The sequence below is a fragment of the Geospiza fortis genome, unplaced genomic scaffold, assembly GCF_000277835.1.
Source record: "Geospiza fortis unplaced genomic scaffold, GeoFor_1.0 scaffold219, whole genome shotgun sequence".
In the NCBI taxonomy this organism is placed as follows: Eukaryota; Metazoa; Chordata; class Aves; order Passeriformes; family Thraupidae; genus Geospiza; species Geospiza fortis.
Genome location: NW_005054376.1, coordinates 350,987 through 423,075, shown reverse-complemented (window position 1 = coordinate 423,075; position 72,089 = coordinate 350,987). Strand labels below are relative to the sequence as shown.

At 37.6% G+C, this 72,089-nt stretch overlaps 2 protein-coding genes across 4 annotated transcripts in view; one reads left to right on the top strand and one right to left on the bottom strand.

The window, feature by feature from the left end:
- The first annotated feature begins 16,788 nt into the window (after window positions 1-16,788).
- On the top strand, window positions 16,789-43,608 carry ECI2 (enoyl-CoA delta isomerase 2). Of its 3 annotated transcripts, XM_031060239.1 has the most exons (12): window positions 16,789-16,918; window positions 27,070-27,125; window positions 27,597-27,786; window positions 31,629-31,797; window positions 33,122-33,220; window positions 34,917-35,108; window positions 35,923-35,992; window positions 37,357-37,459; window positions 39,061-39,181; window positions 41,245-41,334; window positions 42,144-42,287; window positions 43,071-43,608. In XM_031060239.1, the coding sequence occupies exons 4-12, from the start codon at window positions 31,675-31,677 to the stop codon at window positions 43,224-43,226; spliced, it is 1,098 nt and encodes a 365-aa protein (XP_030916099.1). In that variant the 5' UTR covers window positions 16,789-16,918; window positions 27,070-27,125; window positions 27,597-27,786; window positions 31,629-31,674; the 3' UTR covers window positions 43,227-43,608. The 3 variants fall into 3 exon arrangements, with proteins under 3 accessions (XP_030916099.1, XP_030916098.1, XP_030916097.1); XM_031060238.1 differs by lacking the exon at window positions 27,070-27,125 and having other exon boundaries at window positions 16,819-16,918; XM_031060237.1 differs by lacking the exons at window positions 27,070-27,125; window positions 27,597-27,786 and having other exon boundaries at window positions 16,826-16,918.
- A 10,323-nt stretch (window positions 43,609-53,931) lies between these two features.
- PRPF4B (pre-mRNA processing factor 4B) overlaps window positions 53,932-72,089 on the bottom strand; it is a 21,695-nt gene continuing 3,537 nt past the window's right edge. Inside the window, exons 2-15 of the mRNA XM_005424924.2 lie at window positions 71,486-72,089; window positions 68,433-68,606; window positions 68,008-68,163; window positions 67,201-67,282; window positions 65,466-65,676; window positions 63,027-63,100; window positions 61,561-61,651; window positions 61,037-61,184; window positions 59,670-59,807; window positions 58,333-58,486; window positions 57,307-57,421; window positions 56,677-56,828; window positions 56,131-56,217; window positions 53,932-55,456 (exon numbers count right to left, since the gene is read on the bottom strand). The exon at window positions 71,486-72,089 is cut by the window's right edge and continues 590 nt beyond it. Coding sequence (XP_005424981.1) covers window positions 55,253-55,456; window positions 56,131-56,217; window positions 56,677-56,828; window positions 57,307-57,421; window positions 58,333-58,486; window positions 59,670-59,807; window positions 61,037-61,184; window positions 61,561-61,651; window positions 63,027-63,100; window positions 65,466-65,676; window positions 67,201-67,282; window positions 68,008-68,163; window positions 68,433-68,606; window positions 71,486-72,089 — 2,390 coding nt within the window. The 3' untranslated portion in view covers window positions 53,932-55,252. The remainder of the gene's footprint in view (window positions 55,457-56,130; window positions 56,218-56,676; window positions 56,829-57,306; window positions 57,422-58,332; window positions 58,487-59,669; window positions 59,808-61,036; window positions 61,185-61,560; window positions 61,652-63,026; window positions 63,101-65,465; window positions 65,677-67,200; window positions 67,283-68,007; window positions 68,164-68,432; window positions 68,607-71,485) is intronic.

Below are 72,089 nucleotides of genomic sequence, written 5' to 3'. Positions count from 1 at the left end.
GCAGGAAAGGTCTTTGTTCATTGTTTTGGGGTGGGTTTTCCTGGACAGCACGCACAACAACAAGGAATGAGGTTCCTAAGCTTTACCATAATACTAAGCAACACATGTTCATAATTTTTTCTATTTTTATATCTTTATAGGTGACATTTTAGACCCTTTTTACCCAGCTCAGCTAGGCTCCAGAAGCTGCTCCATTCACATCTTTACAAAGATAGTGGTTTCAGCTGCAGTAAGCAGAAGATTGATCCAAATAATCTTCTTCAAATATGTGTGATGCAAATAGTGCCCAATAATGTCATTTACAGATATAATCACCTTTCTGAAGAGACACAGAAGCACAAAAACATGACCATGTTATGGGCTGCTTTTGCCAGAGAAAGTAAACTGATCTTTGTTCAAAGATCAATTTCAAAAGTAAATGATTCAAAACTGAATCGTTTTGTTCAAAAATAACAGAAAAACAAATGAGAAAGAACATGATGTTGTTCTTCATGATAGAGGAAAATGGTTCTTAATAATCTCCACTGAAGAATTGACATACTTGTACTTCAGTTTTTACAGTAGGTGCTTGGACCCAGAGAAAGGTTACTTTTCATTTTTGAAAACTTTGGAACACCAGGATACCAGTGTTTCATCATGCCTTCAGTGGTACATAGTCATGTAGAACAAACTTCACCTTTAAAAAAAAATACACACTTTCTATAAGCGTAGGTGCACAACTTCATGGATGATGAAGAAAGTAAAAACAGTTTGTCTTTAAAGGCATCAGTTCCTCTTTTCACAGGTTTTCACAAACTAATTCTTTTACAATTATTTGGTATGTTGAGTCCCTTCCAGAGCTTGGCAAATGCTACTTAAAATGCCACTACATTAAGAGAAGTAACAAAATAATTATTGCAATGGAGATGAGACTACTCAGGCCACCAGAGAGGTGGTCCAACAGTACTGACAGTCCCTCTCATCCCAAATGCTTCAGTGTTTAAGAAAATGGTCTAGAGGTGTGTCATCTATTCAAGCATAATCAAAATAGCCCAGGATTACAAGAACACTGATGAATGACTCTACGTTCTCATCTGTGTCTACACGTCAGACCTGTTTTGTTGTGGGGGTACGTTGAACGGAACATCTTTTTGTTCCAGCAGTATTCTGAGAAAGATTTGAATAAATTAGTCTCTCCTTTCAGCTATGTGAATAAATTTGCCAACAATTTTAAGCATCTGCAAATAAATAATAAGAAAAACGACCTTTCATGAAGTCTGACTTGCATAATATTTTGTACTTCATGTGTATTTCTCTCGAGACAATCTCTAATGCTTTGAAATCTGGATGTGTTCCACATGACTCTATCAAAATTTAAACAATTTAGTCCCATATTAAATATGTGTGTAATACACTCCTGAAGAAAATCCACCACATTTACTTTACACCATGACATTCTATCAAAGATCTAAGAACTAAGAAACAGGTATTCTATCTGAAAAGCAGCTATAAAGTTCTTGTAGCTTGCACATGCAAAATATTTAAAGTGTGCCTCTTATAATTTATTTACATAATTTAGTATTTTGTTCCCAGGTCTGCTAGTTTTACTGAGATGCTCATAGAAAACACTTAAAGACACGACTTCTTTTAAATGCATGTGAAAAAGAAATAGCTAGATAATTTGAGTTCATTTTTAGAAGATTCTGCAAACACCAAAGGATTCTTGTGCATCATCTAACAAGGCTGGCTTTTTGTGTTCGTTTTGCACTGCAAACAGAGTCACTCACAACTCTACTACCTTGTAGTACTCTAGATATTGCAGCTGAGGACTCACAAGGGGAAAGAGACTAATGGACCAACAATTTTCTACCTCACCCCATCAGTCCTGGCTGTACCAGGACATCATGAGACAGAAGACTGTGCTGCCTTTTCACAGCCAAGATCAAGTCCCTTAGAGTGACAAAAATCACCAGTTGTGACAAGTCTATTTATAAGGGTGATCAGAGGCTTACGCTGTACAGAGTGGCTTTTCTGTATGAACAGCTTCTGTGAAATGGTCACCAAAACTGGTAAAGTCAGTGTTTTTCCTGCACCTACTAGTATTGCAATTATTTCCCTAACACTAACAATTGATGCTGTTTACAGTAGTACTGAATGCAGGTTTGTAGGGTAAGTGCCAAAGGTATGGAAATAGAAACAAAGGAAGACCTAGTGCACGCCATTATAAATGAGAACGTGTAACATAAAATTCACACAGCTTCAGAAGATCCAGGTGTCCACCTAGTGTTCCTCCAAAGCATTAATTTATGGGACAGCCTCCGAAGAACTCACACAGCTTTAATTACATTGCAAATTCACATGTAGTGTGAACATCTGAAGTAGACTTAAATAAAACAGATTCAATAAAATGCGACACCCCTGTTCTCAGTGAAAAGAGGTTCAAATATCATTGTGTCAAAAGAGCAAGGCAGCTACAATTCCAGCTAAGAATAAATTTCTAGGAAGTGACAAATTTCATGTGAAACAACAACACAGAGACAGAATGTTTCTTTTGTCAGACAGGAAACAAAAGCTTAAAGGCATAAAGGAATCATGAAGGATTAATTACTTCACTGATACTGCCTTCCCAAAGTGGGTACTTCAGCGAATCAGCAGTACTTATGATGACATCTACCAAGAAAATTGTAATACCACTTTTCAGAATTATTCATTTTCTCAGACCATGTTTACTGAAGCATTCTTTGTTTACTCAAGAGATTGTGGGTAGGAAACCTAATATTTTTGATGTTTCTTCTTGCTCTAATGCCCATCATGACCGTATGAGTAGAGGCATTTAATAAAAGGAACTGGGTGCTACAAGTGTAATTACTGAGAGGGCCAGACAAGCTGAACTACCCAGGATATCTGTTTGTCTACAATGTACATATAATAAATTTGTCAGCTTGACATCCAGTTGCCTACATGCATTGAAATAAAAGATTTTGGTTCAGACTGCATTTCAAAGCCCTTTTGAAAGTACTCTCTTTGTCCAGGTGGTAAATAAGGTTTCTCAGACTTTAGTGGTTTTAAAAGGGTTTAGTTTCATAAAGAGGATAAGTATCCCAGAATTGCTGACCCCAGAGTATTTGTATATTAGACATTTGAATAAACACAAGGCAACTGGATAATTATTCTGAACTCTTGCAGATGACAGAGGTTTGGGATTCAAAGAGATCATGAGGATTTTGGGATCTTGCTCAAAATCTTCAAGAACAACTGGATGAATCCAGCAAGAAGTGATCTGGCAGTTGACAGCCCGCGATACTAGTCCTGCCATTTTTATTTGGAGAAAGGAGAAGACAGCTTCTAGATCTGCATAGAAAGAAAAGAAAAATGTTGTAGTAAAACACCTACTAGAACTTTACAAGGGTTTGGATTTCATCTGAAAGAAAAGGAACTGTCAGGAAATAGTGTTATCCTCAAACAAGACAGATTTGTTTGGACCATGTTAAGTGTTGCTCTAATGTCCTTTTCATTGCTTCAAGAACTGCTTTCCTCCTCCCATAGTAGGCTCAATTTCTACAGACTGTGATTAAAGACCCAGAATGAAGAAGCCTCAGGAAAAGGAGCAGCAAAGAATGCAAGTTGTGCTAAACCCAGCCCCTCGCCAGGTTGGTATTATTGCTGGCCTAAGTTTGAGCCAAAGAACAAATATTGTTAATAGTAAATTGCAGAGTTTGTAGAGAGGTCACTGGCAAATCAAAACAGCGCAAAAGCCTAGAATTGATGTGGTAATCCATACTTGCTGGAACACAGCAATAAAATGTTCTGACAGGTACAACAGAGATTTACAAAAGTGTTTAAGAGCACATCTGCAGACCACAATATGATAGATAAATACACTTTTGCAGAGCTTCATCAATAAATTGCATTTCATTAAATGCTTGACCAAAAAGGATAATTAAAAAGATACTACAAGTATAAGCACAACAAAGGTATCTGTAACACTTCTATAATACTTAAAGCAGTTCCTGTGCTTTATGGTAGCCAAAGAACACTGTGAGGAAGCCTAACTCCTCTAATTATCTGTGGAAGAGACATGTATGCCAGGTAATTTGCTCTCAGGAGGTATAAAAAAATCAGTCACTTCTGAAGACACTCCATCAAGAGGAGTATAGGAATGAAATCCCATATAGAATACCAGAAAAAAATGGAGCAAGGGAAAAACTAAACCAAACTTCAATCAGAAAATGTGCTTGCTTGTAATCAATACTTGCAAAGCAGGGACAAGCCTTTGCAGCATTCTTGTTTACAAATTGCATCAGTAGTGCAAAGGAAAAATGAAAACACTCCACTCTTGGCAAGCATGTGAATTTTTAAGCAGACCTCTTCTGGACTTAAGCAAATCTGGAGCTTCCTCAGTTTTGTCTCAAAATTTGCAGGAATTCTCATAGCATCTATATTGTTGGGTCATAGAATAGTTTAGGTTGGAAGGGGCCTTGGAGATCATCTACTTCCCAACCCCCTGCTGTGGGCAGGGACACCTCCCACTAGGCCAGATTGCTCAGAGCCCCTCCAACCTGGCCTTGAACACTTCCAGAGATGAGGCATCCACAACTTCTCTGAGCAACATTCCAGGGCCTCACACCCTCATAGTAAAGAATTCCTTCCTAAAGTGTAATGTCAATGCAGCCTTTTTCAATCTGAACCCATTTCACTACAAGTGCAACAACTGATATAAGTGAAAGCCATTAGCAATTCTTCTGCTCCAGAAATTTTCCAGTCCAATCCAGACAGTTCCTGCTTTGCAAAAGCCATCTATATCAGCTTGCACCCTTTGCAAAAGCAAAGCTGGACTTGTGTCATTTCTGCCGGTTTGGCCTATGGTAACAGCCTTAGGCAACTGGCTGGGTTGCAGTAAATTACCCGGAACATAGAGCTGTATTAGCTATAAATTTACACTGTTCAAACAAACAGTGAAGTAAAGGGTGCTAAAAATAATTTTAAGGTTGACCAGTGGAAAGAAAATTAGTAGGTTGCCTCAAGTTTACATTTAATTCCTTATAATTAACTTAATGTACACCTAATGGCCTTACTCCAAGAAGACAAAACAATAGGTATGTGTTATATTTCTTAAATTGTGTTAAGAGTCTTAGGTTACTAAAGAAGCGTGGATTAAGCATTACAGCTTGTCTTTGTCTGTAGGGATAAGGGGAATGATATTACAAATACACATCTATGTTGCTATGTTCCACGTTACCAAAGACTACTAAACCCTGGGTGTAGAGTTAAGCATCATTAGAATTTATGCTTCAAATGTGACCGATTGCTAACGTTTCTGATCTTGCTTAATTTACTTGGATTGTACTGCACCTTGCAATCTGAAAACTATTCCATAGGAAAGCAAGCATCTACAACACTCTTGTTTATCTGTACTCAGCTTAATTATTCGACAGAGAATGAATCCTTTGATTAGGTTTGTTTTATTTGGGTTTTATATTGTATTTGATTATCTGGGCTGGTCAGTACGAAGGACGCCACCTTAATGTCTTCCTTGCCCTCGTTTTCCAGTGCTTTACCACTAGGAGGAGCTGTAGGGAACCTTGTAACGAGACAGAAAACTCCTGGAAAATTTATCTTTGAACACATCCTCAGCAAGCATTTGCTCCAGAATCGGCCACTGCTGGTACAAGTATTTCAGACAACTGCTTACAACAACTCTTATGATCAGGATAAAGGCTGCACTAGACTCTTGTCTCTGAAATTATCTAATGTAATTTCTATTAAAAAAAAAATCCAACAATTTAAAGTTGCTAATAAATAAATTTAGGTATTTTTCTTAGCTTTTACTCTTTCTCCCAAATGCAGGATGAATGAAACTAATTTTTATTGCTGGGATTCATGCATAGTCACATGTGTGTGCATGCAAAGGTCCCTTCTGTGTGGGGGTGGGATTTTTTTCCAAACAGGAAAGTCTACCAGAAGTTGAAATTTATTTTTGAACTGGCTGTTCTCTCCAGAGAAGAAGGAAAAAATGAATTAGCATGTATTACACTCCAGTGTCCTCTAAAAATTTAGTGTACACATTATTTATAAATCCCAATGGAGAAATTAGTAAAGAATTTAATTTGAAGGCTATAGAATTTTATGTTATTTCCTCCTCAGTTTTACAGCAGCTTTACTATTTAGTTATAGAGATGTAAAACACCAACAGCATACTGTGAACATGCTCTTCAAAGCAATAGTCATGACAAATATTTCACAAGCCAAACATGCTCTGAAATGTTTTAACTTTTATTCCTAACCCAAATTAATGGCACATTTCTTTATGAAGCAGAAATGTTTGAGAAAATTACCACAATTTTTTCACCTGTTAACAGGATATATATGTATATATCTATATATATATATACACACACACACATATAATCCTTCTTATTTTCATTTTATTTCTGTGTTCATCATTTAGCCTTCTCTTTCATAGAAGGAGATTCTTCAGTAATTTCCTGATATCTCTTCTCTCCCTACCTTTTCTATCATTCTCTTTTTTCCAATATATGATCAGGAGAAATCAGCTCACTCTTCCATGTCTGTTCATCCTTTTGCTTCTCTGCTACCTGCTGCTGTCTACCAGCATAACAACTGGTGCCAGTGACTCGTATGATCTGGACACCTTCTTGCTAGGAATTAAAAATTAGCTTGGTACCATTTCATTGCATGCCTCTTTAGGATTGCATTTAACTTTGAAAAACCAATTCCAATTTCCCAACTTAACATGTTCAAAAATACAATCCCAGCATATTCAGTCAAAGCTAAAGTTTTATTTTAATTGCAAGAACTTTATAATTTTTATTTCAGTGATATAGTAATTAGGATAATTTGGAGCACTGAGATGTTCCAGTAACAGCTTTCATAACTGAAAGCAATGAATCACTGTCATTGCTGAGAGTCTCTAGGCCATTGTAGGAATTGGAACCATACATAAAAAAGCTGCAGTCTCTCCATAAAATAACTCTCTATTTTCTTTGTGTACTGCCAAAACAGATCCAAAATCAACAACAGACATATTTAGAGTCTTGAAAGATGAACCAGTTTAAATCTTCAGAGAGGAAAACTACAGCTCTGCACCTTCCAAGTAATTGATATTTTAATGTTAAGGGAAATATTTGCAAAGCACTCTCCACACATGACTAAAAGCACTGGACAATTAAAGGGTACTCATTGCACACTGAAGGAAGAGGACCATTATCCTCTCCTCAACCAAGCAGTTCCACCACGAAAAGAGAATAAAATTCTATGGACTTACTGCAGCAGCACAAAATTCTTTGTCAGGCACAATTTGCCCCTTTAAGCATGCGGCAACACTTGCGGCTCACAGGGCTTATAGCACTGTTGGGATGCACAGATTAAGTGCATATGTGCAGGAAGGAGACCTCATGTTTTACAACAAACTTTACCTTGTTCAAGAAACAATTTTACTTACTGGTACAAAATGGGTGCTGTTAGACTGAAGGATGATAGCAACTTCTACTCTTGGCTATGCCAATTCCATTTTAAGCAGCTTGGGTTTCTTTTTTTGAGCAGAAAGAGTCTTGACTTTCATTTCAGCTACAATTTAAGGCTATTTACTGGTTATGCTCAGGTTCTCTCCATAAGGAGAACATGCTTCCACAGGGCACTACAGGGCCCCAGGACTGCCCCCAGTTCATTCTGTAATCAAGCCAGAGCCCAAGTTCTCACTTCATTCATAGTCATAAGTTTCCTGATTTCCTTAGTGGTGATTCCATGCAGCAGAATTGGAAAATGCCATGGTCTCCATTACAGCTACATAATTTAAAGGTTTTCTCTGTGAGTTTAACAGCTAGGGACTTGCATGAATACAAAAACATTCTAAAATCTAATTGGGAAAAGGCATTTCTATAAACACTCTCCTCTAAGAGATGCATCTTAGCTATGTGGATTAATGTGTCTCAGATAAATATTGAATGAAATTATTTAAAGCAAACAGTAATACAGGAGGTAGTCTGAGGCTGGATTAGTGGGGAGCAGGGAAGAGGCAGGAGAATAGAGACTGAGGGGGTAATTTGAGAAAGAGAAATAAGAGGTAGATAAGAAAATCTTACCGGAAGAAAGGAGATAATTAACTTAAGAAAAAACAAGGGACACTACATTTTAAGAATAAGGATTTCAAAATTTTGACTAAGTATAATAAATAAGTTTTACTTAAATTGACTCTCAAGTTACAGGACTCCTTAAGGGATGTGTGGGGATGTGTATGGGGGTGATTTCCCCCAGGAAAGTACTCCTATTATTCTAATGATTGATAGATTCCTTTACATCACCTGCTTATCAATCCAATTTAAAACCAAAATTACTACTTTCAAGAAAATTAAATCAGTCAGGTTAGTTCACATCATTTCAAAGCAATATACCTCTAGTATCAAAGCATCTAGGTAGCAGGTTTACTTCCTTAACCTTATAAGATTTATATGATATAGAGGCATTTTAATCCAATTTATACAGATGTGGACAAAGATAGAAAGATTCAGCTCTGTTTTAATTGCTATTGAGCACAAAACTGATATTATCACGGAATTATTACAGCTCGATACCTCAGCAGATCATTAAAAATAGAATGGATATAATATAAAATTTTCTAGACTGAATTAATCTGACTTCTTATCATCCAATCACTCAATATCACAATGTCCTTATGCACACCTTTGCCATTGGCATGTATCATTCCTTCTGTGTTCCTACTGCTCTTAGTCCATCAAGAGTTGTTAGGCCAGTGGAAGAAGAAAGAGCAGTGCATGAAATACATTGTCCTGGTTTCAACTGGGATCGGGTTTATTTTCTTCCTTGGAACTGGCACAATGCTGTGGTTTGGATTGAGGTTGAGACAAATTTTTATTACACACTGATGTTTGTTGCTAAGTAGTGCTTATCCTAAGTTAAGGATTTTTCAGTTTCCCATGCCCTGCTTGGGAGGAGGTGCACAAGAAACTGGGAGGAAGCATGGCCAGGACAGCTGACCTGAGGTGAATGACCAAAGGGATATTCCATACTACAGAATCATGCTGAGTATATAAACTGGGGGAAATTGTCCTGGAGAGGCCAATTGCTGCTTGGGGCTGGGTACTGGTCAATGGGGGGTGAGCAAATGTATTCTTCTCTGGTTCATGGGTTTAACCTCTCTTTTTGTTTTCTCCCTTATCATCATCATCATCATCATTATTAGCTTCAGTTATTAAGCTGTTCTTACCTCAGCCCAAGGGTTTTACCTTTTTTCTAATTCTCCTCGCCATCCCATCAATTTCTCTGTGTGGGTGCTGGGTGAGAGGCCACGTGTTACCTAGTTGCCAGCTGGGGTTAAAGCAAGACATACGTACTGACTAAAATTGACAACAGTTTCAAAACTTAACTTGCCTAAAGGCAGAAACAATGCAAATAAGAATTACAAAGGAAAAATGTAATATCAGGATAGCTTCCAAGAACATCATCAACACCCCACAGAATCACTAGCTCAAATTTAAAGAAGAATCACCATTCTCCATCTGTGACCGTGCTCACAGGGGTCTTAGGATGAAGGAAGAGACGAGGATCTGACTCCATGTTTCAGAAGGCTTGATTTATTATTTTATTATATATATTACATTAAAACTATACTAAAAGAATAGAAGAAAGGATTTCATCAGAAGGCTAGCTAAGAATAGAAAAAGAAGGAATGATAACAAAGGCTTGTGTCTCGGACAGAAAGTCTGAGCCAACTGATTGTGATTGGCCATTAATTAGAAACAACCAACATGGGTCAATCACAGATGCACCTGTTGCATTCCACAGCAGCAGACAACCATTGTTTACATTTTGTTCCTGAGGCTTCTCAGCTTCTCAGGAGGAAAAATCATAAGGAAAGGATATTTCATAAAAGATGTCTGTGACAGTCTCTGACACCTGAGTTGTGCAAGCAGTTCAAGCAAAGCTCTGAGATGGACCTACACCATACCCTTGTCAACAGATTTATGGTGTTCTGGAGTCTGCTGGGTCATCCAAGCCCTGGACTGTGGGAGGAAATGAACTAGCAGGACCCAGTCTTCAAATTACTCTAGGTACAAGCAGAATGCCCTGCTGTACTTAACTCCAACCCAACTATGATTTACTGCTAAAACTCCTTTGCTGACACTGCTCACCACGTGAAAAGGTGAAATAATGAAGGAACTAAGTGTTACTAAACACGGTGATGCAGTCCAAATGTAAATGTTTCATCAATCATGCCATCTCAAAGAGTGACTGTGCTCCAAGCTGTGTCAGCTCCACTATTTTTGTAGAGAGAGTAAATCAAAATGGGAAACTGGTCCAGCTAATGGGTTTTCTTCTGTGGGTTATTTTTTAAGCGCATCAGTTCTCTGATCTGGTTCACTGAATGCCCACACAAATATTGGTGTCAGCACTGCACAGTGGGCTGCGCAAGGGTGATCACAAACAAGCAGAAGCAGAGAATGCTGCTGCTTACAATACCTCAAGGCCCAGAAAGTCTCACACATGAGAAAAATCTTTACTACAACAACTGTTTGATAGAGTACAAAGCTTGTGATGCAGTCTTTGCTTACTGGAACCATTAATAGTTTCACTTTCTTCTGTCAACAAAAAAAATGTGTAGGGATTTAATATCTTCCCCTAGCTCTCTGCCAAGTTTCATTTTAACATGCTAATTGATGCAGATTGCTGTCACTTTATAACATGTTTCCTCTAGAGGAGCAAGGTAACGGTCACATTTGTACCTACTTACAGGTAGAGTGTTTCCTGCAAAATAAAACATTTTAGGAATATAAACAGCCCAAGACAGAAAGCATATCAAATCCCTCAAGGCTGTGACAGAAACTGAAACAAATCCCCCAGAGGCAGTGCATTAATGCTTTAATATCATAAGATGATGTAACTGCTGATGAAAGAAGCAATCCCACTGCCTTTCAGGCCCCTCCTTGGCACCAGCATGAGCTTGCATTCATGACAAAAAGGATAAGTTGTTTGATCTGGGTCACAATTAACCATTATTCATTTACTTACTGGGTTTTACCTGGTTAATTGTAACTCAGATTGATTCCCTGAGCCGGGTCAATGCACAGCCATGAAAACAGCCCTGTCAGCAGAAAACAAGGCTTGGGAGTGAACTGGGAGGGGCAGAGGAAAATAGAAAACCTGCTCCTTTCAGTAGTGTGTTTGTGTATTCTGGCTGAAAGTTTAAACTCTGAAATGATAGCCCACAACACATTTTTTTTTAATTTCAAGTGAAAGTACAAATAGAGGAACGCCAGTTATTTGGCAAAAGGGTCTGATGAGCCCACAACGAACACCTGCATCACTTAAGGACTCAGGAAACTAAAAGGGACTCCAGCTTAAGAAGATTTCAATTCCCCTAATTAACAACAATTCTGCCATTTTTTGATTCATATGTAAAATAAGGATCCTGTAACTACATCTGATTGAATTCCAGGCAATAATGTTTCTTTACCAGGTGCTTTTAGTGTGAAAAACTAGTGGAACCCAACATATCATTTTAGATGCATTCACAGGATTTTCTTATTTCCTACGTTTTCATATTAATTTCAATGGATATCTTGCCAAAGTACTGACAAATGAGATATGATATGTAACCTTTCACAAATACTTGTAGCATTTCAGAACAGGAGGATGAGAATGTACACGTTCCACAGGTTGTGAATAGGGGTTGCAAATCTATTATTTGAATAATATATTTGAAAACATACAGGTCTTGCAAAAGCTAAATACATAGATTTGCTGGTTACTATGTAAAGCTCCACAAAATATCTTTGAGATTGCTTTCCATGTTATTTCCTTAAAAAAATTATTTGCAATTGCACTTTTGTTTCTGTTCTGGTTAAACATCTTTAGAATAATATTCATATGCAGTTTAAATGTTCATTGAATTAACCAAGCAAGATGAGGAAAGTGTAGCAATTTCTGAACACCAATACACTGGTTAGAGAGAGGCCTCAAAACAAGATTGCCAAGTAGTTTGTTTAAACCTGAAACTGTGACTTGTAAGAGTAGCTAAGTGCTGGTGATAAGAAGCACAAAAGTTATGATGATGATGACTACAGAATAAACAGCCTTCTCCAGTGTCTGAATGCTGCAAGTAAATAGTGGATGACCAAAGTAAATAGGAATCTGCCCACATTCTACCTACAGAAAATTGTACTAGACCCAGCACAACACAGGCACCTCCTGCAACTGTATTGTAAAGGGATCAGAAAGACTGCACAGTGAAATGCTGGAAGAAAATATTGAGAGCCATTACAGCACACAGGGAGAAGAACTAAGCAATAAATTACAATGTGACAGCTAACTTTATGGTACACTTGAGGTAAGTCCTTCAACAACAGTATAGTGCCTAACTAATTACAGTAATTTCCAGACAGGAGGCTTAGCCGCTCAGATACTCCTTTGTGAAAATATTTCAGTGAGATATGCCTAAACTTATAGTCCAGTACATAGGATCTTGATAAAAATTGTATGTATTGTCCAACTTTACTGAATGCTGAGAGTTCTGGAAAGATTCCTAATTCAAGATAGAAGAGATTATATTTTTATTAGATGAGGATAATCTGCAGCTATATGGGATACATTAATTTACATTCATGTGAAAGAACTGCAATGGTTTGAAGTAACGGGGATGTTTTTGAATGGAACATTAGGGCAAAGTGTAAGAAGATTATGGACCAAGAACTTGGTATTTTAGATCCAAAGTAAGCACAATGCTGCAAAAAGGCTATTCCTCCAGAAGTATGATTGCATGAAAATGAACCAGCAATCCAGCCAAGAAAAGTGGAGCATAATTTGTTAGTTCCTGATTAAGCCTCATGTTTATATTTCTCTGGTGGTAAAAAACTCTGCTTATGTAAATACGTCCAGGTCTAATTCCTTCTTGAGTGTCAGGAACTGAGCATGCCTTTCATGCTGAGAAGAAAACAGGGCCCACATAAACAGGAGGTTCCAAAGACATCAGTGATTAATGCCCTTTGCTAATATTGTAGTTTTTTACATTGCAGCAGCAAAGCTACGAAAATCCTTCTCCCACATGTCTGAAACAGGTTGTCATCATCAATGCAAAAACTATTCTAAAATCATCACAAAGTAAGTCTTGCAGGATTTATTGGACTTCTTTTCAAGGGGAAAACTATTTGTCATGGAAATCAAGTTCTGAATAATAAAGTACACAACACATCCGCTTTCTGGATAAACATTTCCATCAAAGAGAGAACAGCTGCCTTGTCATGGTAAAGAACTGCAAATATTCAACTCCTTAATACTGAGTTCAGTCCAGTAACATTACAAAAAGCTTATTCTAGAAAATTTATAGGAAAAACAATCAAACACCCAACACAAAGACTACAGAAATTATTGCAAAGGTGCAAGAATGATTATCACAAAAAAAGAAAAAGAAGAAAAAGATGATTGTGCTGGTCAGACTGTAGAATGTTGCACAACTGAAGAAGAAGAAACTGGTGATGCAAATTTCCTGAAGAAACTGGTGATACAAATGATAGAGTGATCACCTCAGTATATCAAAATCAGCTTTGATTGTGTCAACACCATTCCTCTCTTCCACCACGAAGTTGCGCAAAACACTTGTTCAGGCTTGTATCAACGCATCAGAGAACCTGCAATTATGCTGAAACACACAGCATGTAAGTACAGATTACAACAGGCAACAATTCTGCAAACAAAACATCAGGATCTGAGGGTCTGAAAACTTAGTGCATGATTTGGTGTTTCATAAGAAGGGCCCAGTGTTTTTTCTAGCACATATATATGTGCCCATATATAAAGGGACAGAAGAAAAGTGCATAACATTAAGCCACGCTGAAAGCTGTAAGGTTTGTGACCTTGATTCCCCAAGATCACAATTCCAGGAATAAGAATTCCTCGCAAAGAAGAAACAGTTAAAAACACGGTAAGAAAATAAACCATATCACACATGTAAGCAAAAGATAACACCACCTATAAGACAGAGAGAGGTTTATGTGATGGGCTATTCATAAAAGGGGGGAGTGGTTATGTCTTAGCTCACCTGAGCACTGAGATGAACGCTAGGAAGTTGAGGGAAAAACTAGAGAAGGAAAAGAGAAAAGAAAAAAGGAAGGAGGACACATGGAGGTATAGGTTTCTAGAGACAGAGCAAACCACTCTTATAGACAAAATATATGGATTGTGATCTGTATCTTAGAGAGGTGATGAGAAAAAGAAGTCACTGAGGTTATGATTTCTCTATGCCACTCTCTGTAAGCACAGAATACTGCTGAAGTCTGTATTTAATCCTATAGTATGCAATCCATCTTGGAATGCAAAGATGCCTTTTTGCAGTCTTCAGGCAAACCTGAAAAATGTTCATGCATTTTCAAAGTTCCAATGTGACTTTATTAAAAAGCCTGGCCTACTTAAACTGACAAACATTCAACATAAAGAAATTAAGCAAAATTAAACTTCTAGGCAGTAGCAGAAAATATGAAGATGAGCTACAGGAAAGAACATGAGAATTTTACCCAAGGATAAAAGTGCAGCCAGGAAAAAAATCTTCATCTTACCATTAATAATAAAATGCTAGAGAGGGCATTGCCATGAGGGACTTGTTTGTCAAACAATAAATCTGAAGCAACCAACTAAATGAGTCCTCTAGGGAGCCCTCTCTAGATTCATTACTTTAGTGCTAGCAATACTACTACAGTAAACTTTCAATTGATATTCATTACACTGCATTTCTGTAGTGATTTTTCTGGCCTTTACAAATAACAACACTAAATTTTTTGTGCTCATAAGGTTTCAGTTTTAAAAAAAAAGTGTTCCTATAACTTGACAAAACAAATGCTAGCATTTTAGAGCCAAATTCTCCTCTTATTCACAGCATAAGCTTTGATGCTATATATCAGAGCAAAACTGAGTTCACAGTTTGTCTTTATGCGTTCAAAATACTGTCTCTAACAAGTTACATACTTTTAAGCCATGAGTTTTGCTTGATTAGGGGAAATAGGGATATAGATCAACAGAAGTATTTACTAGAGCATCTTCAGGAGAGTGCTCTTAAAGCCTTCTGCAAACGTGAAATAATTTCATATCACAGTCTAGTGTGGCAGAGATGGAAATTGTTACCGAGAGGCTAAAACACAAATAAATACCTGCTTTAAGTAGGTCTGCTAGAACTGTAAACATACAAAGGTTGTTTCTGAAATTGAGAAATGCTAGGCTTTTGGATCTGTAATCATGAGTAAAAGTAATACATCAAGTTCAAAGAACATGCACACTTGAAACCCAAGGCTACATTAGAAAAAATCAGCTACATGTGATTTGACTCGGGTCACACATTATGACCTCCACAATATGAGGGAAAAAATATGCCATCCTGATTGCTAGTCTCTAACAGTTATGTACTATATGGAAAACTGTAATCAAACACTTAAGAAAGGAGAACTTTGCAGGTCATTAGCAGCTTCAAAACATTTATCCTTGAGGAGAGTCTTAAACACATTTACTTTTGGGGAGGAGGGGGGGGAAAGCCCCTGGTCTAAAAGGTGATTTTATTAGATGTCTTTTAAAAGCAAATTAACAGAGCTGAGTACCTGAATTGTGAGGATCTTCACAGCACCTAAGCAAATACAGAAACATCTTTCACAGAGCAAGTAACAGTAGCACGGGAAAATTAAATATACTTCAGGAGCTGAAGATGAAAGAGCAAAAGCTAAGCAATAAACAGTGATATTTTTTAAATGAGATGGGGCAGACACAGTGTTTATTCTGCCCTTACACAGTGCCAGTGCCACTGACATACAGACACCAAGCCAACCAGCAGCCTGCCCGGTGATTTGCGTGTACAAACAAGAACACAAACATTTTAGGAGCTTCCTAAATAGAAACTTAGTACAACAAGTGCCTGTAATTAATGACGCAATGCCCACTACAAGTTGCTATTGGAGAGAGTGAGACAAGCTTATGACTTTTGCCCATGAAAGGGTTCCGGTTTCACACCAATTTGTTTTCCATTGACTGCTCTGGTGACCTTGGCCGACCACCAGGTTTGCACCGCAGCTGGTTCCATTTCTGACCATGCAGAATTTGCAGTATGTGGAACTGCCTGGTCTTCTTGTTACCCTTGCTCTGGGTGAGTTTAGGGTCTTGAGCAGCTCCTAAAGCACCTTTAGACTCACAAAGCACCTTTATACTCAAGTTTAAGGGACCAGATAGGATTTTATCCAAGGGTACTGAGGGAGCTGGGGCACTAAGCTGCTCTCCATCACTTATTATCAGTACTTGGGCAGCTAAAGAGGAGGAGCTGGAGAGGAGGAGACTCAAGGGTGACCTTATCACTCTCTACAATTGCCTGAAAGGAGGTTGAAGCCAGGTGGGATCGGCCTTTTTTCCCAGGCAACCAGTGACAGAATGAGAGGACGTAGCCTCAACCTGCACCAGAGATGCTTCAGGCTGGATATTACAAAGAATTTCTTCACGGAAAAAGTGAAGACATTGGAATGGGCTGTCCAGGGAGGTAGTGCTATCACCATCCCTGGAGGCGTTCAACTGCACAAAGTTCAGCTAGTTCAGTTGATGCCATGGGTTAGCTGACAAGGCGCTGTTCGGTCATAGGTTGGACTCGGTGACCCCAGAGGTCTTTCCCGACCTCAATGATCCCATGATTCCCAAGCACCTCCTCAGGGCGCCGCCACACACAGCAGGGCCTACCCGCTTTTAGCGACAGGGCGGAGCCCGGGCCCGGCCCCGCCCTCAGACCACCCTCAGGCCGCCCTCTCCGCGGCCATGGAGGCGGTGATCCATGCCCGGGGCGGGTTTTGCCGTCTCCTCCCCTCCCGCCTTCATTTCCCCTGGTTATGGCGTCCGCGGCCCTGACCTTTGTCCGGCGGCTGTGCTGGCGGCTGCCCTGCGGGACCAGGTGGGTGCCGATCGTCGGCGTGCGCAGCCGTCCGGGCTGCCCTGCCGTGCCCTGGCCGTGCCGCTGCATGGACCGGGCTGCATGGCCCCGGCGTTCCTGCACCGGGCCGGGCGCCGCTCTCATCCCAAAACCGGGGGAAATCGCTTTCTGCTAAAGTTGGGGGACCCCTCCGGCCGTACCAAGCGCCTTTAAGTGTTTGAACACAGCGTGGGAGTGGGAAAGCTGTGTTTGATGCCTTCCTGAGGCGAATATTTCACCACCAGAAAGACTGTTGGTTAGGCTGGGGGGTGACGTATCCAAAACCGTACTGAATTGTGGAAAAGAGTGTGTGTGTTTGGGCCTTTTCTTGTTTTCTACATTTTATTTTATCAGTCCCATAGACGATGTAATGATCCCATAAATGTTTTGGGTTAAAAGGGACCTTAAAGTTAATCTAATTCCAACTCGCCTGCCAGGGACGGGAACACCTTCCGCTGGACCCGGTTACTCAGACCCCCATCCAGCCTGGCCTTGACAAAACCAAGCTTAATTGTGTGTCCAGCTAATTAGGGCTTCTTGTTAAGACTGTTCTGGCTTTCCAGATAATCCCACAGTATCTTCTACACCTTTATTTATTACATATTGCCTTTAAGCTGTTTCAAAATAAAGTGTCACATGCCGGAGTGTGCACGGCAGCAGCTGTGCGCCTTCAGAGTTAGCTGGGCAGTGGAAAGCAAAAGGGATGGCTTGAGTTGCAATTACACTTGGAATTGTGTGATATACATTTTTATTGAAAATTGCTGTATTAGAAATCCCTCTATGAAGTGGCTTGTATATGAATAAGAATCATGAAGTATGCCAATTCATCCGATTTCCTCTTCCAATCAAAAATAGCTTAATACTCAAGAAAAAGCAAGGTGTGTTAAGTATACTTAAAAGTAAACAAGTATATATATATTTGTAATAATAACATATATAGTTGTAATAATAATAATAATAAAGAATAAATAAATAAACAAATTCCTGAATAGAATAGTGAAGCAGACATTGTCATACCAATAGATTTAAAGATGTGTGATATTCTGATTGGTAACAACATTCAGATTTGACTGTTATAATGCACACTTTCATAAATGAAATGCTTTTACTCAAGTATCCAAGTTTGTCTGTTAGTCATGAGCACATCTTAGCCAAAAGACTGTAAGACATTTGTGCATTAAGTTGTAATATTTTTCACCCAAAGCTTTGTAAGAACTTATTTGAAGTAAGTACATGAATATTCTAAGACAGAGGGAGAAACAAAGAGAATTGTGTGACTTCTGCCCTCATTTAAAAAAAAAGAACTCTCTAGGCAAGCTTTCTCAGCTAAATAATATTAATTTAATGCAGCTAAGTTGTTACAATGAAAGTGAGGGAAAGCAGTTCTAAGTTGGGAGAACATGAAAAAGACTGGCCTGCTGATCATCATTAGGCTGGTGGAGTCAGATGTATTTGAAATGACAAGATTCTATGTGAGACAGCAGTTCATAAATCATTATTAATAATGGGTTCATGTTTTTAGGATCTAATTAGATACAATAAAGAAAAATAGTGCAATTTTTCTAATGCTGGAGCACCAGAAAAGTGAGCCTTAGTTTCTGTCTTAGCAGTATGCAGGCAGAATTTTATCAAAGACACTGGCATTATTGCTGTGCCAGTGAATTTAGGAAGCATTTTTTGCAGTCTAAACTTGGAAAAAAAACTCTCATCCTTGGAACACTGAAAGAGAAAGACTTGTACAAATATAAAGGCAAAACACAAGAATTGCTCTTACTTTTTGGTATTTTGGTTTGTTTGTTTTTTTGAGCAAGACATTCATAATTCTTTCAGACATGGAACTGTGGGTTCCACAAGCTCTTCTTGTGCTGCCCTGTTGCAATATATAATATTTCAAGTTTAAATTCATCTGAGGAGGAGGGATACTGACACAAATGCACATTCAGAAGTGTCTTACTGGGGCTGTATGCATTTGACAGTCTTTGCTCTCAGATCTTTGAGGTTGGGGGCCTCACAACACCACTGCTGTGAAGTCTTATCTCCACTTAGGGCAAGTCAGACACACCAGTGGGCACCAAATGCTTGGTGTTGGGAAACCTCCATCTGTGCTGTCCTTGTTTTGGGGGTTTCCTTTGGGCTAGTTGTAGTGCAATCCCAACACTGAATGCCTGTCAGTGGCTGGAGGACATCTCCCGTTTTTATGTAGTTTAGAAGGGGTCTGACTTGTATGTGCCAAGCACAACCTGGGGGAGTGGAGCTGGCAGCAGTGCAGAGACTTTATCCAAGAGCACTCTCCTGGTCAAACCCAGACAGTAACATAGTCACACCCAAACTTCCTAGTGTGTTCCTTGGTGTTTCAGCAACTTTAAAGGAGGTCTGATCTTGTCAAAGACCAATTTCCCATGAGCTATTCTTTTATTTCTCTGAAAAGCCTTTTTCATAGGAGCACTATTATATACACTATTAAGTAAAGGGAATTGAAAGCCAGTTAATTTTCTCCTACCCTGTTGGCTTCTCCTTGCTTCTGTAGCCTTATTGGTCTCTCCCTGTGCCTGGAATACTTCCTGCTCACAGTAAATCTCCACTACACTATCTGGTTTTCAGCTTGGGAGGCAGCAGTCTTAAGAGTTCAAGTTCATTTCCATCTGTCTCTTGAGCAGCATTCCAAATCTCTTCTTGGCATCCATTTATCATCTCATGACAAAACATCTGGATGTTTACAGCCCACCCACATGGCAGGAGCTCAGATGTTCCAGCACAATGCACAACAGTCCTTATTCAGTCTCTGCAGCCTTTTTGTACTTCTACCTGTGTGTTAATTGGTCCTACTCCCTGAATTGCATACTCTTTACTTGGTAGTGCAGTTGCATTTGTTGGTCATTATCTCAAGCACCCTTTAATAGATTTATGGCAAAGCAGGACATTATAACCTTCCATCTTTACCTCTCTCTGATTGCAGACCTACAGACCCACAGGCTCTTTTCTGCCTTGCTTCCCACTAAGCCAGTGAGATATAAAGTCCTGGGTCTTCAGGGCCCAGAGGCTTTGCTTTGCCATGAAACTGTGCTTTATAAGGAAGTTGCTCTTCTGAGGGCAGAGGAAGAACTGATCTCTTGCCCCTGAGACTATATCTTGTTTCATTAAATGATTGCGCTCAGGGGCCTCCTTCTTAGAAGCAGTTCAGTATTCCAGGTCATTCCCTGAAAAAGCTTCTTGATTGCTGTTAATGATGTATCACCTACATCACAGGTTTTCGTTTGCTTCTTTTTAATATGTGAGGAGCACATAAATGCATTTTTCCACTGCATTTGAAGAGAACTGTGGATGCCAGCACACCCAGAGGACATGTGAGCCTTGCCTTGTGGAAAACCTCTTTGAGGCTACTGCCATCCTGGAGGTGACCAGTAAGTCTGGTCCCCTTTTCTGTTCTGTTTTTTTCCAAGTTTGGCCACAAGGACATAATGGGCCTCAGAGAGAGCCTGCCTTGTATCCCTGGTGGGAAATGTCTAGTCCTTTCTGTCAATCCTATTCAGATAGTTGTGGTTGGGTATAGACATAAAAATTTTAGGAGCTTTGTTCTGATGTTCTCATACTGGCTGAGCAAAAAGAGCACTATTGCCTCTTCACCCACTTTCCCCCCCACCAGGACCTATGTCTGTATTGTAGCAGCTTTCCTTTTCTTTCCTACTGTCTGCTGACATCCCTAATCCAATTCCCTTTACAAAGAGGAGGACTGGATTTTTGCAGTGTTGCTATCAAGTAATAAATCAGACTATATCCTTAAAAACCCTGTTTGCAGACACTCCCGAGTCTCCTGGGGGTCTGTACCAAAACCTCTGGTGCTGGGAATAGAAGTTGCTTTTATGCCTGAAACTTTTCCCCAGATGTGGATGAGTTGGATCTTGTTTCCCTCCTGATCTCAGTGAGGGAAACAAGACCCAACTCAATCCGTGTAGGCAGCAGATGTCCTGCAGCCTCCCAAATATCTGCCTGCTGACTTCCCCACTCACTAGCAGTTGGATGGGAATGCATCCTGGCTCACTGACATGGGAAATGTGTCCACATACAAGGGTTGTGTCTCATCCACAAAACACAGACCCTGATCCTCCACCAGGAAAGTCCCATGGAGTATGGTTTTTACTCCCTGATGTTGTCTTACACAGGCTCTTGCATTTTGGTTTCTGACTCTGGAGTTGTGCTTGGTGCTGTATTTCAGGCTGCACTAGTGTGCCTTTCTCAGCTCTTTGATATTCCCTATCAACCAACATCTTTCTCTGTGACAGAGAGATTTATCAGCTCTCCTTGACTTGTGCTGGATTCTGTAGTGCTCAGGTACTCTGCTCTGTGCCTCCTGCTCAAGATAACCAGGCTTATCTTTGCAAACTTCCTTTTGGTAGGTCAGGTCTGTAGTTACAGTTGGTGTTTGTGATCTAAGTTATGTGGGTCACAGACCCTTGCCTGGCTACCAGAAAAGCAAGCAGAGCACACACCTGTTTTAAAATTTGAAATAGATTTAATAGATTTTAAACCTATTTTTTTCCATAAGCTTATTTCTGTCTTGGTGCAAGTCAATAGGAAGTTTAGAGAGCTCATCATACTTTTCTTACCTTTCAAATAGTAATTTTTTTTTTGAAACCACCTTCTTTTCCTTCTTGAAACCTTGTGCCATTTGACTTTTGCAGTGAATTTTTGCAAAATACTGGTAAAATCAACTTCCACTAGCATTTGCAAGGTAACTTTCAGAGTCTTTCAGAAAGGTTCTTCATACCACCAGTGGATGTTGAATTTCTCTTTTTCTTTAAGGGCCAGGATCCTGAAACACAGCCATTGGAATAAACTAATCCACTGTGCTTTGAATATTGGGCTTAACTAGTCAAAGGGATGAACAACTAAATCTCTTAATGGGAGGCTTTCTGTGAAAATACTTGTGTTAATTGCAGGGGTTACTACATCTTGTTTGCTCATGCTGGTTTACCAATACAACTTAAAAGACAAAAGTAGTGGTGAGACGATTGGATAGTTTTCCAGAAAACTGTCTTGGTAAACTTCTGTCCTTATGTAAGCACACTCTTAAGCTGTTTTGAGTGGAAATACACACAGCAGTTAAAATCAACAAAATGTAATCCAGAGCAGGAAGCTGTATGTAATTGAGCTAGATTTCACAGCTCATAGCTAATATCAAGCCAAGGTGTCTGGAAATCCTGAGGATGGATTGTTGTGGAACACAGCTTTCTGAACAATCCCAGTTCTCTAAGACTCTCTTCATATGTGAGATGCTCCATCTTTGTGGTTCTTTTCTGGTTCTTTCCAGTATGACCATGATTCTTGTACTGTGGAACTCAGGACTGGATGCAGTAATCCAGGTGTGGTCTCAGCAGTGTTGAGTAGAAGAGGTTCCATTCTTAATTATGAATAAAAATTATGTATTGAGGATTAGAAATATTGTGTTGTATGGATTCTTTGCTGATTCTTTGGCCCTCCAAAAGAGTGGCTACTGTTTTTCTGGTAAGGTGTTCTGATAATATTTTTTCTGGTATAAAGTCTGGTGGAAGAGGTATGTAACTTATAGAATGGCCAATAATTCTTGAATAATTTGGTCCTTAGAAGCTAACCATTAAACAGGGTAAATTTTAAATTTCAAGTATGCTGTCATTTCATACCATGATACACATACTTGTAAAATTCTTACTGCTTCAAACATGTCAGTATAGTCAGCCTGTTTCTGAAACAAAAGAATCTGTTTGGTTTTGTTTTCTTGATTGCCAGTACAATGCCAGATGAAACACGCTTTTATTCAGAGGAAGGACTTCCAAGTTATATGGTTTGTCCTCCTCTTTCCCAGATCAATAATTCTTCATGATCTCTACAATGATAGCAGAAGCCAGTTTGACTCTGCCTGTGTTACATCCCCATTTAGAACAGGCACATTTCAACACAATCCTCTGACCTCTTTCTTGGGAGATGCTGCTTTAGGTGCAGCCTTCTAAATGCTATAACTTGTGCTTTTTACACTGTCTTAGTAAGACACGGCATGAAGTCTCTTGGTATGTATGTAATTTCCATTTCAGATTACCAGATTTTTGTTGAATAAATTGCCCCAGGATTTTAAAGACAACCTGTTGGTCTGTTTGATTGTAGATGCTGGAAATACTGACAAAACCAAGAGCAGTGTGCTACTTTGTGTTTAGACCTAAAGTGTTTAATTCTAAGCTGAAAGAGATCTAGATTTGGGCAGGATAAGCCATTGGCAAAATACTGCTTTGTTACTGTTTTGTTCAGTATTCTTTAGTCCACCTTTACTGTTATCTAGGTGTCATGGGTTCAGGAGAGAAAGTAAGCCTCAGACAAAATTTTTGTTTCTTTTCTCTGATTCAGCTGCACTGTGAGGAGTGTCAGTGGGTGTTCTGATGTGCGTGGAAGCTGCAGGAGCTGGTTGTATCCTTGTCAAGAAACCTACCTATGTTGGCCATAAGCCATTAATATTAAAGTATACATTTTCGTGCTCTCCATACAGCCAACAAGATTTGTCCCTGCAAGCCAAATCAAAATGGCATTTTCCTTTCTCCATTGATTTTGAGTATTCTTCATAACTTTTTTTGTTAAGTCACCTTGGATAATGATGTGTAAGGAATGCATTTAAGTTTGCTACTCTCCAAATGCTGCAATAAACTGAGTGATTCTCAGCAAATGGCACATGTATGAGTATTGCAGCTCTATATTTTTTCTGCTAATATTCTTATTTTTAGCTTTGAAGTGTATTTCTGTCTGTAAATCTTCCTGCTTTTAGAGATGTCTTACACGGACTGAGCATATACAGGAGGTTCTCTCATGATTTAGTCATTCATCATGTCCGGTCAACTTAAGTCTGCTGGAAAGAGAGAGTTCTTGTGGAGATTTCAGGAGATGACCCTAGTGTCCCTCCCACCAGCTGTGATGAAAGCATAAATAAAATAAAACAAAACTGTGTATGTATAGAGCACAAAGATCAGATCACTTCATATCTCAGTGAATGGTAATCTAGAGCCTTCATTCTTAGCTATTCTTTAATATTGAAAAAGAAACTATCAAGCACAGCTGAGCCACTTGCACTAAACAACAGTGTTTCAGCACTTCAATTTGCCAACAGACACATAATTATCATCTAATTTTTATATGTCAAAACAGTGTAGGAGTGTAAAATAGTAAAAGCTGATAAGGATTTATACACCAAACTTTTTTTTAGAACAATGCTTGAAGCATTCTAATGTAAAGGGGAAAATAATTTGGTTTTCATTTTTTTTTGTTAAAGGAGCGGTAAGGAAATTGTTTATAGAGTATTTGAACTGATGTTTTCTACTAGTAAAATACATTATGAGAACACTAGAAAATATGAGAACATTAGAAACATTCTTATTGCCTAATAGCAATAAATTATAGTTACTCTATGCTGCAGTATAGTGGGGTACTGCCAGGGATTATGCTGGTGAAACAGGAAGGGATGGTTGTTTCTTTACATCTTGGGGATTTTTTAGGAAGGCTGGAGTTCTGTCTACTGAGTCATCAACTCCTTCATGGTGTTGCCATGGATATTTCCCCAAATGAACCAAATGCATTGATTTCTAGAGAATAACTGATGCTGATAAGACCCCGTGGACAGAACAGGGACTGTGAGCACACCTGCAAGGGCTCTGAGCAAATGTAACAGCATTGTAACCAGCAACTATTAAGCTAATTTATTAAATGCTTTTAACAAATTTGTTCTAACATGCCATGGTCAGATCTGATGTTATCTCAACCCTTTGTGCCCCACACTGGGCATCAAAAAGGACTGTTGTGGTTTAACCCCAGCTGGAGTACTATGCAGCCACTCGCTCACCACCTTCCTTCTCCTAGTGTTTACTCTACATTTCCCAGTATAAGAGAAGCAACTTGAAAGGACAGACCTAGAAATAAAAGCCTGAAGCTATTTGCCTTTATTAGTGTAAAAATTGTCAAGCTGAGGTTTCTTTTAACATTATACACAACTCCTGTTTGTAAGAAAATCTGTCTGTACAACTTAAAGGAAGGGTGCTTTGCAGCTGAAAGTCTAACAGCAGCAGCAGGCATTGTTGATTTGATAGGCACACATGATAAAGTAATTCAGGAGCAAGAAAAGAAAAAAAAAACAATCTGAAAAGAGTATATAGAGAGAAATGTGTATAGTTAAGTGATATGAATTTCTTTGGGAACAGCTTGTAATAAGATGGCATAAAGAAAGAAAGGTTTGCCTTTCTTCTACGGCCAGAGGAAACTATCCAGAATTTATCTGTAGATACACCATCTACATTTTCCATAGCTCTCCTTTATTTTTCCAACAGTAAAGGAGCAATGAGTGTTCCAAACATGCCACAGGATGCTCATTTTGCTTTAGCGTTTTCAGGTGCCTCTTCTTTTTCCCAGCTCAGGTATAGGTAGCTTGTAGAGGGAGAGTAACTGGAAAGATATGGCAGAAATCAGCCCTCTCCACTTTAAGCAGTATGGGAAAAGCTCTTATATTGCTATATAAGTGCTTGGGCTATGTAAAAAAATTTATGAGTCCTTAATGTTACATTATTATCTGTTTGGTTTCAGTAGAATATAATCAATGGCATGATGAATGATAATTTGGGGAACCTGCAGATTAAAATTTTCTAGTCATTTTTATGTTAACAGCGTAGACAATAGCTTCCTCTTGTCAGCAAAATAAAGTGAAGTACAACCTTAAATTTACTGCATGCAGAAAATGCTGCAAGTGAATATGGAAAATGATAAATATTTTCCTGGTTACCAAGGAAGCATGGTGCTGCTAATGCTTTGCTCATTGTCATGATTATTTGGTAATTAAACTTTCTTTTTTAAAATCTTGTTAGAGATTAGGATATTGAAGGCTTGGTGGGGGAATGAGAGAAGTTGGTGTTTTAGGTCAGACTTTATTCTTTTTCAGATGGTTCACTCACTTTCTCATGGTTACAGTTTAAATGCAGGTTTCTTTTCCCCTGACGCTCCTCATTTCCTAACAGTTGCTACAATTGCCAGTGGTGACAAGGTTTCCCGCCACCTCTGCTCCTGCGCTCTGTGATATAGCTGAACTAATGATCCAAAGTTGCTATGCCATCTCCAGATCCCTTTTGCCCTCCAGGAAGAAAAATCAGGATAATTTTAAGGGAGGATCAAAGTGAGAGGAGTGCTGCTGAAAGAAGGGGAATAAAGCCTGAAGCTGGTTGGAGTGGGACTGTCCAGGCACCAGCAGGCAAGGACTGCCCCAGTGACCTTGGCAGGGAGCACGTGTGGTTCCTTGCTGTGAATGGATACGTCCCCACAGCAGGACAGGGAGCAAGGGGGTCTGGTTTAGTTTCTCTCCTCCTGTGTGACTTCACAGCAGTCTCTAAGAGCAGCACTTGCTGGTGCTGAGGCAGGTGAAGCTCTTGGGATAGGTTTTAGGCTCCTGAACCTTGTAGAAAAATTGGAGGTCTGGCTGGCACCTGCAAATCAGGTGTGGGTTGGGCTGGGAAACGTGTGCTGTCTCTTCTTTGCAGGGATTCAGGAGAGGCGTGCAATCAGAAGCTTGTTTTAGGATATAACCAAACACTGAGCACCGTGAGGTTTGTGGGAATTGATTGCTTTGTGTCATAACTAAAAAATCAAAAATACCCATATAACTCTTCAAACAGCACCAGCAAACCAGTATTTCATGTAATTTTCTCTTGAGATGGAAAGAACATGAGCAGAAATAATGCCGCTTTATGATGCTGCAAAACTGTGTTGGGAAATAGTAAGGGGTGGTTGCCATGCCCTTCACTGTTCTGCATAAGGAAAGTGTGGAAAGAGCAATGGAAAAAATGACAGCACCTTGAGATCATGGCAAAAAAGGGATGTTGTACACATGGTCTGAAGTTTTACACATAATGGACAAAAGATGTTGCAGGATTCATCTAAGTGACAGTTTAATGTGCTTCTTGCTTCTAACACCACTTCCTGTTCTTTTTCTTGCTTGTCTCCATAAAGCTACTTAAAATAATGTAAAATGAGCATTTTCCATTTCTGTGAGGAGTTTTAAACCCATGTGTATCTAGAACCACCCGCTGCTTTTAATCCCAATAGGATTTTTAACTGTTTTCCTATGTGCTTTATTTCCCCAGGATCTACTAATGTTTAAAAGAAAACTTGTGCTATGTAAATGGAAGATAGATTTCAGGTATATCCATCCCATTCTTTTGCTGAGTGTGTCTGCTATTTCCTGTGCAAAGAGATCCTTTGACTTCTGTTTAATATTTGAGGAGAGTGCTGTGTTGCTTTAAAAGTTAGAAAGTGAGCAGTCAGTATTTTACGAAATGTTGGCATTTTTAACTCTTCTGAAGTCCTTATGCAAGGGACAGAACTACACAGAAGAGGCCTGCAGTCTTTTTGTGAATCACATAAACAGTGAGAAATTACTTTCAGTGTAATTGCAGTCCTAAATTTAAGAAACATTTGAATGTTTATTGCGATAAGGGACATTTAAGTGAGCAGATAGAGTGAACAGGATGAATGATGAGCCTCCAAGGTATCCTGAATGACTGAATGGCAGCAAAGAGATGTCTGAACCAAGGGAATAAATACGCAATGGTTGTCAACCTGCATGTTTCAGGTTCAGACAGTGATGCCCAGGATTTATTTCTTTTTTCAGAGTGTACAACTTGCGAAGTCCCCAGTGACTGGTCTTGCAGGAGAGCACAGGCGTTTGTCATGGACTCTGACTGCGCTGCCAAGTTGTGACTCATCTTGCTTCTGTCTCTCTGGTGGGAGCTGGCTTTTTACCCAGCTGGGGGAGGTTGCCCAGCCCTCACCACTCTTCTGTGGGTGCCACTACAGTGAAGGTAATTTGCAGCAGTGGGGCAGTGGCAGCTAACTATGCACTGGGTGCAGGGCAATAAACAGGAAACTTTGTGAAGGAAATTATTTCATTTTGTTGCAGTGAGTAGATGAGAAAGAGAAATACAGAGGGGTTTTTGGTTGCCTTTCGTAGGCTTCTTTTTCTGCTTGGATTAAAAGCCTGTATGTCAGGTTCCAGGCTCTGTGCCTGCCTTGCATGGTTTCCACAAAGTCTTGTGTGGCTGCTGAAGTGGGGCATGGATCTGCTCAGTGAGTGACTAGGAAGGAATCAGTGTCACAGCAAGGAAGCAGCAGATGGAGAGAGCAAGCTGTTGCACACTGTACTGCAGCAGCCTCTCCTGTTCCTCTGTCCTTGGGACTATGGCATGGCACCACTGTGCAGTGCCAGAGGTGGTGGTGCTGCTGTGCCGGCTGAGAGGTGTTATCTCCTCACTGTGTGATCTACTTGGGATTGAGGGGCTTTCTTACTGCTGTTTGTGTGTGCCTCTGAAGAATTAAGTCCTGCCCAAGATGAATAATTTGTGAAATAAATTAATTTTTCTTTTGTGTTTTCATCCTTTGTTGTTATTTTAATAGAGAAATCATAGTAATCATCTTTGCCTTAGTGTGTTGAGAATTGATGAGCATCTGTGATGTGTAGGAAATGTCTGTAGAGATCAGAAGGCAGAAGGAATGGGGTGAATCATCAATGTCCTGCAGAGATATGAGCTGCAGGCAGCAAGGAAGAGTGAAAGATAAAAGGCCTTTTCTTATAAACAGACTTTAATAAACACCTAGGTTGCACAATTTCCTATTACAAATCAGTAGGTAAGGAGGAAAAGAAGAATGAAAGATGAAGTATTTGAAGTGGATAGATAACAATTTTACCCAAACATTTGACTAAGAAGCAGAAAGTGAGTATAACGAAACAGCAAAGTTCCTCTGAGCCTGGACTTACTGAAAAATCATTCCACTTTCCCCAGCCAAACTTTTTTGATTCACCTAATTGTTTTCTTATCTTCTAACTTCTCTACTTCGCATCCTTAATAAGGAGTAAGTAACTGTGACCTGCTAAATGCAAAGAAACTCAAACCAAACCAACTTCAGCCATAAATATGTGTGTTCATGCCTTCAGCTGCTATGGCATCCTCTTCTCCCCAGCTTCTCATCCTCAACTTTTGTTAATTTATGGTCATTATCAAATTGTATATAAAAGAGATTCTTAAAGCCTTTTTATGATACTGACCATAGCCAGGCTGGAGTGAAATCCAGATTGTCAAACATTGTGTAGACCCAAATCTCCATTTTTAAACATGGGATCTACCTCAGTCATTTCCTAGACTGACAAGAAAATTTGTAGCAGATATACAGATCATCTTGGGGACAGTAGCATTCCAGTAATTCCAAAGATGGATAGCAAAATTGGAGGAAAAAAAGCGAAACCAAAACAAACAATTACTCTTCCAGCACTCTCATTTCTTCTTCCTGTTAATGTGGCTTTAAAAACACATTTGGGAATAAGAACTGAAAGTGTCATGTTCTGGGACTCCAGGACAGACTAATGAAAGAGATACAGTGTTAAAAATCTTGTATCTGTATCCATTTAGGTGCACTTCTTCCTTTGAAGGTATTTTTTTTGATGCTGGAAACAGAGTCCACAAGTTGGCTAAGTAACCTCCTGGCTATTTAAGGGATGAACTTGTTAAACTCTGACAGTTTTCTGAACACCCAGCTTGAATGTTGGTTACAGTGAGAGTTGTTTACCCTGTGTTTTGTCTGGGTGCACTGCTATCTTAATAAAGGCTTACAACTGATCAGCTTAAGTAGCAGGACTTTCTGTTCCTGCAGCCTTTTCTGATAGCCTGTTCCATTTTGTGTTGTTCAGATAGGTTTCTTGTTACTGGCATAAGGTTTTGTAGCAAATTTTGAAGTCCTTTCACTTTGAAAGAAAATCTGTGTATAACAAAAAATATTCTTTCCATGTCTGTCATTCAAACTTGGTATCTCCAAAATATCAGAACTTTGATTTTATTAACAAAGAAGGGCTTTGGGTAATAGGACATAAAAACAGTAGGTCTTTCAAATCTTTTTATAAGACATCATCTAGCTACATAAAATTAAAGAGAAATAAAATTAATGGGGAACAGTTCACATTCTTCACACTTCCTGCCTGCAACTTTTAGGCTTTCAGCAGAAAATAAATTTTCTTTAACAAATAAGAGCAATGAGGACATTTTTGAGGTAGGCAGTAGAACATCTTTTAAATTCTCATTAGGTGTGTATAAAAAAGGCAGTATTTCCATGATTTTTAAATGATTGTCCTGTAACTGAAATATTAACATTAAATTGATTAAGCATTCTGTCAGTCTCTGTTTGAGATACTCATTAATTTTTAAATGAGACTGATTACAAAATCTATTATATATGGTGTTCTAACATGACAGGTGTGTCTGTAAGTTAGAATAGGGAAAGTTGGGCCTTTTTCCTTTTTACTAGAACAGAGAAAGAAGGTTCATACATAAACTGCAAACATTTTAAAAATAGTAAAAATGCTTAATGTATATTGCAATTAAAAAAAAAAAAAGCTGTGACAACATGCTTTTGCCGTCTTGAAATAAATCAAAATGCCTAGGAAAAAAAGAATAGGCTGAATGCTTCCTCTTAAATTTCTTGTATCTACAGTCATCTGGGCCTATAATGTAATGGTGTTGACATTTGAAAGTTGGCTTTTGAGTCAAACTTTACTGGAGTAAACCTGCTTTTATGAAGTATTATAGAATTGGATTAGGTTTGCTACTTTTGGGGGAGGTTTTGATGGAACTGCCTTTTTCTGGTGGGAAGTTGTTCTCCCAGAATATTTTGACTGCCTTTCTTTTTCTCAAGTGTCTACAAGCTGGTTTACTGACAGTCCTTTTCCAAAGTACTTATTGAAATTAGTCTTCACTTGTGTTGCCCTGAAAGGAGAACCAGACTTTCAAATTCAAACATTTCTAGCAAGAAGCACACCCGCTTGAAAAGATCACGAAGAGCAGCCAGGCTGCATACTCATCTTAATTAATGGACATATAAAGCTGCTAATCATAGAACCATTTAGGCTGTGCAGAGGTTCAGGTTAAGGTGGTGGTAAGATCATCAGTCCATTAACCCAGTACTGCTAAGTCCACCCCTAAACCATGTCCCCAGATGCCGCATAGACACATCTTTTAAATATCTCCTGGCATGATGGCTCCACCACTTCCCTGGGCAGCCTCTTCCAATTTTTGACCACCCGTCTGGATATTAGGAGGATTTTCTTTGCTGATCTAAACTTCCACTGGTGCAACTTGAAGCTGTTCCCTCTCATCCTGTCAGTTGTTACTTGTGAGAAGAGACCAACCCCCACCCAGCTACAGCTTCTTTTCAGGCAGTTGTAGAGAGTGCCAAGGGCCCTCTGAGCATCCTTTCCTCCAAGCTAAAAAACCCCAGCTCCCTCAGTTGTTCCTCATAGGATTTGTGCCCCAGACCCCTCGCCACCTTTGTTCCCTTCTTTGGACACATTCCAGCACCAAAATGTCTGCCTTGTAGTGAAGAGCCCAGAACTGAATGCATTATTCAAGGTGCTGAGTACAAGGGAATGAGATTTAAATAATTAATAAAAATTAATAATTTCCAAAGGTCAATTATAACACAGCAAAAGCAAACTTCTAAAGCAACTTTCTTGTGACTTTTAATATGTGTCTTCTTGTTGTTTTGATTAGTGCTGTATGTAATGTTTCACTTTTACTTTAAATGTCTTAAAAAGCAGTGTATTTGTTTCTCCTTTAGTCTTTTACAAAAATGAAGTAATGGTATTTTTTCCCCCACGTAGTCCCAGGCCAACACAAGCTGTTCGTGTTCCAGCGATTCACCTGCACATGACTGCAGCCACCATGCAGGTCAGCCAGAAGGACTTCCAGAAGGCTCAAGAACAGCTGAAGCATTTGAAAAAGGATCCTGGGAATGAAATGAAGTTGAAACTCTATGCCCTGTTTAAACAGGTAGGCATGACTTGATTTATTTTGTTTGGTAAGGAGCATTTATAACCTGAGGGGATGGGTCTGTAAAATTTATTTCAAATACTGTCTGTTCAAATGTATAGTGTGTTAACAGGCTCTTCATTTTATGTGTTCAAACTGTGTTCCTGAAATGTCAGCCCATTAAAACCTAAATTCTGAGGGAAACTAAACCTGTTTTTTCATGCTTTCAGTAGAACCTTTATTCAAAGAAATAGAGCAAAATTACATCCATTGTGTGATGCCTTCCATATAGCAATATTGATTCAGCTTTGGAAAATGGCTTAAGCCTAGGGAAAAAAAAAAGAGTAGGCTGAATGCTTCCTCTTAAATTTTTTGTATCTACAGTCATCTGGGCCTATAATATAATGGTGTTGACATTTGAAAGTTGATTTCTGGGGTTTTTTCCTCTTTTTTTTAGTATGGTCATTGTAGGTTTTGTTTGGGGCTTTTTGTTTGTTTATTTTTAATTCAAGGAACTGTTCCTCCACAGTTCAAGTGAAGGTTATTCTTTACCACAGCATGAAAGGAGACCTTTGCAGAAATAACTTTATGCCCATAGCAGGGCCTGTACTGGTATTTCATGAAGTATTTGTGGATCAGGATTGACTGCAGGGTCAGTACAGGCTGTGGCTTGTTATGTTGAGGAAGACAATCAGTAAGTCATTTAAAAAACCTTAAAGACAGCTGATGGTTCCAGGTAGCTTTACTGATTAATAATAGTGAGCTCATAAATATCTCTTCCTTTCCCTTTCCCCTCCTTTCTCCTCCTTTCCCCTCCTCTTTCTCTCTCTTTTTTTTTGCCTCACACTTTAAATATTTCTTTCCAATAGTTTATTTTTCTTCAGGAAAACTGATCATAGAATACTTCAGGATAGCTCAGACTTTTGCAGTTCAGCTGGTCCAATGCCCTTGCTCATAGCAGGGCAAACTTTGAAGTAAGATCCAAATTAATTGTTCCTACTCAAAGGTCTCTTCACACAGGTAACAAGTCTTTAACATTTTTATAAGTATAAAATTTCCACAGTTTTTGCAGCAGGAGAACTTAACATGCATGGGGGCTTTGGAAACCAGTCTCTCATATTGGCTAGGTGCTTCTGGAAGCCCAGTACAATATTAGAAATAGCAGACACTGAAAACCTCACAGTGTGTGAACTGTCAGAAAATTGTCCAACCGGTATTCCTTCTCTCTCAGAGTTCAATTCTGTATCCTGATCAGATAGGTATTCAGAACAGACATCAGATTTTCTACCAAATAGTCTGAACTTTAATCAAAGGTTTAAATAAGTCTGTTCCTCTCTCTTTTCAGGCTACTGAAGGTCCCTGCAATGCTCCAAAACCAGGTATGCTGGACTTTGTCAAGAAAGCCAAATGGGATGCATGGAACTCTCTTGGCAATTTGTCTCAGGTGACAAAACCTATAATTTCACTTAGATACCTTGTAGATAACTTTGCCTTGAAGTGTTTGGTCTTTAAGTGAATGATGACTAAAAATATTACATGCTAGTTGAGCATCTCTGCTTCAGCCATCAAAATGTTTCCTACTGTATTCGTCTATCACTTCACTGCTTCACTGTTTGGAGATTTTTTTTTTAGTGTGTAAACCTAGTTCTACATTATTACTGCCAGCTTGTAACTGTGTAAGAGATCTTAGGTGATGACTTCCAATGAGAATAGTGGTTTTTGCATTATGGTTCATTCTGCTCTCCTCTTTAAGATGGATTGAGCTTCTCACTTCTTACAACAAAACACAAATCTCTGAATTCAGCATATTCATAACTTTGCCATTTTAAAAGTTCAGTCTCTTATGCTGTTAACTAAAAGACTAGAAAAAAATTGGTATAATTGAGAACCTCTCTTCATTCTGTCTTTCTCAATATATCTTGATATTTTTAGTATCTTTCATAACCTTTAGAGAAATCAAGTGAAGGAAGCAGGGAGAATAAAGATGCAAGAGATACATAAGCATTCCTTTTTCTTGCAGGCTTTAGTAAGTCTGACTGCACAGAGCTGCCATGGTTTCCTCAGCTGCTATTAAATGAAGGAAACAAGCTTTTCAAATCATCTGTGTCAGTGTTTCATTAGGCCTGCTGCTCAGTAGTAGTTGCTGAGCTCAGTCAAAAAGATTCTTTAATATAGAGGAGGGGCTTTGTATTTTTCTTTTTTTTTTAAAGAAAATATGGTTGCATAATCTCATGAATATAAGATATTGTTCTGCTTTGGGTTTTTTGGGGTGCATTTTGATCTTTTGTTTAGTTTGGGGTTTTTAGGGTTATTTTTGAGATGGCCCTGCAGCTTTTAGGAGTAGTCAAGAAATACTTAAGGAAGAGAATTGGCTCCTCAAGTTAGAGTGAAGAGTGGATGGACAATTTCATGTGCTACTCATTATGGATTATAGAACTGTTCAAAATATGTTATCCTTTCAAGCCAGTAAGTTTTAACAACCAAGTACGTAAAATTCTCCTAAATTACTCCTTACTTTAGAGATAGGGAGACAGGATTCTTTAGGCTTCTGTGTGTCTTGTCAGTGCTAAATGAAAATTATTGTCTTCAAGCAATTTTAAAATGCCATAAGATCCATTTCAGTGATCTTATTTTCAGCCACACATATTCTGAAATAAAAACTTTTGTTGGAGAAATGTCTGACTGGAAAGCAGAAACAAAGGATCCATAGAAATGTGTAAATGCTGGGAAGATGACAAAGGTCTCTCTGGTAATCTTAATCATGGATGGGAGCACTCTTCCAGCAAAATAAATGTCATCATCCCAGCATCTATGCACTTTCATTTTGTAAATCTGTTGCTGCTGCCTTTAAGGTGACTTAAAGCATGTTCTGCAGTGCTCAAATACAACATGTTCCCCTCCTCTCCCCGCTAACTGGAACATGTTATAATGGAGATTTTTATTTTCTTTTGCCTGAAACAGTCACCTTCCCCTCCCCGTCCACCCAGGTACCCATTTTATTAGAACTGTAACTGATTTCAATTGTTCATTTTCATAATCTTGTGTGTGTTATTTTCTTCTTACTTTTTAAAACATGTTTTTTTCTTTTTTTTCTCCTTTTTTTTCTACCTTATTTTTAAATTTCTTTTCTTTTGTTGCAGGATGATGCCAGACAGAAATATGCTGAACTTGTCTCAAGTCTGGTCTCTGCAGAATCTGCTCGCCAGAAGAAAGAGGCTTCTCCAGAAGAGGGCAGACACGATGGCTATGAAACATTAATAGTTACTACCAAAAACAATATCACAAAGATAATGTTTAACCGACCTGATAGGAAAAATGCCATCAACCATCAGGTAAAAAAATGAACTTGTGGGGATTAATGATTTTGTTCTTTCTGAAGAAGCTACTTTAATCTTTAAAGGGTCCTTACTACGGGTTCGACAGAACTGACTGAAGCAGGGTGGTCTGACCTTTGTGAGGGATCCAACAACAACCTAAGGAATAAATATCCAGTAAAAAATGAAATCATTCAGCTAAAATTTTACAGATTAGGCTTTTCTGTGTCTCTTGTTTTCTTTCAAACTTAGTGTAGGATTATGGTCTAGACTAAATTAAAATAGCAAACTCCAGGAAGACTGGCCTGTGTTTTGGATGCAAGATTTGACTGTCATGTTGAGTATAACAAAGCATTTGTGAAGCCTTTGGCTCAGTACTGCTGCACGTATGTGTAGGTGATCTTCTGTTTCCCACAGTTATCTTCATGAGTAAGTCCATCCTGTTGGAAGCATCACAGTCATCCTGGTTCACAACTGCAGAAATACAAGAGCAGGGTCTTCACCCCGCTGCTGCTGATTCTTTAGTATGTTATTTTGTCCACTTAAACTGCTGTATTGAAATTAGCTCTTTCACATCAGTGCTTATTTTTCTAAAGGACCTTATCTTGTCCTTTAGATTTGCACTGCAAGTTTTCAGTATTGCAAGCGTGTGTCTTTATGGTCTGAAGTACTTCAAATGTAATACCAAACTTTCTGTGCATGACAAATTTTTCAGCAGTTAAAAGGATGATAGCTAATCTATCTCTTGAGTTCCTTGTTATCAGTGTCAATCTCATTTTTATATTCTTTTGCAGCATCACATTTGTACTTTGTTGATTTTTCTTTTATGCAGATGTACAGAGAAATTATCAAAGCACTTGAAGAAGCTGGAAAAAATGATTCCACCATAGCAGTTATTACTGGTATGTTTTGTATTATACCAAGATATAGTACTGACATGAAATACCTACCTGTGTTCAGACTAAGGTAAAATTAAATGAGGGAATCCTTTCCTCTGTTAATGACCAAAGGTTTTCCAAAGTCTTTTGGCAAATTTTCTTCAAGCTGGTGTTTTAAATTCTGTTTAAAGTTTGCTGTTACATCAAAACATATTTCTCACCTGAGAAGATGGATATGGAATACTCCTAAAGGCTTTATTACTTTTGAGGTGCTGCCTGTCCGGCCCATCCTCATTGCAGCAAAGTGTCTTTTTAGGAAATTAGCCAAAACTTGAGTTTTGGCAGCTAAGTAGTGTGAATTCAAGGTGAATTTGGGCTTGATCCTGTTTACTCTGAGGTAATTGCTTGCAAATTCTTCTCCACTGTCTTCTTTACCAACACCTGGTTCCCATTCCCAGGATGCTAGATTTCCTTTCTGTAGCACAGACTGTGCACCTCAGCTTTTACAAGATAAGAAAGGCGATTCACACAACTGAAGCTGGAAAGTCTAACACATTATATAGCTGTGAGTCAACAGCAAACACCTCTGCAAAACCTTTCTGTTCCTTTTCACACAGCGAATGAGAGCACTGCAATGTAAAGTAGGTCCCATCCTGTGAATGTCCTCATGGAACATAGGGTGATTTAGGCAATTGAGTCATGCAGTAGTCAGCTTTTAAATGCTTCTTGCTTTTTTGGTGGTGCCTTAAATTGACTTATACATTGAATACCAGCTTATCTGTTTCTTACTGAAGAATCCATCTTCCAATACAGTGGTTTCAATGCAGTGCTGTCAGTCTTATGCTTAGATTGCTGTGCCTTTTTTCTAAATACATCATAAAAATGTGAAACTCTACCATATATTAAATAGGTTATTCTGTCTCCTTTTGATTTCTTCATCAGTTTGAAGGTGGGTGAAGGGAGATGCATCAACTTACATTTCCATTGTCCTGTTTAAAAAAAATGTTTCTCTCATCTAATTGTTTGAATGGTTGCAAATGACAGAAAAAAAAACCCCTAAGGAAGTATGCAGGGAAAGAAATATTTTTTTTCCATCTGACAGTTACAGAAAAAAAAAAAGAAAATTAATTTTCCCTATCACATGTTTCACAGCTAGCATTCTTTGGCTTTTACTGGTTGTTTTTTTCAACACATTGACAGTCAAAACATATGTTTAAACCCTAGATGTCCTTTAAGGTATTGTGTATATTTTGAGAAAATCCCTATAATTACTTAATGTTATTAGACACTTAGAATGAAATTCTTTTGTAAATGAGATAAATGAAAGCTTATCTTCTCTTTCCTACTCAGAAACCATTGGTGCATTTACTCCTATGTGTTCTCTGCAGGAAATGGAGACTACTACAGTAGTGGAAATGATCTGAATAATTTCACTAATGTCCAGCCTGGTGAAATGGAGAAGATGGCAAAAGAGGGAGCAGTATTACTCAAGTAGAACATCTCAGTTTCATATGTACATAAGTTACTGTAATGGGAAAAATATAATTTGCAGGCTTTGTTAGAAAACAACAGCAGAGACCCAGATTCATCTATTTAGGTGACTGTGTCTAAGGGCTCACCGTGTGCATAAACACAAAGATTGTTTGGGAGGAAGTGGTATAATTGTATGAAATAAATAGATTAATATTGGAAGTCTTTTTAAGTACAGTGATATTTGATTTCCTTGTTTAGTCCCCAAAGTACATACAGGTATAATGACAAAAAGATTGTTTTAACTGTATGTGAAAAAATTGTGGGGTTTTTGATATCCAGCAGTGTCTACACTTGCAGGAAATGCCAAAATATTTTCTCTGACAGACTTCTTTGAACAGAGACAGGTGTGATGAGCTTGTTCAATTGCCCAGTAATTCTGGGATCTTGGTTTTGCCTCTAAGTTTTAATTTACCTGTTAAATGAATTTATTTTCTAATGCCAAGTAGATCTGAGATATCATCTCACATAAGGGTCTGCTTATTTTTTCCCTTACTTAAGCAGATTTTGTATTCTCTTACTTCTGTATGTGATAATTGCATCTGAGAGATGCTTGCAAATTGGATTGTTTCCTTAGGCACTTGGAAGCAAGTGCCTACATAAATATATAAACAAGTCTGTATATTGGTGGAAAAGCTAAAATACACAGAAAATCAGCGGTTTTGGTTCATGTTTTAAAGATGAACTGCAAGTAAAGTACTCAGTTTTGCAGCTTTTACTTGGGTGAGCTGTCTGTGGATCACAGCTGCCCCTCAAAGTGCTTATGATGGAGTGTGAGCCTGTTGTGAAGATGTTACTCAGTGGTACTTGGCGAGTGTTCCAGCCTATGGTGTTTTGTAGGGTGTTCAGCACAATGCAGGGTCTTGTGTGCTTTGTGGTCTTGAACCTTGCTCTTGTGAGAAGTTACTATTACACAGGCACAGTGCTTCACTACAACCAATGCACAGAGATGCCAGAGAAATGGAGTTCTAACAACACTGTTCTCTTTTGGAAAATGTTTTATTTTGAGAATGCATTTTGCACTTCTTGGATGGAGAAGCAGCTGTCAGATGAAACAAAATGCTGTTTCTCAAACGTGTGCAGAAGAGCTCTAGGGAATTGTGTGTTGAAGTAGCATCACAGTGTTGGTGCCTGTTGGGGCTTCACTGCAGAACAGAGTCTGTGAAGGGAATTGCTGTCCCATGGGTGGAGTTGGGATGGATGCATAGGCAGAAGGCCCTTGTCAGTGTGCTGTATTCAGCAACTGTAGCTGAAGAGGAAAACACTTCCATAACTTGATCTCAGGAACTAGAAAAGCTCTGCTGACATGTACATGTTTGATTCTTAGTTGCTAAGGAAATGCAGGTGTTTCAAATAGTTCTTATTTTGTCAGAATTAATTTCTGAAAGGCTCAAAACCCATACATTACATAGTTTCTAGCTCATAGTTTCATTACATAGTCTAGCTCATGGGGTTTGTTATGCAGTGTCTAATTACATGTTTTGCAATTTGTTTATATTGGATGAAAAACACTTGAGGTGTGTCTCTTACATCTTGCATCTTCTGTTTTCCCTTCTCTCTAGAGACTTTGTGGGTCATTTTATTGATTTTCCTAAACCACTGGTTGCAGTGGTAAATGGCCCAGCCATTGGAATCTGTGTAACAGTCCTTGGTTTGTGTGACCTTGTCTATGCTTCTGACAGGGTAAGTACATTGCATGGCCTATCCCAAGACAGTCTTAAAGCCTCTTTCTGTATTAAATACTATTTGATTTTGGGTAATCTGAAAGGAAAGAACACTTCAGAAAAGTCTAAAGGCCTTGTATATCACATCAAGGAACACTTACCTGTATTAATAACCAGCACAGGGGTGCATCAGCTGGTGGTTAACATGCATGGAATTTCCCATGCTGTAGTTATGCTTATCAAGTTACTGACTCCAGCTTAGAGGCTCTTTTCTAAGAGCCCCCCTCTTCCAAGATGGTGTGAAATGATGTTTGTAAGGCCCCTTTTAGGTTTGAAAGAGGGAGCAAAAGTTTATTATGGAATGGAAGTTCAGCAACTGGCTGAAGTAATTAATTACAGATCACTGTTGACTGTGTCACTCCTCACATATGCTTGTATAATGTGTATGATTTATTCAGTCAATTATGGCCTATAGATCTCGTTTTTTACTAGAAAAATGTTGGCTTCTCCCTCTTTCACCCCTCTCATCTGATCTTTTTTTGCTACAGGGTGAACCTATTTTTCCTTGTTTCTCAGTTTAAAGAACAGTCTATATTCATCCTCCCTTGGAATAACCTTAGCCATCAGTGTACTTAGCCTATTAGATATATCTCAGGTTTACCTTCTCTTCTCAGTCCTTTCCTTTTTTTGAGCTGAACAGCTGCCATTTGTTCAGCTTTTCCTCACATGTCCTGCAGTCACATTCCTCGGGACTCCTTCCAATTGCTCTGAGTCTCTTTAAGCATAGTGGTACAAGCTGGACACATCACTCCAACTTGTGTCTTACTGACGTGAAGGGGAGCAGAAGAACTTCTCCACATTCCGCAGCCTGTATTTCTGATTTGACATTCCACTGTGTTATTTGATTTACATACTTGTGATCTGATCTAACACCTGGATCCTTTACTGCAAAGTTGCCAGTAAAACAGTTTTCCTTATTGTGTGTCACATGCTACATACCCAGTTGTTCCCAACAAACTTTAACTTGTCCATCAGTAGTATCTTCTTACTCATACCTCTCAATTTTATAAAGACTATATGGAAGTCTAGTCACTTGCCCTCAATATATCATCTCCTTATAGCCATGAGTTAGTATAGATTTAGTTGAAGTTTGAGCCAAATACACATGAAATGTGTATCTTGTCCTGTTAACATTATCTGTCTTTCTTGAATGGCTTGAGATTCCTACTTGAACTTCCTTTTACTTTGTATGTATAATCATTGATAAATGCATCTTAGTTTTGCCTTGTATTTTTTTAAAATCTCTAATTAGTTTTAAAACTAATTATATTAGTTGCATACTTATCTGACATAGTTTTCATTTTCTATATATTTGTGTTTAAAGTCTATGGCAAGCTCATTATTTAGAGTCTGCTAGTACCTTCCTACCAGCATGGGGACAGCTTTTGCTTGAACCCTTGGTAACAGTTCTTGGAGGATTTCTGTAGGATCTAACCTAGCCTTCCACTTAGATTATCCTTTGTGACAATTTTCTAACAGATTGTTCACTGTTCAGTTCTGACTTGCAATTATGGTATTATTTTGTATGACTCCTGGCTGCATTTCTGGCACAGGCTCTTTTTAGATTTGCTTAACATTTAGTGAAAAAAGATTCAGTGACTTGAATTTTTCAAAAGAAGGATAAACTTGGTATGCCTTCAGAAGGACAAAAGTGCTTTTTGCCTCCTAAGTTATTTGGAATATGTATTTAATAATATTTAAGGCAAATGTGCATGAACATCCTTTCTGTAAAGATTTTGCACCTACACATTAGTTTCTCTAAGTGCTGTATTCAATTAATGTAACTTCATCAATAGGGTTGTTAGATGTGGAAATGGAGTTGCACAAAGTTGGCTCTGGGGTGCACTGAGAGGATGAAGCAATGTTACCAGATGGTATTTGAAGGCTTATTATGGTAATAGTTCAGCTGTGTTTGGTGAACTCTGTCTCAGTAGAAGATTTAAAATGAAAACGAAGTCCTAGTACTTCAATTTCATGCTCTGATCTAAGGTTTCCTTTATTTTCTTCTCTTTTTTTTTCCAGGCAACATTTCACAGCCCATTTAGTCAACTTGGGCAGAGCCCAGAAGGATGTTCCTCTTACCTGTTTCCAAAAATTATGGGCTTAGCCAAGGTAAGAATGTCTGCACAGCCTGTGGGATCATCTGACCTTTGTGTGTTGGTATCCTCTGACCGTGACAGCAAGTGTGGTCTTCTGTCCATACTCTTAATTTCTCTGTCTATTCTAGAAAAGGAAAAAGAAAAAAAACCTGAAAAATGAAGAGACAGCAGAATGGTTTTTTTTCCTCAGAACAGCATAAATCCTTTTTGCTTCTTTTGATATCCCACAGAAAAAAATCTAGGTAGTTTTAAATACTTATCTTATATTTCATGCATTAATATAATGTATTTTTTTGAGCAGGGTTTAAATCTATAAAGAGCAGAGCAATTGCTTCATAGAATTCCAAGTACCAAGAGTAGTCTGTTCAGTGAGACACAGCCTGCCAGTACATGTTCTAGAAATTTTGGAATCACTGCAAAAGTGAACAAACACATTTATGATGAGGTAATTTCAGATTGCAACCTTGGAGCTCTGCTCAAAAAGACATGTACAGTCCTAGTGAACAGTAGAAGCTGTAGGCCAGTCCCTAGTGATGAAGCCCAAGGGTTGATTCTGGGTGTGAAACTTGCTTAATCTCTTCCTTATGGCCTGGATGATGGGACTGAGTACCCTGCTCAAGCAGGGCCTTTGAAGTAGACAGTATCTGGAGGTTCCTTAATAATTACAATAATAATCATCATCATCTATTCTATGTTTTTTTCAGAGGGCAGATATTAACAAGCAAGAGAGTAAAATGAATGTGATGTGGAAGCATGCAGCTTCTCTGTCATATAACTCAAGTCTTGTGTCTTGTTGAATCACACTTTAATTTTTTTATACAGGCAAATGAGATGTTGCTTTTCAATAAAAAGCTGACTGCAGCAGAAGCCTGTGCCCAGGGACTTGTGACTGAAGTCTTCCCCGACAGCAGTTTTCAGAAGGAAGTTTGGGCAAGATTAGAAGCTTTTGCAAGCCTCCCCAAAAATGTCAGTATTTTTAATTTTTCTCCACCTTGTAAGCCTGTAGCATTCCCAGTTCTTCTGCCAAACCTATCCTGTCACTTGATTTCACTTCTTCCTTAATCGAAATAATGAGGTTCAATATATTTTCCTTCAAGCACAGATCTGTCCCTCTGCTGCTGGGAATCATATCCTTCTCTTCTACTCTCTCTGCATCTAAGACAGTTCACTGTCCACAGAGATGCAGTGGCTGAAAAGCTTAAAAAAGTTACTGATTAATCCGCCTGTGCAGTGCCTCTGTGAGTGCCTTAGGTGGCTTCTTTTAGGTTTTTATTTTGGCAATATATTATATTTAAGAATCTTACCATTGGTTCTGCAATATTGTTCTGGTGTGTGCACTCTGGGTACTCAGGATGACACTGAGTGGCTTTAATTTTTGCTGAATTCAGTGTTCCTGCTCCCTAGTTTAGGATTTCCAAGACTACTGAAGTCTTGGTGGTCTTGTGTTTCCTTGGACAGGAGGAGACTGGTAATGTGAGTGGCATTTGGCACTGCAGACAGTTCAGTGGGTTTTGTTTCTTTTGCCCATCTACTCTGCTTATGAGCACTTATGAGCAAACTGCTGGTTTGCTTCCTATGAGCTTTCTCCACCTTATTAGCAGTCTGTGGAATTAAATGCAATAAATACTTCCAACAAAGAGATCTGATGTTAATGCATTTGGGTTAGGATTCCAGTGTGGGTTTTGTATTTTCTGAAGCGTTAAAGTATAGAAAACTTATCTTCCTAATGTTCCTCTCTTTCTCCTCCAGTCCTTGGCAGTGTCCAAGCAGCTGGTACGAAGTTTGGAAAAGGAGAAGCTCCATGCAGTCAACAGCAGAGAGTGTGAAGTGCTGATAGAGAGGTGGCTGTCTGATGAATGTGTAAATGCTATTGTCAGCTTCTTCCAGAAGAAATCAAAACTCTGACCTTCACCAGCAGAGTAATTCACCATCTAGTATCACCTCATCATTAATAAACTTCCTCTTCAAATAGTAATTCTTGTACTTTTACATGTGGTATATATGTTCTGAGTACTAGGTCAAACCTGGTTCCCAAAATTAATACACTGTTATGTGCCTTGGATCCATTATGGATGTTTAGGTTGGGAAAAAAAGTTCATTATTCTGTAGGCATCAGTGATGTTTCTGAATAATACTAAAGCAAGTTGTCTTCTAAAGGAAGCAAGAGATTCTATAGCACTCTGTTTTGATAGCTCTTCAATAAATACCTTATGAATGATTCTTTTTATTTGTCTGGGGGAAAGGAAATACTGTATTAATGAAAAAATAAATAGAAATATTTAATTACCATTGTGGTGATTCTTATTCTTTCTGTGAAACATCCTGAGTGAGAGGGCAAGTAGTTCCTGCGAGCCCTGTTAATGTAATAATCTTACAAAAAAGCATTCACTTGACTTCACATTCAACTCAAAAGCTGTTTGTTTTGAGCTTTGTGGGTCTAATCCCCAATGTGTTTTTCCATTAATTGCTTCATATGACTCCTTTTCTGTGGAAAAGTGTGATGTGTTTGCTTTCCTTGTGAGAAGATGCAGCCTGTGATAACCTGTTGATGGATGAAACAGCAGAAACAGGGATGCCTTGATCAGTAGATGCCAGCATACCTCTTACAGCAGTGGAAGATAAACCACTGCTCTCTGTGAGTAATAAGAATAAATCAACATTACCTCTAGGGAATGGAACTTCTGTGTGGTTTAGGTTAACTTTTGGGAAAAGTTAAATCAGTGTCTCAGATCACTTAGAAAGTTCATAACTTTTATGTTTACAAATTGTTTGTTTCAAATTAGCATCTTTAGTAATTTATACACATTTTATGGGTGTCTGGTATTAAGAACAATGAAGTCTGATGAACCTCTGAATTTCTATTTACTCCATACAACAAAGCAGCAACTTGGGATAATTTCTTCTGAAATAGAGTCAGTTATTAAATTATATCTATTATAATTAGATTGTGAGAATTACATGAGTGTTCCTGAATGTTCCTTTCCAAGGCATTACTGTTGGATGGTGCCCATTTTCCTAATTGGGGGTGCAATGTACAATAGGATTTGGGTCCTGCTTGGCACAGTGATACACACACCTACTATCTGCCTCTGTGTTTGTATGGAATCACAGGTAAATAACCAGATGGACCACATGAATACCAGAGGCAAGATACCAGCACCAAGCTTCAGAAAACAGGGTGTTCTAAGCTTACACTGATTAGACCTGCAAATTCATTGATTACATTCATTGTAGTTACTGCTAATTTGACACCTGTTTGACTAAAAGCGCATTTGAGACCAACAATTAGAAATCTAAAGTCTGTCAGAACCCACAAAACTGCCTATAAGTGATACACTCAGTATTTTCAGGCTGCATTATGAAGCCAGCTTTTGTGTTTCTAACATGGAATTTACAGTGAATTTACTGTAAATTCAGTAAATTCTGAATTTACTGAATGGAATTTACAGTGAATATCCATAACAACTGTGCTGTGTTGAAGTGCCTCTCCATTGTTCCAGCTGGATGGGAACACTTCCATGAAGGTAATGTCATAGATCTCTGATCTGAACAAGGTCATAAAAAGTTTTCAAACTTTTTGAAAACTTAGAATTTATGGTGAAAAACTAAACCATGGTCATCATTAAAAGGTTTTCTGCACCTAGAAAATTTCCTGGGTACTTACAGACAGTTATGCAGGTTATATAATCTTGTAGAAATCAAGAAAAATGCTACATTTGCAAGATTTTCTTTGAAGATTATTTTTTGATTTACAAGCAAGCAAACATTAAAATGCACTCTGTATTGCCTATAACATGTATATAATGTCAATATCAATTGGTATCAATATATTTTAGCCATAAGTAGGTGGAGTAGGTTAGAATGCAACATGTAAAACTTGGGGAGAAAAAAGCAAGCCCAAAACCTTTGTCCCTTCCTAAAATCTGCTAAAATCTTGTTTGTGCAGACCCAACACCTGAGGTATGTTAGAAGCCAAGTTCAGCTCACTGAAACTAAGTTACATGCTTGTAGCATGTTAAAATTTTCTAGTAAAAGATCAAACGAAAAAGGCAAGTCAATAATTTCTGAGAAGTGTTTTCACATCCGCTATATCTCAAATTTGTTTTCTTTTTTTGCAGGACTCTTGTGGACCTTTTGCTAAATTTGAGTTTATCTGAACATCAGTGTAGCATAACAGGTGAACTTTGTTGGCCAAATAAATTAGGTATCCTGTTTTATTTCATGTTACTTGTGCATATTGTGGAACAAATTTCTGATATTTGAACAAAAATTTCCTTACTTCACTAACTCAAAATATCAAAAGGAATTAATGTTTTATGCCTGGAAGAAGACAATTTTTTCTGAGCAGGTAAAATAGTGTTTCGATAATTATATCAAGTTAAATTGAGTAGTTCATGTCATAGGCACCCACCCAGGCTAAACAGGGGAGAGCAATGCATGTAAAGACGTGTTAGCACTTGAATTAAATATCAGCAGGTAATCACATTTATGTACTTTCTAATTGGAGCACTCAGCATGTTTTTATTAATTGATGTCAATTTTTTTTTCATTAAAGTTAAGAAAGGCCACTTGGGAGGTAAAGGCCAGTATGTTCCAGTAAAAGCCTTGAGTCTTCCCTCAAGCATGTTAGTCTGTTGCAACCTGAAGATGCTTGTAGACATCTAAATATACAATTTATTAACCCCATTATTAGTATAATTTCTTCAGTAGATAATCTTTATTCTCTGTCTGATTGTTGGTTTTAGTTATTGATGAAGTAGGATACCGCAGGAAGGGAGGTTTTGCTTGGCTGTTTGTCTCATTGTTACTGGGCTTTCTCTTCCAATTTAGTTAAGATCCTGGAACTGCAAGAACCATGTCAGTACTTTCAATTTCAAACAACATTTCTTGTGCACCATGTATTCTAATTCATAGGAAACATTTATGCAGATTGAGAACTCCAACCTGAACTTTGAATAATCACTTACCTTGTTTTCCCTGAATGTATACACAAATAATGATATATCCAATTTGTATCCCTCACAATAATTAGGGATATGAAATGGGTTCACCTTAATTTATATCTAGTGATGTGTAGAGTTTCATGATTTTCAACCGGTAAAATATCTATTGCAAATGTATTTTTTACCTTGTCTTTTAGATAAAAGTAGTGTAACTAATTTACAGATATGAAGTAAGGAATTCTTTACTTATTGATATGAATCTTAATTTAAAAACCTGTAAAATATTTGCATAGCTTAAAAAAACAGGAATTAAAATACTTACAGAAATTCCATGGAGTTTGTAGCAACATACCTAAAAGAAGCTAACAAAACAATTTCTAAGTTGCTGCAATTTGCAACAAAGGAATGTTTTTGCTGTCTCACAGCACTGCTGAGTGTTGTTCTGTTTCATTTTGACATTTAAAGTGATGACTGTGGAACATTTAAAAACTTTTTTAAAAGCATCTAAGCAACAAAAGCCAACTTCTGACATTCTGATATTGTTCCATTAGTCCTCATCTTTTGAAAATGTGTGACTTTACAGTTCTTTTGTGATACAAGTACAGAATGCCATTTTTTATCAAGGTCTGCCATTGTAAAAGAAGTAAAAGAAGGTACCAGGTAAGTACACAAAATAAGTGGAGAAATTTCTTGGAAATCTCTAAGTAGTAATAGAATCCACAGACATAGAAGAAAACATTTTGTCAAGGACAAACAGTATCAAATTGATCTAACTTCCTTCATTAGTGTGACCCGCATGGTGTGTAAGTGGACAGCAGTGAATGTCATTGAAGTTTAGTAAGGATTTTGTGCTGTTCTGCTCTGCAATAGACAAAACCAGGAAATGGGATCTAAACTAAATCACAGTTGTAGGGTTGTAGAATTGGCTGAAACATTCAACACTAAGGTTATCAAAGTGAGAGGGCATAGACTGGGATCTGCAGGAAATACAGAACAGTTTGGGCTGGAAAGGACCTTCAAAGATCATCTAGTTCCAACCTCTCTGCAAGGAACAGGGACACCTTTGACTAGAACAGGTTACTCAGAGCCCCATCTAACATACCCTTGAATTTTCAAGGCATAGGGCATCCCCCATATCTCTGGGCAACCTGTGCAAGTGTTTCACCACCCTGATTGTAAAAGACCTTGGCCTTAATATCCAGTCTAAACCTGCTCTCCCCTTCAGTTTAAAACCATTACCCCCTGCATATTGCAACAGGTTCTGTTAAAAAATCCAAGTCTGGTAATGGCGTGTATCTTCACATGTACTTTTTCCTGGAAAAGCACACAGAATTTGCTGCTGCTGCTTTTGCTGATTGTGTTTGTAATTTAGTTGGATGTCAGAAGAAAACATTATTTTATAAAATATGTGGCTAACACCAAGTTTTAACAATCATAAGCTGGATTGTTCTTAATCAAAAGGATGAATTTCAGTGAAGAAAAGTTCATTTCCATTCAGACTACTATGGTTGTGTTTTCTTTTGATGGTTCTACTAACAATTAAATTATTGTCTAGCAATGCTGCAATTAGATGCCCCAAGCATGGACATAATTGCTCTAAAATTGTTACCTCAGAACAATTTCAATAATTATTAAGTTTTTAGCAAACCTTTAATAGGTTTGTTTTGAATTTAGTTCTTGCTATCTACCCATCTAGGACAAACAAATTCTGCAATATGAAGTAAGAACTCAAAAACCTCCTCTATTAAACATTTCCCTTTCCCAAACCCTGCCCTTTCTTCATAGTTCTTAATCTCTGAGAATGTGCTCTCCCTTTGGTCTTGCTGGAAAACATAGAGAAAGGTGATACTAATGGGGTGGAGAGGGGAATTGTCCCAGGTTTTGCTATTATGTGATGTAGCTTGCAGAGAGCACATGGCCAGGTTTTGGCAGGTTTTTTTGTTTTCAGTATGCTTTTGCAATTTTTTTGCAAACTCTGTATTTCAAAAGATTTAGGAAGAATGTCTGTGATATTACATTTCCTGTTACAGGACAAACTTGTAACAGTTGTGCCTTCTCCTTCTATAGTAAATCAGGAAAGCAATGGATCTATGTGATTGTCTCTGCTCAATTTACAACTGGGAGAACCATGATGGGGGCTTCCGCCACTCTCTCCTTCCCTACTCCATAAAGCCCTGTGGAAGTCCAGTGGCTTAAGGAGTACTCAGCAAAGGCAGGTAATATTTTACCTCTGTGATGGATATTAAACCAAGAAACCACTAAAAATTTTTCAACTCCTGCCCCTTGCATTCAAAATCAGCTTAAACCAAACCATGGTTTCCCTTGTGCCCTTCAAGCTTCATTTCCTTTTATCATTCCTATCACAGACAAAGACCCTGATAAAACTTTATTTTCTTCTGGCCAGTGTATTATCACTGGGGATTCATCACAGGCCACTGGACTGCTCATGATTGTGGGAAGAATGAGATTGGAGCTAGAACACTTTCTAGACCAAAACCAGACTGTGGTTTGTGATTTTTAGTTTATTTATTTGTTTATTTTGCCTGGCCTCTAGCTGTGTTATGGACATTTGGATAGTTTTTAATTCATAACATTGCAGCACATACTCTGAACAAGACTCTGCTTTGCCACAGTCAAATTTCTGCCACTGAGGGGCAGCTGTGAAAAAGAAGGAAGCCTAGATGATGCCTAGATGTTACTTGTATTTTGATATCTTGGTTTATGTGTTTGTTCTGTTCTGTGATCAGTGTACTAGAAAATCAAAACCATGTTATGAATCCAGTAGGAATAGTACAGAAAAGTTCCTCAGCCTCCCCTGTGAGCATGAGAAGGTAAAGTGGGTGTGCACCTTGTGCAAGTCTGGAACAAATCTAAAAGTCGGTTACACAGGATTAGTTGCAGTCTTTGGAGCAGATAGCCTGTGAGATATCCTAAATTGCTCTCAATTTCATGTATTTAACTGCTATGTAATTTATTACAGGAAATGAGGATTTCTCTATTATTTTTAAAGAAAACCCCCAAGAAAAAAAAGGTTTTGATCTAGGCAGTATGTAAGCATAGCTCAGGATTTTATTTTTATTTAAGGTCTTATAAACATAAATAGATTGCAAATTACTTGCAAATAAGAATGGATGTGGTATATTAGCTTTAATGAGCTACAAAGCAATTTGGGTCAACTTGTGAAACCACCCATTTCCTATCCTGTCAGAGAGTGCTGGATGTTCTCTGTAAAAGGAGGAACCTCTATGCCTAAATTTGCTCTGCCAGATTTATTTAAGCCTCCTACAGGGAAAAAAGGATAGGTATTCTGTGCATTTCAGATTTAATTTAAAAACTCACAGTAACCAAATTGTCATTATTCTGTGTGAAGGAGATCACCCAAAGGAACACTGGTTACAGGCAGTCCTCATGTTCAGCCATGATGCTGCATCTTCATGCCAGAGGCTGAAAGGAACACACCTTTACCAGTTTAACCCAGCTGGCCTTATCTGTCTGGATATTAAATCCAGACTAAACTTTTTGAAATTATTTACAGAATTGTGTGTTGCCTTCCTAGTTGACTAGTAGATACTCAAGTAGCCATGGTATGGAGGTCAGCTTGGCTTTAGTTGAGCAAAACCTTGTTCTTTCCCATGAAAAGCTGCAGCCCAAATGTCAGGTTGTTTTACATGGAGTATCTCATCTGGGTAACATTTTTAGTATGAGCCTTGTTTTAACATAGGAGAAAGATTTGTAGAATATCTGAGCAGTCCCCTTTACACAAGGAGTTTTGCTATCAGTAGTTAAGAGCTGTTTGAAAAGTAAATATGCAGGATGTCAAACCCAGACTATTAAATACCCTTTTCTTGCTAAGACAGAAGATTACTTAAGGTGGTTACCTGTCTTTTTACCAATGAATTCAACTTCACCCTCTACAAAACTATGCTTGTGCCTGATACTATGTCAGATTCTGTGACAGATCTGCCTCTCCAAATGGAAAGGTCTAGTGTAGCTGCAGGTTTAAATTGGTTCTCAAAGCCTTGAACATGTCAGAGTTTCACTAAGAGTCTGTGAAAAGGTCCATTTCCTCTAACAATACAGAATTAGGGTTTTAACACTTACTGGCAATCAAAAAGTAGTTTCTTCTCTGCCTTCTTGTGCCCAGTAACCTTTGTTATCAACTCCTTTTTAAAGCTGTACAGACTTCCTTTGCTTATTAGTCTTGGTAGCTACCATCAGTCAGTAGCTACTTGGTAGCTACTATCAGTCCCATTTTTCAGACTGGGTGTACTTCAGGTATACTCAGGACCCCTCCTAGTTTCTTTTGTTGCACTCTCACTTAAAAAGTCACTTCTGAGACTGAACCATCAACAGTTACTCTCTATCAGATATAGCCTATTCATTTATACCTTCCCATAAGAAGCTTAAAATTATTTCTCAGTAACTTAAGCCAAACACTGAATCTTTGTAAATGTTCATGGGTTTTCATTATTTTATAAATAATTACCTCATACCTACTTTTTAGAAATATCTGCCACAATCATCAAAATTGATGTTTATGAGGAAATAATTAAGACAGTGAAGAATTCAATAGATGTATGATGGAAGGAATGCCAAGGTTTTACATTTACAGCAAGTATTGTCACAAGTTAAAATTAAGTTTTAATTATCTACATACTTAAATTAACAAAACTAAGACACAGAAGTGTAGAACACACATGCTAACTCTCACTTCTGCACCCACACACAAATATACTTAAATTAATAATGTGATACATAATTTACAAGTTAATAAATGAAAACACATTCCCTCCCACTTCACCATGCTGCTACTCCCCACCTATTTTTTCCCTTAAAAAGATTAATCTGTAAGTATATATGGCTTCCCTTCACTGCAATACAATCCAATTCTTTCATCTCCTGACTCAATACAGGTTAACACCTTGCTATAAAAGATTAAAAAAGATACAGTAAAATAAAAGTGAATTCACATTAACTCTTTGGTGCTGAGGGGCTTCCAAAGCTACGGGAGAGGTAACTTTACAAAAGCTCCATTTTACATGTTCAGGGAGACTTTTCCCAGAGATTCTTTAATGCCTCTGATACTTAAGGAGACAACCCCATTCAAAGAACTACACTTAATTTCTAGTGTATTTAAAAGCTGTTAATATATTTCACAGCTTTGCAGTAGGATATGGAGGCAGAACAGAAGACAGGATGAAGGCAAGTTTTAAGCACAGTTTATTAATTTCAAGCAATTGCCACTTCTCAACATCCTCCACCCACATTACAATTTTACACGTGCTGTAGAAGATCCCTCTATCTCCAGCAGTATCACAGTCTGGTCTGCCTTCTGTATGGGGGTCAATATACACATAAAGGTTCTTCAGAGGTTTAATGCCACTTACCCTATGTATGGAGATAAAGTATTATTAAAAAGGTTTTAAAGGAATCATTATCTTTTAATAAAAACTCTTGAACAGTAACTAATTTTTAAACTAAGTAGTATACACCAAGGCAATAAAAACATTCTAACTCCACAGGGCTGGAATCTCATTTTTTCAGAAGGCTTGGAAAACTGAGTCTGTTAAATGTGAAGCTCCTTGTCACCATGAGGGAGAAGGAAACAGAAATCAGCACAGCAGATTTAGCCAAACCTTCTGGCAAAGACATAAAGTAAATGTTTGTGCTCAGGAGGAAAAGGTAAATTATCCTCCCTATTAGATGAGCTGAGAAATTGTTCACTCTGTTGCACAGCTGTTCTGTTTGCAGCTAGCCACAACCATGAGAAGGGCCAGCCACAGCTACTCTCCTCAGAGACCTCAGGCTACAGGGACAGGCACTGCCTAAAACTGGAGAGGAGCCTTAATGGTGTCAAAAAATCCTCAAGCCCAGAGGTTTTTGAAGCCAGAACTAAAGAGTTTTCTACTGTTGTCAACAAGAAGTATCAGCTGGATGGGGGACTGAAATCCACTTTTTTTTCTAAATAACCCCTGCCAGCTATTCTCTGTATGGATAATTAAGTTTGACAGAATTGAAATAAATAATGAAAATGCTGATGTTAAAGAAAAAAGCGCATCACCTGCTTAAATGTTTTCTGGTTAACACAAATTAACCAAATATAATAGGTTTTTTTCCTAAATGCAATAGATTTTGTACTGCTCATTCTATCATTTTAAGAAAACTACATTTAAAGATTAATGCTAGTTTACCTGCATTTAATTGCAATAAAAAATCTCTCCAACCAGAAACAAAACAATCTATGTAACAAATTTTAATACAGCAAGTATGTTTCAGGAATTATCAGTAATGCAGCAGTGTTAATCAATTCTAAATTGAAATACTGGAAACTAAAAGATTAAGACAGAACTAGATGAAGAGTATTTTTCAGCTCTTTTATAGGACAGAAACCTTTGTTCATGTCTTCTGGTAGCCTTCATCTTCTTTTGAGCTGCACCTACAACACAAAGAACAAGTAAACGAGCAACTTTATGCTTCTCCAGAGCAGCTTAAAACAATTCTGTAGGCATTAAGGGGCATCTTTTCTACTGCTTTGTTTCTGTATCACCAACTCATTTCATTGTTTCATATTCCTATTTTAATAAAGTACAAAGCAACAGAAAGAATAAGCTATTACTACATCTGTGTAAAAGCGCCCTCAGAAGTGCTGCCTATGTTGTAAAAGTGCAAGTTACACTTGCTGTATTTAACCAGCAAGCAACTAGTGTTTCACTAAACATGAAAGATAACTTCTTTCATTTCCTGTATGAAAAAGATACCTCAATATGTAGAAATAGGGAGAGATTGGTTTCTATTAGGGATTTTACAATATAAATTGAGAAGAGACAGGTTGAAGGTTCCAAATAGGTATACAAAATCACCCATCTCCTGCTTGTTTTCGTAGTTAGTTCATTACACCTCCTTGGTGGGGTATTCCCCACCAGCAGAATGACCTGCTTTGTGGCATTTTTCCTCATTCTTGAGTGCACTAAGAGTGCATGACTGTTGCCATTATGTACCTAGATGGATACAAAAATCCTTCTTAGTTCAAAGTATTATAAAGTATTATAAATTATGTGAAACCAGTGGGGTTTTCACAGCCTGTCAGAACATATTAATAAAAAAATGAAAAGATGAACTTTTAAACATCGTCAAAGAGAACATTAAAACAGCAGGATGGACCTGAAAAGGTTGTTTCTGTTTTCCTCACCCTGTATAACCAACTCAATTGTCTCAAGCTCTTTTAACTTGTTGCTAAATGTTTATCTACACATGCTGTCAGAAATAACCTTGTTAGGAAGGTGAAGTTGGTGTCTCAGCAAATCAGACCCATGGAGTAGGCGTTGAGTGGCCTGTGACTCGCTTTCCTTTTTTCTCTTTCAGCACCATCAAAAAGGAAAAGTGAGAAAAACAGCACAAACATTAGTTAAAGCCTGAATTTAATCCCATGTCCTACAGGAATAATTTCATTACAATGAAAGCAGACAGACAGTATCTGTAGGGTTTTTTGCTTTGTTTTTAAGCAGTGATAATTATATATCCAATTAATATAGCCTATAGCTCTCCCAAAGATCATAACATTTAATAATCCCTTTAATTAAATGATTAATAGGAAATGCAGGGGCGGGTCTTACAAATTACCTGATTTACCATCACTGAAGACAGATTCTTTTAAAAATGGCTACAAATGCCTTGTTCACAAAAGACTTTATTATCTAATGATGCATACTGAAAACATACAGAAATCTGCATGGTCCACTTTACATGCAGCAGAACAATCTTCACTTTACAATAAGTAAGTGTCAACTGTTTTATGCAAGAGACAACACTTTAAAGTCACATTTCTTAAAGAAAAGCTTCATTTACAAAAGAAATAAAAGGTAAAGAAGCAATTACCGCTTTTAAAAAGCAGCTGCTTTGTTCAAGAGTGGAAGGTTTATGCCTGTATTGAAAGACAACATGATCACAAATAATGAAAACAATGAACAAATGAAACACTTTTAGCATAAAGCAGTACACTTTCAAAATGACATACAAATAGTTAAAAATTATGTTGTCTATCTATCCTTTAGATATAAGGTCTTTCAAATGAGATCCCAACATATGTAATTACTAAATGAAAACTCTTCTGTAAGTATTGGTTCTATGTCATAGTGAACTGTATTTAACAAAATGTATACAAAGTCTATAGCAAGTTGATTAAAAAAACTAAAGTAATAAGAACAGTACACTGAAGGCGCTCTATCCATCAAGTGCGCTCTCTCCCAGTTTTAAATGTGATGAACAGAACAGAAGTTGTAACTATGCCACGGTTGCAATGCCAGAAAATAAAACAAGATCATTTCTCAAACATGCAGGGAATTCTGCCACAATGCTATTGTCTCTCATTTGTCAGTTGTTCCAGTAAAATAACAGCTTAAACACCGGTGATGTTGATGGGTTAGCTTACCTTCAGTGTACTGAAAGCTGTACACAACCTGCTTTAAAAGAGGAGACCATCCCTGCGGGCAGGCTCAAGAAGGAACAGACCCCCTTCGGCACTGACTACACCAAGGGCATGCTGCTGTGGCCTGCACACACACACCTAGGAAAATGTGAATATAAACAGCATTTATGCTGGCCATTTTGTAAAGACAAAAATGAAGCCAAGTCTGCTAAAAACAAATCAACCACCCAGTATTACTGCTCTCTTTTTCTTTTTTTTTTATAACAGATGCTTTTTTCTTTTTATAATATATACGAACTGCAACCATATACATTAGCATTGTACTTTTGTGCAGTCTTGGCAATTAAAACAGTTCTACAGTGAAAATTTTCACATAAGACACAAAACAGAATTACTCTAACATTTCTAAAAGAAATATCGGCCTTGATGTTAATTCATATGTATCATTTCTTCCTCAACTTTGCAGGGGAAATATTTATGTTTATATACATTAATAACTGCTGTGAAATTTCTTCAGTCTTTGTATCTTAATTAATCAAACCCTTTGAACTTCTTCATCTGGTTTAAATTTTCTCCTGGATGAAGGCGTGCTGCAGAGCCTGGTTGATGCTAATCCGTTTAGCTGGGTCTAGCATTAGAATCTGGTCCAACAAGTCCTTAAGCTGGTGCACTTTTTTACGCTGGTCTTCAGGGAGTCGTTGGCACCCAATCAAGTCTGCTAATAGGTCCTTGGTTGGATTAATGGTGCTCATAACAGTAACCTTCTCCTATAAACATAGAAATGGTAGCCTTGTAGAACAGAAGTAATGCACAAACCCCTTATCCATCCCTTCTACAGAGCTTCAGCAGCAGCTTTTCAGCAGGCTTGTCTTGTACCTGAGCAGCAACACCCTGCCCCCATATGGCCTCACAAAATCGTCATGTGCAGAGAAAAGAGTGGAAAAAACACTGTGGAGGGGGATGCCACAAAACAGGTTCACACATGTACCTAACATCCCATAACTCAGAACATGGAAGTCCACGTGGAAAGTTCCCATATCTGACCACTATTTTCTGATTCTTAAATATAATATGTAAAAATGATACCAAAATGAATAGTGACCTCATAAAATATAACCATATCATACTAAACGTCCTTCTACAAAATAAAGGCAGAATTTCTTTTATTAGTAATTTAAGGACAGGTTATATGGAGATACCCTGTGTATCTACCAGATTAAATTTAGTTTTCTTAATTGTGTTCCTACATACTAGGGAAAAAATAAATCTCTTTGGCCATTTTATAACTATGTAATCTGTCCATACTGCAGCAAAAGGACTTTCTAATAGCTTATAAAATCTTGGTTTTAATTAGGAAGCCAAGGTACATTTGAAAGACCATGTAGTAGGAAAGCTTAGAAAAAGTGATGGGTTAGTCAACACATGGAGGACTTAGACTTACCCTTTCCGTCACTTTATCTACTTCTATATACATAAAGTTGAGATTTTGATCAAAATGCTGATCTTTGAACACACCTTTTCGAATCATCTGGAAAATGAGGAAGAGGCAAGAGTTTCAGGCAAGTTCTCTGTGTCTTACACATTTCACAATTAACATCAATGTCTATTAATTTGCCAACATAAGTAATTTAATACTAATTAAAAAAAAATACCAAAGGACAGGAAGAGGTGATGAGATTGAATACAAAGATACAGTTCAAACCCTTTGAAAAAGGACACAGTATCTTTCATTGACTTACGCATTTTTTCAGGTCAGTGCAGAGAAGGTTTCTGCTTTCACTTTATACTTAGTCTATGAAAAAGAAGCTGTATACTTTCACTTCATAAGATTTTAAATCAGTATAAATTACACACTCAGAGCAAAGTCTAGTATTTACTGTTAAGAAAATATATGTATGATAAGAAACAGAATTCCAGGAGAACAAAAGACTGTATGTTGTACTGTACATTACAGCAGTTTCATATATTAAGTACTTATTTTTCTTACCTTGTTTGGCATCTTTCCTTTGAGATCCATGGCAAGTTTCAACATATGATTATTGGTTTTGCCAGGAAACAGTATTTTTCCTGTATAAAGCTCATATAATGTGCAGCCTACAGACCACATATCTATACCATAGTCATAGATTTTCCCTATAACTGAAACAGAGCAATTCTAGTTAATTACATAAAGGCAGACTTTGATGTAATATCACAAAAGCAGATAGATTAAAAAATTCTGATTTGTAAACTATATTGGTGCTGCTCTTCTTGGGAATAAAAAGCTACCATAAAAGAAGGACATAAACCTTTCAGCTTTTGAAGTACCCCTGTTTTAGAAAGCGAGGCTTTTACCTAACACCTAAACTGATCAGCTTTAAATTACCAAAATCCACGAAGTCAGAACAATACCTCTACATTGAAACATAACTATAACCCATCAGAATGACTTCTCACTGAGCTGATCACCAACATACATGAAGAGTCAAATGAACGTGCCTTCGAAGTCTGAATTTTTGACAGCCATTGTATTCTCAGAGTCATGTTTTGCCAAGACTAAATTCAAGTCAAATTTTCATCTGCTAATACTGGCACTTGCTGGCAAGTGATAGATGTAGCTAATCCAAAATGTACTTACTGATTTCTGGAGCTCGATAAAATCTACTAACTAGATAGGGTGTGATGTCGTTATCTGCGACATGTGAAGCTGAGCCAAAATCACAAAGCTTTAGTATCGTTTTAGACTCATTCACCTGCAAGTTAAACATAAATATCCATCAGCGCTATTTGTGGACAGAATTGATAACAGAACTGTAAAAGTGACAACACATTGAAGTCAGAGACAGGAAAAACATTCAGCCTTTAAATTGGAAGGTCCTTCCTCTCTATATTCTAAGAAAATTATAAAACTTGCTCAAAATGAAAGTGAGAGTTAATGTCTTCAGACCCTACAAAATACAAAAAAAAGTCAGTTTCATGTACTTTTCAAGAATGTACAAAACATCCTTCGTGGACCCAGATTTCATTCCGGATATTACAGATTTAGACTTGCAACTCCAGTATCCATTGTACCACTTATAAAACAGCGTATTATTCACATCTCATGCTTACATAGTAGATTTTACTGCTGAGATAGTAATAAGAAAACATTTTAGATAAATTAAAAATCTGAGTTTGTCACAGGGATGATGTCCAAAAAAAAACCAAAGGAAACCACTGGATTCCTCTGATGTAGCTCTCATGCCCTACCAGAAAAGAGGCATTAAAGACCTTTCCCCATCACCTCACTCACAAAAACAAAATCTCCATTCAGACTCAAGCCAACTGCTTCCATTTTGCAGAAAACAAGAACATCTCTCAACTATTGATGGGAAAATTTGAAATAATTCTCCTGTAAGACAATGTCCTGCTTTGGAAAGTCTGCTTTCTACAAAGATAGAAGGAGATGAATGCTTGTTTGAAAAAGATTTTATTTAGATGCTGTGTTGTATTCCTTTCTTACTATTTATACCACAATATCATTTTATATCAAAGTGTGAACCCTTAACATTTTCGGTAAATTTGACTTCACCTAAATTAACAGAATGATATTAATTTCAAATACTTCATTTTACACTACACTACAGACCATGCAAAAAAAGAGTTTTAATTATTTGTTACTTACCAAAATATTATCTGGTTTAATATCTGCATGTAGGATATTGCATCTTTTAAGAAGTTTTAAAGCTAGGAACAATTGCTGGCTGTAGGAACGCACAGCTTTAATGTGCAGTCCAACATCTTTCCCATACTTCTTCAACACCTCTCGTAAATTCATACTGTTAAGGGAAAAGGGGGAAAGAAAGAATTCAAAGAGCTTAACAGAAAAACTGATAGTGGCCGCCTAAATTCTACAACAAACTTGAACAAACCAGTTAGCTTTACATATTTTTTGAGAAATGTAGCATTCAACATTCCACTCTATGAGCTACAGAACTGAAATAAAAAGGCTGGTCAATCAGATCTGTCTCATGCTGTGTAATGACTTACTACACTGGACTTACTTAGTTCAGAGTATATCTTTAATCAATATTGATATGAGAGGACTTATTTGCACAAAACCAGAATTTTCTTAACAACCATAAACCCTTTGTACTAATTTTCTCCAGAAATAAATGAAAAAGGAAGCACACAAAAGATAAAAGCTGAGGAGATTTTTTTGGTGACCTAAGCAGCAGATAAAAAGACCATCATTCCAGGACAAAAACATAACTGGACATAAATAAGGTAGAAGTGTGCTATCAAGATAGTGTAGCACAAGAGAATAATTTGTTTTACAGCTCATTAATGAAATATGACAGTAATCTCACAAAATTTGCATTGTTGCAGTACATAACTTATTTTCACCCCAAATATGGCAAAACTTAAAATATGACATACACAGAAAACTTAGGATTTGAACAACTGATGTCTCTAAGTAGGAATGGGGACTAAGGCAATTAATATATCTGATCTACCATAAAACAGTATCTACAATCAACAAGAGCTTAATTACTTGAACAGAAAGTGAGCATGCAAGAATCACTGTAACAATTTTCTCCCTAAGGCTGTTACTGTATGTGTAATCTCTACAGAATATACAACATTTCTTCAATCTCTCTGGGAATGCATCTTAACACAAACCCTTAAAATAAAGAATTATGAAAACTAATAAAAATACTGACATACACAAAAAATCGTTAAGAGCAGTACTAGAGAGATGAACCATCTTTAATACATTATCTTGTTTCAAATATTTTCCAGGCAGAAAATTCACAACAGTGCTAAAAATAAATCAGAAATAGTCCAGTAGTCTGTGAATTTGTGCCCACAGACAATTTTTTTTTTTGTTTCAAAGTTCCTTGCATTCTTAAATCCTGGCACTAGAACAAGGTATCAAAACAACAGCCAAAACCAGACAGGTAAAGAACATACAGTAGTACTTTACCTTTTACAGAGAACCCCAAACATGTGTCATCTTACCTGAGTGGCTCAAATACCAGACAGAGATGTTGTTTGTGGTAGAAATGCCTGAACAACCGTAGACAATGAAACTTGTCATCAGGATCAGCATCATTGAGCTTCTTTAAAAATTCCAGTTCTTTTAGGCCAGTTTTTTGCCTGAAAACAGAGAAATGTGACTCTAAAACAAAATCAGTTAGATTCTAGTATCTTTTTAAATCTAAACATTCACTTGTGTGGCTATAATTATCCAGGAATGAGAAGTGTCTTGTCAATACTTAATGTACCACAGCTGAAAAACCAAAATCACAACAATGGTTTGCTGTCAGTGACTACACACTAGGTAAGTTTATTTAATTCCTGGATGTTCACTGCACCTTTGCAACCTAATTATTCTTTCCCCATTCTCAGTTGCAGCTAAGGCTAAAACTGGATTTTGTCCTGTAACGTGACAAATTTCAAACATAACTCACTTGAGAAGTTTACTTGTTTAAAAAACTGCTTCAACACATACAACAGTATTAAAAGACTTAAACTGAACTGACTATGGATTCAATTACACATCCAAGCTTATTACCTATACAACTCACCAAACTAAAACAGCTTATCACCCTGCCTTTTGCCTTTAAAACTTTTCTGGATACTTATTCATGTAACTAAACCACATCCAGTTATACACACAGTAAGACAACTTCTAAAACTTCCAAGGTAAAATACATGGAAAAGATTTTCATTTCAGTTGTCATTAACAGAAGAGGACACAAGAAATTACTGTATAAATACTGCAGCAGATGGTGAAAACAAGTACTGTAGACAAGTCAAGTCCTCAAATGACATAGTTTAAGAGATCTTACTTGTTAATATTCACTCATTCTGAAAGACCTCTTTTTTTTTGTATTTCAACAGTGCGAATACCATCTCTTTTTATGTATCTTATATACATGCAAATGTTTAGAAAATATACAAAAATAATTACATGTATGGAGATCTTTTTTAAGTTGCAGATGATTGACTGGGATCCAACCCACAGCCTACCAAATAGATTTGGTTCATCAAAATAAAATTTTTACACTTCACAACTCCCATCTCAATAAACATAGGGCTCATAATTAGCTGTAACCTTGTTTCTTGCTATTACTGTTCCTTCAGTTTTGCAAATGAGAAAGTGCCTGACAAAAATGCAAATATCCTTCTTCCTGTGATAGCTGTAAAGAAGTGTGGATACATAGTCCTGAAGCACTTCCTATTGTCTGGCTCATATTAGCAGAAAAGGCAGGAATCACAGCTGCGATGTTACTTCACTTGAAACAGGGAGATTCAAATCACACCGTGAAAAACTTCCAACTGTTCCACATGCTTTATTACTATCAAAAAACCCCATTACTTACATAAGTTCATTGTTCCTGATGATTTTCACTGCGACTTCTTGGTTTGCTCTGGCCATGTCCCTGGCTCGCACCACATTGCTGAAGACTCCCTGGCCAGTGTAACCATAGACATTGTAACGTTTATCTAGAACTTCACCTATATTAACACCTGAGGGATAAAACCAAGCAAGTCCAAGTTATGAAGGATTAATATAATGGAACTTTTTAAGAAAAATAAACCATTCTCTATCATTACAAAATATGAGGGCAAATAGCAAGATCCTTTAATTTCATGGCGCACAATGTGTTGTATCACCTAGCTTTGTGGAAATTATGGGGAACAAAAAGTGATTCTCTAAGTCTGGAGCCCTTTCAAAACTGAGGCTAAGACCTGCATGCTTGTTTCATCCTTTACATTACACGCTCAGAGAGGGATCTGGGATACATCTACATGAGAACAACATTTCAATACTTTTATACATGAGGACACTCACTGAGCACCCTCACTCTACCTGTCCTTGCAGACACAGACAAACACAACTTACGGTAATAGCCTTCTGCATCTGTCCAGTTATCCCTGAGATTGGGGTTTTCTTTGAAGTCTTTTCCAAACCCAGCAGCCCTTAAACGAGCACTCTGAAACAAAAAGAAAAGTAACAGCTTTGCTTGTGTGCTCTGTATTTTTCTTTGATGTTTACCTCCCAAAGCCCTTTTTCCCTACTGAAAAACTGTTCTCTCCATAATATAAACACACTTATCTTGCAGGAGAGAGAAACAACTTAATGTTATTTACATACCAGTATCTAAAGACTGATGCAAGGAAAGAGGATGAGATCAACCAACAGAATTATTATTAATAACCATAAATGGGCAAATTTTCAATTAATACTCACAAGGAATTTATGTAAGTCACGTTAGAATGCACATTTTGGACCATCTAAGTAAGACTAGTTACTTACACTAAGTTTATAGTAGAAAAGTTCAACAGTTTTCAAGGAAAACACAACTGTTTAAGCCTTGAATTTCTGTTCATTACATGCCACTTGTTTCATACTGTAATACATACTACCATAACACTTCTACAACTGCTGTTGACAGCTCTTAACAGATTGGGCAATATTTTAATCAGAAATTCAAAACTATGAGTAGTAAAGTTTATCTTAATTGAACAACAGTTTCTGGAATGGGGAGCTGCTCACTTATAAGCTATATAAACCCCCACTTGTAACTTCTGAACTTTTAAAAATGCACCCTCACACACACACTACCCTTCAAGTATTCATCCTTTTCCAGGTCAGAGGGATACCAGTGTTATTAGAGTAAAACCACAGCCTGTGTTATATCTGCCATAAAAACTCTCCAGTTAATTTTGGTTTAAATTAAGAAGAAACTTCTTTAGTTATTTCTCAGTGCTGTGCATCAGCAACAATGCAGAGGATTAAGAGAGAATGGCACATAAAGTCTTGAAAGTAGTCACTGGACTGCAATATCTGAGGGCCACTGCAGCATATTTAGAGAAAAGCTAATGAAAAAGTGTTAAAGTAAAACCAGGAAATGTATCTCTTCATGCCAAAAAATCTCCAAACCACCAGATTACTCCAGCATAGCATCATTAGCCAATTACAGTATTTTACACATTTTTTAATTAACCATACATGAATCTCTGGAAAAAGCTCATATTTAGAACATGCAACATGGTAACAATAATAAAAAGCTGAACTTATAAATAGATTCATGTTTTTACCATGTGCCATTGTATTCAAACAGCAGGTAAATCCCCCAATTGCTAACTCTGTAAAATTGCCACTAATTTCAGCAGGTTTTATTTCACTGAAATACTAATTAAGAATCACTTTGCCTGCCTTGGCTGACCAAAAGATTAAGAACATAGAAGTCATTTAGCAGCACATGCTTTTACAAATCAAAGTTCTCACAACCCTCAAGTGACAGTGACTCTAGCAAAAATCAAGAAGAAAAAAGCCCATACATTTCATCTCCAAGAATTACCTACATCAAAGTATGCAGCAAACATATCATCTGATTCTGTGAACATATCGGGAGCTAGCAGCTTCTTCTGAGATGAACCTTAAAATGAAATTCAGATTACTCAACATGAAGAAGATGACAAATGATAACTTTGTAGCCAGTGTAATTTGGCACCTGGTATCTTTACAACATAGTCTAAGATCAGTACATTGGCAAACAGGTAGTTCTACTAATGTTTCTAGCAAATACCATTTCACATTCTAGAATATAAACTCAAGACTAGTTAAGTTCTTCAAACAACTCAAAAATTTATATCTCTTTAAAAAACTATGTGCAATAGCTTTCACATAAGCATAGCAGAAAGAAAATACTACATACTTACATGCTCCCTACAAATAATAACTCTATATATATATGTATAGAAAGAAATATAAAATTACTATGTGTCTATATAAAAAAATACAGTCATATTTTCAATACACAAGTTCAAGCTTTTCTGCTAATCATGAGATATTTTACCAAAAGCCAAAGTTGTAAAGCCCAGAAATTCTTTCTTTGGAAAATGTTTTCTCCAACCCTGCTAAAAAGGTCCCAGTGTGCAGCTTTTTTCAAACACAATGTTTACTATTGTGTTAAAGAGAAACAGTTTTGTTATGGGCAAAATAATCCCTTCCTCACCTTTTAATCATCTTTAAATCCCAAAGACATTTTACTTGGTTGATAAGATAAAAGCAAAGAAATATAAATTAAGTACACATTAGTAAAAGCAAGCAAACTTCAAACTATTTCATTCATGCACACATTATGGCAGCCCTCCATGAACATGGTAAATTGGAGACCCTCCCTTCACTATGCAGTGAAGAAAAATAAACAATTACTACAGCTCAGAGCCTTCAGGTCTCATGATGCACAAGCCCCTTCCATACCAAATAACCAGACTGAAATCTGACAGCATAAAAAATCATCCAGCATGCTGATACCACTGTTTCAAGGTATAGAACTGTCACCTGACACTTGTGGGGAAGCAGTTTATACCACTGTTTTGAGCTACAGACTCTCCTAGAAAAATCCTCCAAGTTTTCCTTAGTTCCAGTTACCTGTACTGGGCTACAATGAGTTATTGATTAGTTTCTTAGCAACTTACTACTCTGACCCTATAAGTGGTCAGGATAGAAATAAAAATTTACTCTTACAGAGGAAGGTAACCCACTGGTTTCTGCTGTTGTAACAGCCACCTCCAACCCAGAATCCTACCACCCCAATGTGAACGTAACTTTAAAAATCTTTTTTACGTGTGGAAAATGTAGGTAGTTAAGACTTAAATTTTCATATGCTTTAATAGATAAAATTGGAGAGCAGTACATGCTTTGACAAAATAGGAAAAACACACTGTCTGTTAGACATAATAAGCCTAACTTGTCATATGCAAAGAAAGTGCTAAAACATTTATTTTCACCAATATTGCAGGAGAACAATCTGAAAACATATGGCTCAAGGGAATGCCAGGATAAACTACAGAGCAGTACAGCAGTCTCAGAGAGATGCAGCTTTATTACTCTGAAGAGAAGCATCCACTAGAGACAGCGTATTTAGCCCCCAAAGATAGGTGTGGCACACGACATGAAATACAAGCTAACTGCAATTCTCCTCAGAGGGGCTGGGCAGGTTCCACAGCCCTCGTTAAACATTGCTATTGCAATTAAACTATAGAGAGAAACAAGAGCAGCTTGAAGTAGCTCAAATACAACCACACAGCAACTGCACACACCTCTCACTACTTGGAAGATGTACAGTAATCCACTTTCAAAAGACTATTACAAGGGTGTGCTGGGAGAGCTACCGTGCTCCTTCTGCTGCAGCTGGCAAAAGGCAGGTTTTATATCAAAAATTATTTAATTTCAACATGACTGTACAACAGAGTACATGATGGGGCAAAGAGAAAGAAAACACCCATTTCAGCAATTAGCTATGCTGCTAAAATGGACTTACTAGCATTGACCCTCAAAAGCTTTAATCATTCTAAATTATTACAGACCCACTTATATTCTTCTGTCTCACAGTGGCTTTGACCAAAAAAAGGTATAAAACGACCATAATTCCCAACCCTCAAAAATAAAGTCTAGGCCTATACTAAGCTTCTAAGAAAACAACTTGCCTGAGGGAAAAGAAAAATCTGGAAAGGTAATTCTTAACCATATAGACAGACATCCTTGTTTGCTCTTCCAAATGTAAAGCACAAATTGTGTTAAGAGTTACCAGGAATATAGAGAACATGTTCCACTCTTATTATCCTTCCTAATGAGGAAGCTTTATTTTAATGCTATGTTTTAAGCACCATAGTATTTGTGAAAACGTTCACAATTTCCATCAAAAAAATCTACTTCCTAGTCTGGAAGTATGTAAGTAAACAAAGCCAAGTGTTTGAGCTTTCATAAATTGCACTAGAGAGATTGCAGAATCTTACCATTGTTCTGTTCAACTGTCATGAGGTTGTGCTTGGCTTTCACTGATGCCTCAAATGTGTCCACATTTTCCCGTTCATACTCCTTAACATCAGCAGCAACTCTTTCTAGGATGTCATCAGGAGAATTTGAGCGACTACGTGTACTACTCTGAGGGCTGCTTGGTTCAGATGGTACAGATATGTTACTGTCTTCTGTCTGGCCTTTGTATTTCTAAAAAGAAATTTAGTTTTTAATCTCACTGTTACAATTAATCACAATTTAAACATTTTCATATCCACCCTTTCAATGGTTTGGGCTTTCAGCTGAAACATTAATCTTTCCTTTCATAATCACCTACGTCTATAAAGACAACAGATTATTTTCAGAATGGGATATAACTTCTGAAAATTCAATTTGTCACAATACACCACAGTCCAGACCATAAGACTGAAATGCGTGTTCTTTAGGTCTTTACATTTCTGTAAAACCAGATTATTACTAAATATTAACTATTAGGTTATGCATAACAAAAAGTCAGCAGCAACAAATGTATTACTAAACCATCCTGGCACACAAACACTGAAATACTGTCTTTGAGGAAAAATTACTTATTTTATATCCTACATTCTAGAATATTTCCCAGTTTTATTAGTGTTATGGTAGAGAAAAGTAGCTTTTAGATTCAGGTTTTTTTTATGGGAACTATAAATCCTATTTATTAATTCGTGTTGAAAAATTCCAGAAGCATTAAGAAACTTCAAACATCATCTTTACAATTTTTGTCACCCTTAGGTACTGAGAAATTATATAGATCTCACTTCCTATCCCAAAAGGTAAAAATCAAGATGAAGAAATGCTGCTACCATTCAGCTGTCTAGGTTGAACTATTCAATAATACAAGCAGAGGTTTTTCCATTCAGGGAATTCAGCTCTGCAGTTTGCTTCCAGCCTGCACCAACATCAGGTGTAACCAGTCTTTAAAAAGAATTCATATGGTTTGGCTCAGTCATAGTTCTGAAGGATTTTACAATGGGCTTTGCATAAAACCATGAACAGTATTTTTAGCGCTATTTAAAATAAGCACTACATCAAAGCCAGTAATTTTGTACCGGATACTACATAAATACACTACAGCATTTTGCTTGCTATGTTCCAGTTGTGTGCCATATCCCACCTCTGAAAAGAGATAGCTGACTCATATTGTACAGTGACACTCCCTCTGGCCACAGCTTCTTTCAGGGGTTTTGATCACACATTACACACTTGTGATTACTGTCACCTTGTTACTGGAGTAAGAAGTTCATGCAATTCACATGCACTTTTAAGGAGGAACCCATGACAGTGGCTTTACATTATTTTGGAAATTGACAAGGATAACTTCTACTTGAAACAAACTGACCAGTTAGGTTAATTGATATAGAACTTACTGTTGCACTGAAGTTATTGTATCAGTGATACAGCTACGGAGAAAACCTACAGATAAAGGTAACTGAAGAACATTTTTAACATGTCTTAAGACCATCAGAGAATGTTTAACTGTAGCAAAAAATGACTCACAGAAGAGTCACTTCAGTTTTAAAAGCAATGCTGTGACAATAGAAGTGCAGAGTTTAAGAGAGACTAACATTTACAATGTACTAACTGGAAAAATACAGCAATAGGAATTACTATTGCAATGCAGCAATAGGCAAAGAGCCTTCCATTACCCTGACATTTTACACTAAAAACACAGAATTCGTTCCTGTAACCATGTACCTGAACAATTGCTTGTCGCTGTAATCTCCTTTGTCTTATCTCTGCTTCTTCATCCTCTTCTTCCAAATCAAAGTCTTCAAGACTACAAAAACATGATTTTTTAATATAACTTCATAAACATATAATTATCTACTGAATTTTACCAAGTGCAGTTGCTTGGCATATAAAGCACAGAATATATTAAACAATAGCTGTTCAAGCGACTCAGAAAGCAATGCAGTGTATCCCACTGCATATATTTACATTTCCTTACAAAGAAAATTTATCTCTTGGTATCTCATTGAGACTTTCTGCATTCTATTTTTAATTGCAAATAATTAACAGCCCTCTTCTAAAAGACAACAAACAAAAAAATCCTTGTTCCTTTTCACTGCAGCATCATTTTTCCTTAATAATTTCATTAAGAATGCATACTCTTGCACAATTGAATAGGCAGATGCTTAGGAAAAATAAACACAATATGCAGACAGCAGTTAATCCTTTCAGCTATTAAAGCTTTTCCTTAAGTAGGAGGCTTTAGTAAGCAGACCAAAAGTTTTCACAAGATCCTGATGAGGTTGAATTAAAAAACCTAATGATAGATCCTCCCCACAGGTCTGCCCACTAGCCAACAGGTATCTTTCACATATTCCGAAGTTTTTCAGATTCTCTCAACACTCATTGAACACGACCACAAGTACAAAGACATGATTATGGTTTTAGGTGACAACTCAAAACTACACCATCAAGATAAATGTTAGTTCACTCTTGGTATCAATGGAACTACAGATTATAAATAATCAGTGTAAGTTAGAAACATAGTCTTACTTTTCATCTGATGAAGACTCCTGTTCAGCTTTCATGCCCTCAGAAAGACTACCTTTAAATTTGTCTTCTTTAACTTTGCTTCTACTCCGACGTCTATGGCCACCACGTGACCTGGACCTCCTTCGAAGGCGAGATCTACTTCTCCGGCCTCTATCCCTGTTTGATAAAAACAAGAGATTTGGATTTTGGGTTGGGGGTTGTTTTTAAGAAAAGAGAGAAAATCTTTTCAGAAAAGTAAGATATGAAATGATTCCAAGTAATGAAACAATTTAATTAATGGAGGACAAAATGAATTTAACTGTGCCAGCACATATTAATATGGACAAAAAAAAAAAAGCATGTTTTTTTTACACATATGATAGCACAATCCTTATTCTTCCTGTAATATCTTACAAAATACACTTAACAACATAGAGTGTCCTTACCTCCTCCGAGGAGATCTACTCCGCCTCCTGGGAGATCGGCTACGTCGAAGGGGTGTTCGAGATCTCCTCCTAATGGGGGACCGAGATCTTCTCCTGGATGGGGACCATCTGCTGGGTGGGCTGACATCCTTGGATCTTTCACGCCTAGACAAAATGTCATCCCTGGTCCGTGTTCTTAAAACAGAGGAAGAGAGTGGTAGTAAAAATCAGGAGCAAGCTGAAAACAAAATAAATTATTCCCTCTAAAACTCACTTCAAAAATTTTACTGCAGGTGAGGGACCACCGGATGGGCTTCTGAGGGAGGGATGGATAAGTAGCCAGCAGAGCTGGCTGCCCTTCCTGTGTGTCTCTCCCCACCCTGGCAAGTGTGTGCCCATGCAAAGCTCTAGTTCAGGACAAGTCTAGAAACAGCTGATTAATTACTACCACGAAGCTAAGAGAGGTTTTAAAACAAAGTTTCTGTTTAGGTGTTACATAAATAGTGGCCTGTTTTCATGTTTACCAGACACAGTATTGAAACAATACATAAACCCCAAAATCTTATTCTTGAGAATTGTTCCACCCACTTCCCACCATGCTATTGAAATTTAGGCTTAGGATCATGCTATTTCACAGGACTGACAACAATGTCTGTTTTAATTTGGGCACTATAACTGCATGGCTTCAACATTTCACACATTCTAAAACAGTAGATGAAAACTAGAATTCTTAACTAAAATCTAAACTACCTCTTCTCAAATTAAAAAATAATTCAAGTCTGATACTATATACACTCTTCAAAATTTCTTTATTCTTGCCTAAACAGATTATTCTCACAATTATTCAAGAAAAAAAATCTTAGATGGGATTAAAAAGCTTAACTGCATGACAGCAAGAGGTCAGTCAAAAACTGGAAAAAATATAAATTATAAATTTAACAACTACTCTTATGAGACTGCATTAGAAATAGGAAAATAGTTTCACTCTATTTCAAAGGAAATGTTGCTACCCTATTTTTTTCCTGCTCCTTATTTTTGATTTTTTTTTAATTAAGTTGGAACAAGTTGGAATAACAGGTGTTATTTCTCATCAATGAACAAAATATCTTAGGTCTGAAAGGCTAATCCCACTAATTCTGCGACTTTTTTCATTTGATTTGAGACTGCTACATCAGTTTCAATTACCTTAACTAGAGACAATGATCGGACATACAGAACTGCTGCAAAATAGTAAACAGTGAGGCAAAAGGAAAATTTATGCATATGCAGAGTACTGGCAGCTTCTACAAGGAATTACTGTACTCAAATGCTGGAGCAGGCCAATACCTCTAGCCCAATTAATTTATATTATGTTCTTGTGAACAATATTACATAAAAAGGCACAGGATGAAGAGTTCCAGGCTTCCTGACTAACAGAGCCGTTGTACTGCCAAAACCTAATCACAATATCTGTTACAAAAAATAAATTAGTTCAGAGATCACAAGGGTGAGATAAAAAGTGGAGGATCATTAAAAATTCATAGTAACTTCACATAATGAGTAACTTCAGTCAAAGACCTGAGAAGTGTCTTACAAGATTAGAACACTGGAAACAAACTTGAAAATGAAATTACTGGGATTTTTTTTTTAAACTGGTCATTACAGCTCCTGAAATTCTCTGGCAGTTTGAGTAATTACAAGTGGTGAAAACCCGAACACAGGTAGAATTAATTCAGATGTCTTACAAGGAAAGATTATTCCTGCCGATCTGCAAACACCTCCAGCAGAAAATATTTTAGTAGTCCCCCACTCACATGCTGCTCACCACGCAGTTACAGAAGTATGACTTTGACAGCAAAATTCTAGACACATGCATCACTTGAAATAAGTGTCTAGACAACCAATTCAAGCTGGCTGCAATGCAAGCTGTCAAGAAAAATGAAAACTGAAAGATGCAAAACGTTGCAGAGGAAAAGTCAACTACTATGCCAGAAAAACTCAGTGGTTGGGCCGACACATTCCTGATAAACTGACAGCATTTACAATACTTGCTTAATCGGGTCAGCATCACTGGGGCCACTCTCCAAAGCACCCAACGATACCCCATACCTGAAACCAGAGTAACCTCCAGTGATTCAGGCTGAAACTTTCCCATTTTTAGGTGCCTATCCACTAAGCTTTGTGGTTCCAATTCATTTTAAAATTCATATTTCTTAGTTCTCAGCCTGGGTGAAACTAAACCCCCTGATACAAAGTTTTAAATTATTTATTGTCCACTGCTGAACTTTTCTAACCCTTAAACTTCTTACAGCCAATGAATTAACTTCCAAAAATGTGTACACTCATATTGTTCTCTTCTCAGAAACTTGCCACCCAGGCATTACTAGCATACAAATTTCAAGGTAACTGCTTTCATAGGCTAAATCTTTTTTTAAAAATGCCAAGACTACACCAATACAATAAAGAGTTATCCATCCTTCTCCTTCAAGCGTATGCAAAATATGATAATTACATATGGCAGTCCAATAACAAAGCAACATTACCATTCCACTAGCAAATGAAAATCCACAGTATTTTGAAGGAAAAAAAACTCTGAGAAGGACATCTTGATATAAAATTTGGCTTACATTCATACATACTGACTCTATCATAAAGGCTTTTTTTGAGGGGAAAGAGGGGTTAATTACCCACTTTTAGCCAACACTAATATGTAACACTGAAGAGGATTCTCACTCCACAGCAGTTTCAGAAAGCAACAGAACTACTGACAAAGAATCAAAATAGTAGCCAAATTCTGAATCCAACCAGCGATAAAAAGGAGAATACAGTTACAAAACTTGTTCCCAGTATGGGTGTGAGCAGCAAATAACTCAGTACTTTAACAACCACAAGATGAATTTGCACCTCTGACAGCTGGGAAGAACAGTCGTTAAAAAAATGTGAATACATACAAAGGAAGCTCATGATACAATGTACTATCTGATTACCTTTTTTAATACCTATTTTCTGAACAAAATGAGGAGATAAACTCCAAACTAGAAGATAGCTCATCCCCTAACACATTTTTGTGGTGGCTCATGACACCTTTAAGTTACCTGGGAGAAGAAAGACGCCTCCTTTCTGATTCTCTCCTTTTTCTTTCTGCAGATCTACTCCTCACTCTTCTAACCGGAGAGCGGGTTCGAGAGGGGGATCTGCTCTGTTTAGATCTACGGTCGTTAAAGAGAGGGGATCTGCTTCTTCTTGACTTTTCACGCTGCTTGGGAGATAAGCTTCTCCCCTTTGGGCTGCGGCCAGGTCGTCTAGGGGACCTGTTTTCTTTCCCTGAAGAAGCATCTTTAGAAGGAGATTTAATTGGCTTTTTTTCTTTGTCAGTCTCTGATCTCCTAGGTTTTCTATCTTTGGACCGTGATCTTCTATCTTTGGATTTGCTTCTTAGTTCTGCTGGAGATTTAGATTTTCTACCACGATCTCTGCTTTTGCTTTCATTCACAACTGGAGACTTTCTGCGGTCTCTTGATTTACTTTTATCATCAGCCTTATTTCTATCCTCTGGAGGAGACTTAGACTTTCTGTTTTTCTCCTGAGATCTCCTCTTAAGTACTGGGGACCTAGATTTCCTTGTCTGATCTTGAGACTTACTTCTCTTATGAGGACTTTTGGATTTCCTCCTTTCTTTTGACTTGCTTCTAGTAGTCT

Bases quoted from the DNA above. Each gene is read 5' to 3' on its own strand.
- ECI2 (XM_031060237.1), top strand. From the start codon at position 16,857: ATGGCGTCCGCGGCCCTGACCTTTGTCCGGCGGCTGTGCTGGCGGCTG. The intron at 41,335-42,143 runs GTAAGAATGTCT...TTTTTTATACAG, and splicing joins AAATTATGGGCTTAGCCAAG to GCAAATGAGATGTTGCTTTT. The intron at 42,288-43,070 runs GTCAGTATTTTT...TTTCTCCTCCAG, and splicing joins TTGCAAGCCTCCCCAAAAAT to TCCTTGGCAGTGTCCAAGCA.